This window comes from Pantherophis guttatus, chromosome 8 (genome assembly GCF_059756535.1).
Source record: "Pantherophis guttatus breed Tessera chromosome 8, ASM5975653v1, whole genome shotgun sequence".
In the NCBI taxonomy this organism is placed as follows: domain Eukaryota; kingdom Metazoa; phylum Chordata; class Lepidosauria; order Squamata; family Colubridae; genus Pantherophis; species Pantherophis guttatus.
Window position 1 is genome coordinate 65136185 of NC_142070.1, and position 72089 is coordinate 65208273.

Sequence of the window (72089 nt, forward strand, 5' to 3'; positions counted from 1 at the left end):
TGTCAGATATTGCTCTAATCATAGCTGTGAGTGTAGGAGGACACCCAAATTGCAAACCCGTTCTGAGGGGGACAATTTCTCCCCCCCAGAACCAAGGATGGACAGTCAACATAGTCTTTAGGAGGCAATACCCACAGCCACTTGGTCTTGTCTGGGTTAAGTCTGAGCCTGTTGACTTCCATCCAGACCCTCACAGCCTCCAGGCACCAGCCTATCACATCCACCGCATCACTGAATTGACACAGGGTAGAGATATACAGCTGCGTATCATCAGCGTATTGCTGTTACCTCACCCCGAATCGTCGGATGATCTCACCCAGTGGCTTCATATAGATGTTAAATAGGAGGGGAGAGAGGACTGAGCTCTGAGGCACCCTGCAAACGAGGGGCCTAGGGGTTGACCTCTGTCCTCCTACCAACACTGACTGTGATCGACCAGAGAGATAGGAGGAGAACCACCGTAACACGGTGCCTCCCACTCCCAGCTCCCTTAGTCATCCCAGAAGGATACCATGGTCAATGGTATCGAAAGCTGCTGAGAGATCAAGTAGCACCAAGATGGAGGAATGACCCCCATCTCGGACTCGCCAGAGATCATCCATCAGCGTGACCAAAGCAGTTTCCATGCTGTAGCCAGGCCTGAAGCCAGACTGAAAAGGGTCTAGATAATCCGTTTCCTCCAATGACCGCAGGAGCTGAAATGCCACCACTTTTTCTACAACCTTTCCCACAAAAGGTAGGTTGGAGACTGGACGAAAGTTCTTTAATTCTGCTGGATCCAGGGAAGGCCTCTTGAGGAGGGGCCTTACAACCGCCTCCTTTAATGGTTGTGGGAAGGCCCCTTCCCTCAAGGACGCAAGAACTTGCGAGAAGTCTTGCAAGTTCAATCAAACTTCTCAAACTTGCGAGAAGTTTTCTTTTACAACGTGTTTCCCTGGACACAATGGCAAGGAACGCGACGAAGCTTGAAAGGTAAGACCTGCATCCTGCTTCTCGCCCTCCCCACTTGCCACTTCCAAATTGCATACCTAAAGGGGGCGGGTGGCTAAGCAAGGGGCAGGAGCCCTGCCATGCCCAGCGAGTGGGGGGAGAAGAGATGGCAAGGGGAGCCACATCTCCCTCCATGGGTCTAGCATCTCCCCTGCCCCACCTGCCACCCCTCTCGATAAAGAGATGGCGGGGAAGGGAAGCAGCCAGGCTGCTGTTGCCATTGGGGTGGGGTGGGATGTGTTGGGCCACGAAGCAAGGAACCAGAGGAAATGAAAGGACTGGCTGCACATTCGTGTAAGTAGTTGGTGGGGGGATTATTGGGGGGGGGCTTATTTTATTGCATGTGCTGAAAAGCCCAATTGAGCTTATTATCCGGAGAGGTCTTAGTTTTGGGGAAACATGGTAATTACTTCTTCTTTGACTAACTACTGTTCCATCAGATGATTTGTCATCTGTAAGATAAATATATTGTTTATAAGAAGAAATACACTGTACATAATATCAGAAATCACATCAAAAACTTCAAATAAGAGGTCAATAAACCATATATGACTGCATTTCTGCAATAGGCTATGATGCTAATGATGTATTAAAAAGTGCAATAAGGAGATTGTAAATTCATCTGTGAAAGCAACAAAGTTTCATTTGAATGAACAAGAGCAAGCTTTTGACAACCAATTATCTCGACTGGTTAATAAGGCTGGAAATAATAACATTTAAAAAACAGAATATAGCAATAATGCAGCACTGTAAAGTTTTAATTAGTTTTAATTAGCACCAATATAAATAATGGCATAACCCTTTTGTTTACATACTGTGAGAGATTATAGTGAGGATGGAAAAGGAACAGAAGGGAAAGTAGACAATAAACAATCAAGACACAGAAGGGGAGTCAAATGACAATTAATCTTAGAAATGGCAATTTAGCTCAATCTGAGAAGAAACATTTAAATCATCCAAAACATTCACAATAAATAAAGGTGGAAAATTCATCTTAAAATGTCACTTCCTTACATAAAACATCTACATCAATAACTGTAAAATAAAAAATATGCTAGAAAATTCCTATTAGGTACATGACAGACTGAACTGGTTCTCTAACATAAGGCAGCTTAATGAAAGTAACTTTGAAAGAATCCATTTTGACTTTGGAAAGTATCTTTATATTTTCCTTAATTGGGCAATGACTAGAAAATTGCTTTTATTTTAATTCTACCTCTGTTCATTTTAACCTAAATTTCTTCGATTTTAATTTTGAAAAAAGGAATGATTGCTTTTTTTTCTTTTTTGGACAAACTGTAAAATCCCACTAGTTGTACATTAAATCATATTTTCTCTATTAGGAGTTCAAGCTCATCTTATTTTCTATAATCAGAGAATTAGTGTATTGACTACAAAGGCAGTGAACGTTATCCAGTAAGTCAATTGTCTTTCTGAATTTTCACTGAATGGTTTAATATATCCCAATGGAGCAAAATCCCATTCTTTCCTACAGTACAAATCTACGAAATGTTTACATCAGGGCTTTCATCTACCCACACAATTTGAATTTAAAGTCCTAAAGGAGCTCGCTATGCTTTGGTGAAATGTAGTTTTGCAGCCCCTATGAGGTGCAACTGATTGGGTGCCAGCATTGCAACATTTCAATAATTCAGAATATTATTTTAAAAACCTAACTTTCTTCACGAACACCATTCACATAGCCATTAACTTGAATGTTCTTTCTCTTTTCATGAAACAGAAGAATTTTCATAATGGAGAATTCATCTTGATGACCTGTGCTATCATGGATGAAGGTTGCAGCAGAATCGAAGTAATACAAACCAAGCATTTTGGTTTTTGTTTTGTTTTTTAATCAGAAAATATAACACAACCTCCTGGGCTGATTCTGATGTGCCTGAAGAATGAACCTGAGTAACTTTAGGAACTTATATAACCCAAAGTGGCATAATGCAAGACTACCCTCCCACCACCGGTGGTTACATGTCTCTATATCTCCATGGGCATTTCTGCTTTGGTGACAAAGCAAACAGAACTATCCAATAGTGTATTCTTTATGATCAGGCAGATGATAATTCCATACAGTTCTTTTCCTTATCACCATGCAACCAATGCATCAGAGTAATTTTCTTTTTCTCTCCAGCAAGACTTTATGGTTACTGGACAGGAGAAAAACCTAATCAAGCAGGATGTTTCCTCTATTCAACCCTCGTCTTCTCACATATAGATAGTCCTCAACTTACATCAATTTGTTTAGTGACCACTCAGTAACACAACGGCACTGAAAACAGTGACTTATGACCATTTTTTACACTTACAACCTTTGCAGCATTCCCGTCATCATGTGATCAAAATAAGGATGCTTGACAACTGGAAAGTATTTACGACAATTGTAGAGTCCTGGGATCATCACCTTTTGCGAACTTCTGACAATGGGGGACGTCAATGGGGAAGCCAGATTCACTTAACAACCATGTCACTAATTTAACAAATGCATTTATTCACTTAACAACTGTTATTAAATGGGCAAAGCTCACTTAACAACTGTTTCACTTTGCAATTGAGATTTTGAGTTCAATTGTGGTCGTAAGTCAAAGATTACCTGTACAAGGTTTGTGTATATATAAAAAAATGTTTGGGTAAAGTTCACAACCAACTGCAAAGTCTAAACTCTATTAGTTGTCAGGTTTGGATTGCAAACTCAATTATGATAACACAGGAAGGCAAATTAAAACAGGCACAATGAAGCCCAATATCTATTTTGAAGCCATGAACCAAGTTAATTGCCCTTCTGAGTATTAATTACATACTGAAGAATTAGTTATAAGGACCAGAAAAGATATAACAGAAACCAACTGTGGAAATATAATGGAACCTTTGTGTTTCAACATTTTCCATTTAGAAATCACTTATTCTCTATCCATTAAAAAATCAGTTGTGCCAAGTATAATTAATCATTTATTGCAAAGGGCATTTTGATAGCCAGTAAATCAGAAGTACAGTTCATTAAGTTACTCAAGTATAATTTGAACTGCTCCATAAAGATAAAGCCTTTATTGCACTTTAGATTCATGCTAAAAATGTAATGACAGTACTTATAGCCCCAGGATTATGTATTTTTAAAATTATACACATACACACATGCATATTAAGAAATACATTCTTAAGAAATAAACAAATGATAAAGTAGATGTGGAAAATAAAATAAGAGGCAAAGTAAACAGGAGGCAAGAAAAAAACCAGAAGAACTGGTTACCAATTTTCCTCTCTGCAGGTATTCGTACAGTTCTAATCAAACTTTTCTCCTTAAGATTACATCGTAATTCCTTCCTTTTATAAAGTGCTCTTTTTAATAATCAAAAACATAAATCACAAAATAATTTTCTTCTTTACACAAAAAGTCCATAACGGGTTTCCAGTTATCGCTGAAGGATTAGGTTTTAATGTATAATTTTATTGCTTTGTGTATTTTATTGCATTTTAAATGAAAGACAATATTGAAGAGTTTCAGATACATGCACACATTTACTTCAGGTAATTTGCCCTATTTCAATGCCAAAATAATGGCTTTCTTTTTATATTTTCTCAAAGTCTATGTACAAAAATATTCCAATATCATCTCTCCTGTGGTACCTGCTTCCCCGCTGCCCGTCTTTTTAATTTCGTATTATTGTACTTCCATTGATCATTTTTATTGTTTTTATTCCTTCAGTATTATTATATTTACATTTTTTCATTTTTTCCCCTCCTTTATATGGTTGTAAACCACCCAGAATAGCCACATGGAGAAATGGGCAGCAAATAAATTTAACAAAAAAAAATATTCTAAGATATTATTCCTAATATTAGTAATTATTACTCTGTACACACACACACACATAAAAATATGAAATTCTATACTTCATTATATTCTATGAAAATGTGCATGCTTATCGGCAACAGTTAAGTCATTTCTAGGTAATTCACATGTATGCTGAATGGTGAATGAGCTGTTGTTGTGAAATTTCTGGTGTCATTCTACAGGAACAGACAAGGTTACCAAATACAGCTGTCATGATTTTTTTTTTTTTAATGCTGCTAGTTTTTTGTAGTATAAATGACTTTGAACATTAAGGATCAGAAAGCAATGAAAAGTTTCTGTGAGTTATTTCAAGCTTAGTTAAATCTTTCACTGTGAATGTGGTTGTATGAGGAAGCCATTGTTCAATGAATTTAGGTAGAAATTTGCCTGTTTTATGATATACTGGTGTTGATATGTTGACAGCATGCCTATCTATTTTTCTAAACTTTACTTTCTTTCAGGAAACAGTGGCATTGTCATATGAAGGTAAATATCGTAGGCATAAACCAAATGCAGATGCCAACATTTTTCATATTTTGTTCTTCAAAATTAAGTTAAAACGTATGTATTAAACTGCATAGTGTCTTGAAAACATTTTGATTACTTCTGAATATAAGCAATTAAGATTGAAAAGTAGGTTTCTCTAGTTTGGTTCCACAGGAAATAAATACTGCTAAATAGACTTCTTGCTGCAATTCCGAGCAGATTCCCAGTTTTTAAATGATTATCATCAAAAGCTAGAACAAAAGGCCACCATAAAAAAGAAGGATGGATAATCCTTACTCTCTGAGCATTTTTTTTCTCCTCTTCATGGAAAAACATAAGATCCTAATAAACCCTAAGTAAATTCCAATACAAATAAATCTTAACTTTTTTAAAAAATGTCTCTAAAATGTTATCAAATTGCTTGTAATATTTTCTCCTTTAAGATAATTTCAAACATCCCATACTTGTTTTGCTGTATGCAATATGCCTTAATATGGCTAATCTAATCGGTAGAATTTCAGTTTAGTTAATTCTGATAAGGGAAAACTGGTACTGATTCTTTAAATGCAACTAAAATTGTATTGTGCTAAAAGTAGAACATTATTCCTATAATTCAATTTATCTGTAAATAAATTTGTAAATTAACTAGATTATTCTTATTACAGATAGGTTTTTTAAAAAGAGCTTTCAAATGTATTTTCTATTCATGACTATGGTATTCAGATTATTTAATATATGTCTTCAGTCTTCTTCATGAGATTAAAAATGCAGTGAGAAAAAAATAGATCTTTTTCTTAAGAGAGAGTTCATGTGAGCTAAAATCAGTCTACTTCCAAAAGTAATTTCATTTTGAAAATTGCAAAGACAGGAAAACTGAAATAATAATTAAAATTAACCTATTTTCAATATTTAGTATTATATAAAATAACCATTTTTATTTTTTTTTAAATGACTGGAGATTTGTATTTCAAGGTCAATGTTAATATAGGATGTGACTGAAATGATTTTATGCAGTAAGAAGGGTTCATTTTGAAAAAAAATATGTTGTATAATCAATATGCAATTCAATTATATTAAACATATTGCTAGCAAATATATATATATTAATTAAATTAGGTAGACATGCTGTTCTCATTGAATCTCACAATTTATCATCAAAATAGGATATCTGAAAATGTGCAGATTTTAACAGCCTTTTTACACTGTAATAATAATGCAATACTTTCCATGATGTTAAAAGATAGTACAGTTTATGACACATCATTTAACAGCTCTAACCCAGCACTCACAATAGAACTGGCTTCTGAACTTATCTTGCTCATGTATCTAAGACTCTAGTGCTTGTTTTTTGAGGTTTTCGCGGGTGTTTGTATGTAGGTCTTTGGTTATTTGGGTTTTCTCCCATGTAAATTTGGAAGTGTCTTGGCGACGTTTCGACGAAGTCTCATTCGTCATCACCAGGCTGGTGTTTTCGGCTTTGTGCTTCTAGGAGCAATGTGTGATCGCAGCTGTTTCTTTCTTTTAACTGCCAGTGGGGGTGTGAACTGATTGGGTGGGAGCTTGGCTGTGTTCTGATTGGGTGGAGGCTTGGCTGTGCTCTGATTGGCTGGGGGTGTGTTCGGTTTGGATGGGGCTTGGTTGTGACTCTAATGCTACGTATACATGCTGAGCAGAAGTATACAGTGTGCACAAAGCCTTTTTGGCTACCAGAAGTCTCACACTAAAGCTATAAAGCAACAAATAATGAAGCAACATAGACACTTCATCTTGTCCTTAGAAGTAAAGGGACGTTTGTTTGTATATGCATCAGTGGAAGATGGAAATGGTTAGACTTTCTCCTCATAGGTGCATCCAGTTTCTTGAGGAGAGGCAGATCTTAAGCACAGACATAACCAGCTTTTCACCCAAGAATGAATTAACCACTTCTTGGATCCATCTTCACATTACCTCCAAAGAGACCTTAAGCAGGAAGAAAGATAGAGATGAAATATGCAGATAGTCTACTACTGACTTCAATCACCCTATCCATTTATTCCCAGCCAACAGGTGCAAACTGTTTTTAACCTTACTAGACTGTATCTCAGCCAAATCAACTTGATTGAACTTAGTGTAAGCAAAATTATTACCCCATGTTTGATCAGTCAATTACTTTTCTTATGGTTGTTCAGTAACCTTTTATTTCCCCAGAATTTTGTATAATACTATAGAGAACAGCAAATGTAAGCTGTTGATAAAACATAACTTGCAGAATATTTTCTTTTGCCATTTGTGATGGTACATTTATTCAAGAGATTGGCAGTGATTTAAAGCATCTGCCTCAGAAATAAGCACAAGCAGATGGCATTCTTCCCTGGAACATTTTTATAATGATGAAATAAATAATTACATAATGAAAAGAAAATAGCAAATGTAACAAATATTAAATTCCTGGTTAAGTAGCAAGGATATTAAAAACACAGTGAATAGAAATATTGGAAAAAAATAAAAACATGGATAGTAGAAATAACGGATCAAAAAACTGAATTAGAACCAGAAGTTTTCTTACTAGGCATGATAAAAAGGAATATTAGAAAAGACATAAAATACTTGACACTACACATAATTACGGCAGCCAGATTAAAAATATATACATGCGCAGAAATGGATAAATTAACTCTAGAATTAAAAGATAAGGAAGACTCAAAGTATTTTATAGTATGAAATACATGATATAAGTGGATAAACCAAAGGAAAAAAGGGTAAAGATAAGAATTAGAGGAAATGCAAAAAAAAAAAAAAAAGCACCGTCAGATAGATAGAAAAGGTAAATAAGTCACTGTTTGTAAATTTGTATATATGTGTTTATATAATCATATGTAGTTAGTTTGTTAGTGTAATTATGGATTGAAAATGTAAATTTTAAGAGAGAGAAAATTTGTATATTCTCTCTTTTCGTGTTTGTTTGTTAATATTTTTAAATTCAATAAAGTTTGTTTTTAAATAAATAAATAAAAAAAAGAAATATTGAATTAGCATTGGTCAAAAACTCCAAGAAAATCCCAAATCATTGAAAGAATAAGATTACATTATCAATAATACAGTGCTATAGATATGTATGAATTGATTTTCCAATCGGAAACATATGAAGTAGATAAAGGTATCTGGAAAATACAGATTAGTAAGAAGTTCAATAAGCAATGACAGCCACATTGTTCCATATCTGTACATCAATGCACAAACTATCTGCACTAATCAGGAAGTATTGGGAATTTTAGTCTGAGAAAATAAAATGATAACTTGTGAGTCACAAATGGAACATAAACTTGAGGTATATACCACAAAAAAGGGCAGTAGCTTCATTTCAAAACAAAAATAAACAATACTTGCACATGAAGAAATTCCTAACCTTTTTATAATTAACCTGATTATTAAAATTATCAAAATAACCTCAATCAATAAGAGCTTTCATAGCAGTTTTCTTACTCCTATCCTTCAGAAATACAGCAGATTCAAGGCAGAAATAATGAAAAAAGACCCTGATCTGAGAATAAAGCTTCTTTTTTTTTCTTTCCTCTGAACTTGACATATTATTATTACATGACTTTGAACTACATATAGTTTATCATAGCAATACTACTCTGCTAATCACTCAATCTACGCTTCAAAGTGAACTTTTGTTTCAAAATTCTATGTATAATAAAATATACAAGTATTGGCTAATCAGCCTCCTGGATACAGAATATTTACAAAGTTTTATCTGCTGAAAGCTTGCAAACTTTTTTTTTCTGAGACAAATAAAAAGGAAGTCAACTGGGTTTTCAGTGAGATTTGTGCCAGAGGTGAGGTTCATTTCTGTCACCACCATGTTTGTTAGAGATATGAGTGAACTTACATATTTGCTCAAAACCAAGAGTTCTTGCTCTAGATTAAGTATTTAAACTATGCAGTTCAAGTTAGGTTCTGTGTACATACTCTCTTGTTAAGTTGTAATGAAGATTTTCACATTTATTAATATTTTACGTTAATTTGGCATCTGCCAATCATGAGTGCATGATTGGCAGTGGTGATAGTGAGGATGGCGGTCATATGTAAAATAATAGCTTTGTGGATATTTCATTATGATAGCAACAGCGATAGCAATTAGACTTATATACCACTTCACAGTGATTTATAGTCCTCTCTAAGCAGTTTATAGAGTCAGCAGATTGCGCCCAACAATCTCGGTCCTTATTTTAATGACCTCAGAAGGATGGAAGGCTAAGTCAACCTTGAGCCAGTGAGAATCTAACTGTGAATCTAACTGTGATTCTAACTGCGAATCTGACTGCAAATCTAATCTAATTAGATTCTAACTGAGAATCTAATCTGGCAGCCAGCAATCAGCAGGAGTAACCTGCAATACGGCATTCTAACCACTGCACCAACATGGCTCATGTCTATGATCTACATTGCAAGCCAGAAACCTCTAAACCAGCGGTGTCAAACTCTATTTCATTAAGAGCCGCATCAGGGTTGTGTTTGACCTCGGGGAGATGGGGTGGGTGTGGCCAAGGTAGGTGTGGCCAGTTTGACATCACTCCTGTCAGGGGTGCCTGTGGAACCTGCTTTCGCTGGCAGAAGCACTTTGGGCCAGTCCTTCAATGTTTCCAGGGTGGCTCCATGGGCCAGATCTAAGTACCCCGTGGACTGGATCCAGGCCCCGGGCCTTGAGTTTGACACCTCTGCTCTAGCCAGTATATTCTATCAGTCATATTTTGTGTGATTCCATTAAAATTCTATAAAACTGCAGTCAAATTGTTAGTTCAACGAATGTGGATTAATCCTGCTCAATTTGTGGTTCTCATGCTGGATTCAAGCCACCCACTTTTTAACCGCATCTAATCTCTTTGCTTTATAATATTAAGCAGGTAGGAAACCTAGGAGCTCTTGGACTGCTGCTATACATAGATGGTAAACAAAGATAAACACAACAGTGCAAGGTTTCAAGATTTGCTGTAAATGATTAACGTTTGAGCGGGTATATTTAGTATCTGAAAGTATGTGGTTCTTGAAGCCTTATCTCTTCTCTTACATTGTTCTGTGTACCATCTGCACTGTTCATTTAGGTGTTTAAAGTAGTTAAAAGTCTCCAGCATAACTGATGTTGTCCTGGCTCTATAGACAAATATTGCAAGAGTTACTTGGAGCATGTCAATGTAACTGCATTACCTGGAGAAAAAAATACTATCAATTCATTGTCTGCAAAGCAAGCACAGATATGAGAAGTGAACTTCAGGCAAATCTGGATCTCGAGACATTTAATATCCATCATTAATAGAATTTGGTCTACCTTGTTTACAGTGAGAAAATACACTGCTTGTATTAACAAACCACTTTTGTTCCAAAACTGTCAAATGTGAAAGTTATGGTCTGCTTTATCTAAAATTAGTGATTTTGTATAAACAATGAACAGAAGCAATCATTAATAATACATCTCTGCAAAATGAAATATACGGAGCACAAAAGGTTCTTCTTTAAAATTATGCAGTGGGAATAAGGAACCAATTTTTGACCTGGCAGTTTCAGGTTGCATAATTAGGCACAAGCATGACAACATGTGAAGAAACTTTATTAGATGGGGCTGCTTTGTGCTTAAAACAAAAAGGAACGTCTTTATGTCTTCATTCTTTTTAACACCATGTGTGGGAGAAAGAAGCGCCACAGGAGAAATCTTTTCATGCATTTTAACATTATTGGTTGCAAAAAGGGACCGTTCATCTGCAAATATCTTCTTTCTATTGCTGTTACAGAAGTAAGCTACATGCATTAATTATATCCAGAGGGAACATCACTTTTATTGCTGTTGATGATATTTGCTTTAATGAACTGTGTACTTCTCATTTGCCTTTTATGCTCTCTTGGTATTAGCTTATCCTTACTATCATATCAATGCCAGGTTAAAATGCAAACACCTACCCTCCTTTTTTCCCCCTTCTTGTTATCATCTATTGCTTAATAGATAATGATGATTTTTATTATTATTATTATTACATTATTTTTTAAGGTGACATTCCCCTTTTAAGTCCTTTGACATTATCCTTCAAGGAACACACATCAACTTTGGAACAATCTTTGGGTAAAAAGGTTAAGAACCTGAAATGCTCAGGTTCTTAACTTTTGTTTAAGAACCTGTTTAAGAACCTGAAATGCTTAAGAACCTGAAAGCAGAGCTATTACTTTCTACCTTTCTCACATTAGTTATTTGTGTTTGGAAATTTATTTATTTATTTATTTATTTTTTGTTTGTTTAAATTTCTATACCGCCCTTCTCCAATGTAGGACTCAGGGCGGTGAACAGCCAAAGTAAAAACAAGACATACATACAAAACATACAAAATCTAAAATCTGTTTAAAATAATTAAATAATTTTGGCCGTAATTAAAACATTCCAATTTAAAATCCGTTTAAAATTTGACTCAAGCCAGCCCAGCTAGTTGAAATAAATGGGTTTTTAGGGCCCGACGAAAAATCCGGAGGTCTGTTATTGTACGTAGCTCTGGGGGGAGGTTGTTCCAGAGGGCGGCCGCCGCCACAGAGAAGGCTCTCCCCCTGGGGGTCGCCAGCCGACATTGTCTGGCGGACGGCACCCTGAGGAGGCCCACTCTGTGGGAGCGTACTGGCCGGTGGGAGGCTATTGGTGGCAGAAGGCGGTCTCGTAAGTACCCCGGCCCTAAGCCGGAAATAGGTTAGCTGAATTATTCTTGAAGCAAATAAAGCAGGTAGCCAAGATTCAAAGTAATCTCAAACAATATGCCTTTTAAATCAGATTATTTATTATTTTGTTTTTGTTTTACTTACCTATCACATTTAGAAACTACCCATCTCCTTTACAGAGTTACTCTGAATGGTACAAATATAATCCCAGTCTGCTTGTTTCTTTATATTTAATGCTTGATTTCTTACCTTTGCCATACATATCTGGAAATACCTTTCTGCCATTGTTTAAAGGTATGTCAGTCGTTAATATCAGTATACTTTGGAATAAAGAATAACAAGGTAGAATATTCATCTTAATTACAGAGATTCTACCCAATACTGACATTTGTAATTTATTCCATTTCACTAAGTCTTTTATATATAATTCCATATTTTTAAAGTCATATTTTCAAATATAAGAATGAAAGTAGATATTTGAAATTCATGTTCATCTGGGCTTTGAACTTATAAATCATTCCAAATGAACACAAATTCAATTTTTTTCTTATTCCATTCCACATTTATTATTATTCGTATTTTTTTCTACCCTTGCATTCTTTCAAAAATATTAATGCTAAAAAACTACTTTTGATCAATGAAAGGAGAAAGTGGTCTGGAATACTTCCAACTACAATGAAAAATGGCAATATATTGTTATGAAAATGTGCAGACAATCTTAAAGGTAAGAAGGAACAAAACATAATACAATTATTCCAACAATGAAATGATTTTTTCCACATAACACCTTCATTATATTTTTATTATGTCTACAACAACCTGTACAATACAGGTGATTTGATTTTTGTTATGTGCAATCAAATCAGTGTTGACTTTTAGCAAGACATTCTCTAAAAACAATTCTTTCTCAACCTGGTCCTTCAAGTGTTCCCATGGTGCATTCATCACCACTGTAATTATTAATAATAATTTGCCACATTTTATGTGCCACCCAATTCCCAGCTGCTGGTTGCCCTCTTCTTTGAGTTTCCACCTGTCCCATAATTGTAGAGATTTTAAGAAAACTAGGCTTTCACATAATACACTGCTCAAAAAAATAAAGGAAACACAAGCAGAAGACATCCGAGATCTGAATGAATGCAATAGCCTTATTAAATACTTTGTTTGTTACATACAGTAGTTTTGTGTTCACTTTAGTTGTTTGAGCACTGTATAAACTACTGTACGTAAAGAACAAAGTATTTAATAAGGCTATTTCATTCATTCAGATCTCGGATGTTTTCTGCTTGTGTTCCCTTTATTTTTTTGAGCAGTATATATCCAAAATATTATAATCTGGTCATTGGTACCTGGAATGAAAGCTCTGGATGGATTCTGTGATCCTTTTGTTTCTTTTCTTGGATATATGTGGTATCATCATGAGTCCTCTCCAGTATCAAAAGTCAAAAACATCAATTTCTGTCCTGCTTCTTCAAAGTCCAGCTTTTACTCTCGAGTGTCACACAGAAAAACTAATTGTTTTCTTATATGGAATCAACAACTTCAACTAAATAGTGAATATGGATCCAAATTTGCCAAAATATACTATGTGTCATGGCCTGAGTCTGCGGAGGAACCGACAGAGGTTAAGGATGCAACTTTGTTGGCTATGGAGGAATGCGGGAAGGAGCAGGATGACTGAGAGAGGGGGGAAGAGAGGGCAGGCAGTGGAGAGGAGAAGCAATGGAGCTCAGGCGACGAGCAAGGATATGGGAGCAGTGCAGGCCGACACAACGACTCAAGAGGAGAGACCCAACCCCTCTTCACAAGGCATACCTAGGGACTGAGACTTAAGGAAATGCCGTGGGGACTGGGGAGGGGCGCTTGTCAGGAACAAACACTGAATTCGTGGAGTTTCATGTGCTGTTGCCAACATCTGGAATTTGTTGGACTTCTTGTCTTGTTGCTGCCTTGTTCCTTTGCCTCGCTGGACTCCTTGCCTTGTTGCTGCCTTGTTCCTTTGTCTCACTGGACTTCTTGCCTTGAAGGCATCATGCTAACACATTTTGCTGGACTACTCACAGCCAAAGGGTACTGGACGTGTGTGTGAACGCTTTGCTCTGGGACTTGCCATAAATGTGGGGGTGTTTGGGGGAAAGTTGGGACAATAAAGGGGAGTTCGAAGTATCAGCTGGCTGTGTTGCCTCCGTGCCTTGCCCTGAGTCATCACGCTATGTTTAATTTCATACAATGTAGAGATAATTTATTCAAAGTAAATTCATTTAAATTTGATATTCTAATATTGTTTCCCTAAACCTTCTGCTTCATTAATAGCTATTTCATGGCACTAAAGACCCTTTCCAAAAATATGAAATGCTCAATATAAAACGATGTTTATGCAATATGAAACTTCATATAATCATTTAACAATTAAACTTTGATAGTCTGAGTATCTTTTTACCTTAAGATATGTTTTCAAGATGACCAGAACTTCTAAGTTCTACAGTTTCTTGTAATGAAATAATCACACATTCTTCTCATGCTCTCATATCCCCTTTCTCTTCCTATTCTGTCCCTTCCTCCCAAACACACATCTTTTAAAGTTATATACCCTGACCTTGATGTAAAGGCTTCTCGTATCTATTCTTTGGAAAACATCATGTACATTGATAGGATACAATGGCCCTAAGCTAAAAACATCTGTTTTGAACATCCTTATTCTTTTTTGAACTATATGAATATTACATGGAAATTGATGGTTGAACATTGGGAATAGATTATCTGTTTATTTTTATTATTATTATTTTTAAAAATAATTTTTATTAAACAGTTTTTAAAAAAACAAAAACAAAAAACAAACAAAAACAGATATTTACATCTTCTTCTTTTCAACATCTTCGCATCAGTAATCCATATTTATACAATTTCTCTTCTCTGTTTATTTTGTATTGCTAAGAAACACTGGGAATAACACCACAGTTATTGAAGTCTCTGTGTTACTTTTGCTTTAGGAATCATCCATAAATATGCATTATATGTCATGTTATAAAACCTATGCAGTTAAATGATACATAATATATGCATTGTGTGTTTGTCTGTGTTTTACTTTTTTAAAAAAAGTTTTAAAAAAAGGTTCCGACAATCAGCTGTGGCAATCAGCTATGCTGCGCGATCCTCGAACTTTTTTAAAAAAACTTTTTAAAGCATTTTTAACTACCTATTGCTTGAACCGGTATTTTTGTTTAAAGTGTGATAGTCTGTTTTTGAGCTCTCTGTGACTCTGTGAGGTTCCTGCTTGTTGCAGGGGCCATTTTGTGTGAAGTCCAGCTGCTTTTGCATTGTGTATGAGTCAGTTGTGTAGCTTTTGTGTTATTTTTGTGTAAAGTGTGATTGTTGGTTTTCCCGGTCACATAACCACCAAGCCATGCCCACCCAGTTACATGACCACCAAGCCACACCCACAGAACCGGTAGGGAAAATTTCACCCCTGGTATAGCCTAGCCTACAGCCTAACCTAGCCTAACCTAGCCTAGCCTAATATCTTTCTTATTTGCACTGGAAAACTGCATGCATATAGAGGCCTGCCTGTCACAACCTGTTTAGGGTTTAATGCCATCTATAATCCATCATATAATGCGTTAATGTAATGTATGTTGTATCTTATGTCTAATAAGAACCTATAAAAGAGAACAAAGGTTTCTCTGCCTTAACAAACATACTTAATATTACTGGGTGCTCAGATCCAATCTCTATATTTTTATTTTTTAATAAATCTAATTTATGATTAAGTAAGAATTGAATCTACTTGATTGTAAGCAAGATAGGCAAGTTTGACATGCCCTCATGTATCATATTCTCCTATGACTGGTGAAATAATTATGAGCCTAACTTATGGGAACATTCTATGTTCTTTTATCATAGGCAGATCCAGAGTTGCTAGACTTTAGACTTATTAGGTATCACAGATCCTGTATCTTTGAAAACTAATTAAAATGGTGCGATGAGTCTGAATATTTTTCTGATGGCTCTTAATAATTGCTGTTTCAGATAGCAGTTTTGGAGAACAGAAACTAAAATACATAGTATATAATTTTTTGTTTTGTTTTTGAATTTTTCATTTATATAATAATGTGCACAATATCCCTTGTTTTAAAATTATCTTCCTTCTCACCTAAGGGCACATTGAAAGGGAAGGAAGCAAAGGGCAATGAAATAGCCAATATAAATAAAACTGTGCAAATTAACTTTAATTATATGTATAGCACACTGTCCTCTATCTATATTGTTCTGTACACAAGTTAAGAAAACAGTGATAAAACACAGAACTGAACTTTTGAAAGACTTGATAAAAAAGTTCAATAAAAATCTACAAAAATGAGAATAACGGTTGCAAAATGAGATTTGCAAATTGAGCAAATAGTCAAGATGACCTTTCTACTACCATTTAAATTCTATTATTTTCTATTTTAATTTCCTGAAAACAAAATCATTCAAAGATTTGAGCCAGGATTGTTTGGATATGTTTGTGGCTCAGTCATGTTTGAGGAAGAAGTAAGGCCTATGAGTGAATTTAAACTTATTTCCTCCTCAATTGTCCACCCACCCATTGTAGTCAACATTCCAAAAGCTGATCTCTCTTTGACAATTTTGGGTAGAAGGAAATTTCTTTTTTAAAAAAATCCCCATTTTTCCAACTTGTCAACATTGCCTGGATGAATGGCATGATTCATTATCATTATTTTTTCTTGTCGTCTCATAGAGGGCATTTAGTTCTGCTTAAGTTCAGTTCACTATTCCAGCTGTATATCTAATGACTGGAGTTTAATGGTGTTTAATTGTCTTAACCAGGGGTATCAAACTTGATTTCATTGAGGGACGCATCAGGGTTGTGTTTGACCTCAGGGGACAGGGTTGGTTGTGGCCAGGGTGGGTGTGGCCAGCTTGACGTCACTCATGTTGGGGGGCACCTGTGGTGGCCCAAGTGCTCTGCCAGTGAAAATGGGCTCCTGAGCTCTGTTTTCAGCTTTGACGACCTTCTGCAAGTGAAAACAAACTATTTTTGCTAGCAGAGGCACTGCGGACTGTTCCTTTGCTGTTTCCAGGGCAGCCCCAAGGGCCATATCTAAGCACCCCATGGGCCGGATCTGGTCCCCGGGCCTTGAATTTGACACCCTGGTCTGGACAGTATTTCAGACAGTGACTTTGGACTTTGATCTTCTTCACTCTTCATACTAATTCATACTAATCTTTTTGACTTCAATATAAAGCTTGAAGGATGCCCAGGCATTTGTAATGAGCTCTTGATGTTATTTTCATTGGGGAATCTTAATTCCTTCAGTTTCACTTATTTGTCTGTTGGTGGTGGTACATTTGTCCAAATTCCATTGCAATATCTTGTCTGCATATTTTTTCTATACAGCTTCAGATTATCCATCTAAAGGAGGTGGATAGTCTAGCACAGTGGTCCCCAACCCCCGGTCCGCGGACCGGTGCCGGGCCGTGGAGTACCTGGCACCGGGCCGCGCAGCGGCCGGGGGACATGAACGCTGCAGCGCAAAGGCTCCTGGGCCGTGTGCAATGGGCCGCGCGCAAAAGCTCCTGGGCCGTGCCCCCACCCCTGCGCGCGCTCAGCGGGCCGCGGCGATAAAAAGGTTGGGGACCACTGGTCTAGCAGATATTTCTGAAGTTTGATAACCATGATCTGACTTGTTCAGTATTGTTGAGGGACAAATCAATGCAAAGACAATTAGTAGGGGTGATAATGAGTCTCCTTGAAAGATTCTTTTCTTTATATTTTATATATTATATCTTTATAATATATTCTTTATATCTTTTCTTTCAATCTCTCATCATTGATCAGAAACTGTGTCTTCCATTGTGTCATTGAACTTTCCACAAAGCTTCTGATGTTTCAATTCCTGTTATGTCTAGGAATTTGATTATCCAGTCATGTGGCAGAGAATCAAATGCCTTTTTAAAAGCAATCCAAAGTACATTCAAGTTGGACTTCCTTCTCTTCCTTGTCTCTCATTTTCCAAAATCATCTTGTCAATTAGAAGCTGGTCTTTTGTCCCTCTGCTATTTGGGTAATTATTGCTATGATTTGTTCTACATTCAACCAGCTGCTTAAATTGGATTTGGCATTTTTATTCACCTGTCAAGTCTTTCCTAAGGATCTGTCATTTGCCTGGTGACATTAAAGGTATCATCACTGCAACTACTCAAAAGAAAGAAGGACGGATGTAATTGAATGCTTTCTTTCTTGTTTCTACCCTTTTATTTCCTATCTTTTATTTCTTTTTCTTATGTTTTTCTTGATTTTTATACTTTTATTGTATTGTAAAATTCTAAGCTGATTTAAGACAATGATTCTGGGATACTGTTGCTGAAATTAAAATAAAGGTAAAAACTAAAGAGAAAGATCTATTTGGCTAAAAAAAAAGTAGCATTCTAATTAGAAAATAAATTACTCTTTGTCAAAGACCTCAAACAGGCTAGAGTAGAGAATAAAGCACAGACATTACTAATAGCCTTGAGAGCCTTTAAAGGCCATAATGTTTCAGTTACTGCAACTGAGTTGTAAAAAATTCAATTCATAATGTACCAGACCACAAATTGGCTGATGAATGATATCCTGAACATTTCATTTGTTTATTAAATACCTAATTTATCTTATTTTTATTTTTAAAAAGCCCAAGGTTTAATTTTGTGGTTTAGGCATCTTTTTTAGTTTTTTTAAAAATTCAATTTACAATGCATAATATCACCAAATACAATTCATTGTATACCATAAAGTTTATTGTGTATCAGAGTTTATTTGATTTTACTAGGAAAGTCTATGTAATGTGTGTATTTTACTATGACAACCACCAGTACTATTTCGGCCTTAATTTCCTATTTGTAAAATTGGATGATTAGTGAATTAATTTACAAAATTGTCAGTATTGCATTGAATGTTAAACATTGTATTGTATGTTAGATATTATCCTGGCCAGCAAGGTCAAGATTGACAAATTTACCTATAAGCGAGAAAGAAATGGACCCTGTCCTTCCAGGACACGTATCCTTACACAATTGTCGCTTATATGGGTACATTAATGAAAATCCCAAGTGAACCAGTGATTAGTGTTCACTGTCACTCCTACATTTTCCATCATACTCTTTAGAATTTCGCCTTGATCATTTTGAGGATAGATTAATGCATTTCAACATGCAATCTCACTATTTTAAAAGAATGTATTTCCACCCTAGGTGAGCCCCATAACAATGCTAGAAGATGATGCTCTGTTTTACTTTACTTTTAATAAAATGTTAAAAAAAACAATAAAAGTAATATGAAATATAGAGTCAGATAGAAACCAAGAGAGTTGTTTCTTGGTAGCACCAACTGATACTGTGTTGTTTGCACATAATCTTTGAAACAATGCAATAATGTGACCATTCTTCATAGAATTCTGTTTATATACTGTATAGTGCCAGAATGGTGCACATTTCAAGTACAATTATATTATTAATTTGTACAAAGGAATTATGAGACTGTCAAATTTCTTTTAGATAATTTTCTTGGCCACAAGATATTTTTTTTTCCACAGCAAATGCAGTTGAAGTATGAAGTGCATTATTACCACAATGTACTTCACACTACAATTGGTTACATCAAATTCCTTTTGACATTTTAATGTCTGTATATCTTGTTTGGCAAAGTCGTTTTGAACTTGCTTGGTATTACAACTATATTTTTGCTTCAACAGGCTAACATGAATGCTTTCTGGAAATTAATTTGGTGTTATCAGCAGTAGTCTGGGTAGATGAAAAGAATATGGGACTAGATATTATATTAGGGAGAGAAAAAAAGTAGGGTGGAGATTTTTCATCATTGATTTGAATAGAGAGCACTCTCTCAGACACACTTTGTATGCAATTTGAGTATCCTCTTACTCAAGGTTCTTGCTAAAAAAAAAAAGAGCAAGTGGCAGCTGTGGCTAAGAGAACTTTTGCACAAATCTATCTTGTGTACCAATTGCACACATTCCTATACCAGAAGGCATTCTTCACAGTTACCCAACTCTAGCAGTGTGAGACTGGATGGAAACTTAATCTTTTATAAAATGTATTGGAAGAATTATAAAATACTTTAAGTCCATAATTCTTACTGCAAGCCTCAGTAGCAAGGCCAAATACAAACCACAAATGATAAAGAGCTAATCACTGTGTGTCAGCTCGATCTGAACGCTCAAGGAAGTAAGCCCACGCTCCGGACAAATGGTAAAAGACAAGATAAGATAGATCCTGTTGTAACAAGGCAGGGGTAATCATGTTTGTCAAAAGCACAGAATGTAAGGATCTTAGGCGTGATGTATATTGTGTGGAAATGTATAAATACATGGTATGAAACTTGAAAAGTGCACGTCACGATCTCAATCCAAATTGGGAAGGGACGTGGAGGCCTGCCTTTGCAAACGCAATTGTTTGTAAATCAGAGTTGTCTGTCGAATTAGTGAGTATAATTTTGGATGTTTTAAAATCTCACAGCAATAGTACTTAGACTTACATACTGCTTCACAGTGCTTTTTATAGCCCTCTCTAAGAAATTTACAGAGTCATCATATTGTCCCCAACAATCTGGGTCCTCATTTTACTTACCTCAGAAGGATGGAAAGCTGAGTCAATCTTGATCCTGGTGAGATTCCATCTGCCAAATTGCAGGCAGCCAGCAGTCAGCAGAAGTATCCTGCAGTATTGCATTCTAACCACTGTGCCATCACAGCTCTGATCTTCTTTAAACTTTTGCAATGTACTCCAAATGGAGCTGTTCTTGAGGAACATATGCAAGCTATAGCTGGCACAGAATGTGTGACAGCATAGGCAATTTGGGGCACATTATGTTATACTCTTGCTACACCACTGTCTGTGAGCTGCACTGGCTCCCAACATGTTTCCAGATGTAATTCAAATGGGTGGTTATAAGCTGTAAAGCCCTACATGGCACAAGGCATGTAGATTGCCTTGAAGATTGACAGTTTCCACTATTCTCTGTCTATCCTACTAGATCTGATGCACTGGGTGTGCTCTATACTTCTGTTGTGAAGAAGTGTCATGTATTAAGACCTATGAGATATTTCTTCTCTGTTGTTGTTTCAGTAAAGAAAAGGTTTGACTTCGCAGTGGAAGACCTGAATCCAAGTCCAACTATTACCATTTACTTAATTGTATAATAATCAGTGGTGGTATTCAGCCCATTCTATCTGATTCAGGCAAACTGGTAGCGGTGGCTGCGGGAGGCTCCGCCCCCCCCCCCCCCGCCTGGAGATCATCATGTCCCGTAGCGAAGATGTCAATACCAGCCCTGATAATAATCTTGGTTTTTTGTCAATGAAATGAGAATGCAGTGATTTCATTAAAATAGTTATTAATTTAAGAGTAATAAGTGTATAATATGACCAAAAATAAAAGCATAACCACAATTGCCCAAATAAAAAACTGTTTGAGAAGAGTTCATACATTCTGAAGAAATTAATGATACAGATACATTGTATGTTTCTGTTTAGAAAGGGCAAACCAACTCTCTTAGACATGGATGGAAATTAGCTTGTGGTTATAGGGAGACTGGCTTCCATACCAACAAATCTTGGATTGCACTTAGAAAATCTGCACACTCACAAAATTTTGCAATCGGTCAATTGCAAAAGGCCACACTGCTTGGGAACTGCACATATGCCATGCTGTTCATTATGACATCCAAAGCTCTTTGAACAACTCAGTGGGTATGAAGGCCAATATTAGTCACATCAGCTGTGGCTTCACATAATGATAATGATGTGTATAATGATAATTATCTGTATCACAGATAATGATAACAGCTTATATCCTGTAACAACACCTTTAACAGCATCCAACAACATCTGCCAATCACAGGTCCTTGAAAAAGAATTGATAGGTGGATAAAAATGTCAAACATAGGCTAAATAGCTGGTTGATTCTGCAACTAACCATAATATTATAACAATACTCAGACATTTTGGAATATACTATATTTTGCTTTAAACAATTTTTCAAAATAATGTTGAAACACATAGCAGGTTTTCTTTAAGTTAAAGAGATTTCTTTAGAGATTTTGTATTTTAGAATGAGAGACACTTGTAGCAACTCTAAAACTATGAAAGAGTTAGATAAGATCTTCTTGGAAATTGGAAAAAAATAACTGTTTAGTCCTTCAAAGAGGATGTGCAATAATGTTGAAGTCAACTTGCTTGCAATAACAGAAACATCCAATACATTGCCAATTCGTTGGTTTATTTACGTATTTATATACCTATTTATATACGTGGTGGCTCAGTGGCTAAGACATTGAGCTTGTTGACCAAAAGGTCGGCAGTTCAGTGGTTCGAATCCCTAGTGCCGCATAATGGAGTGAGCTCCCATTACTTGTTCCAGCTTCTGCCAACCTAGTAGTTCGAAAGCACATAAAAAATGCAAATAGAAAAATAGGGACCACCTTTGGTGGGAAGGTAACAGTGTTCCATGTGCCTTTGGCGTTTAGTCATGCCGGCCACATGACCACAGAGACGTCTTCGGACAACGCTGGCTCTTCGGCTTTGAAACGGAAATGAGTACCGCCCCCTAGAGTTGGGAACGACTAGCACATATGTGCGAAGGGAATCTTTATCTTTATACATAGAAGTTAGCAATACCTTGCTGAGTCAAAACTACTTAAAAAAAAGTGTAATGTACTTGTAAACATTCTTAAATGAGGAAAGGGAGAACAACAAATTAATTAAATAAAAAAAAAACAAACATGCCAGTATTGTCTTTTCCCTATAGTGGCTGTGTCTAAATTTGAAATCAAGCAATTAAAAAAGATGCAGACATGTGAGCATCCTTCAGACTCTTTACAGATATTTAATAGTTCTTATTTTTCTTATAACAGGGAATTTCAATAAATTTAGCAGTAAGGAAGGAGAAACGTCCCATTTGCTATCTTAGAACATTGGCTGTGAAACTATTTCAAAGGCTATTAAAATTCAATATTATATGATATGACCCGTAGTATGACAGAACTGTTTTTCTAAGCAGGTAACATATTAAAAAATAGTCATAGCATGATTAAATAGAGTTTAATACATGCTTTCCTTCCATCTGTCACTTCCTTTGTACACTGCACTGATAGCTTTAAGATTTTAACTTATGACTTACAGAGAAAACGTTTACTTTTTAAACCATTAAAATTAACTTTTCTGTGCAGAATTTTCTAGAAATTGATTTTATAGTAATCCAGCTTTTTGAGTTACTGATTTTTCTGATGGCAATGCCAGACACAATTTCAGTTGTTCAAATCCATCATATATGCCATGTCCTGTCGCTCTGCTCTAAGTCAGAGACCCCTGTAGTAAATTGCATCTTCATGTGAATTTTTGAATTTATTAATAGCAATGTTTAGAAATTATTGAAGGAAACAATTTCAATATATTCAAAAGAACATTCCCTTTTTAATAAAGGGAGAAGGAACATAGAGATTTTTATTTCTTTAATCAAACAGAATTCTAAATTGTGAGGGAAATTGATCTTACATAAAATTTTTCTCCTTAACATGTGAATAACATATATTACAAAGTAATATTCAATATTGTTAGAGAAAAAGTGGCACAAGTGATGTCCTGCAGATATTTTGCATTACATTACATTACGGCCCCAGTAAAAAGTGGTGTCCCCCAAGGCAGCATTTTAGGACCTCACTCTTTCCATTTACATAAATGACCTTTGCGATCATATTATAAGCAGCTGCATCCTCTTCACTGATGATGTAAAACTATTTAACACCACTGACAATGCTGCTGCCCTACAAAGCAACCTTGACTATGTGTCAGAATGGTCAAACAATTGGCAACTCCAAATCTCAACCAACAAATGCTCTGTCTTACACATTGGCAAAAAAAATCAAAACATAAAATATAAGTTGGGCGGATATGACCTAGCAGATGACGCTCACTCTGTCAAAGACCTAGGAGTACTCATCTCAAATGATCTAAGCCCCAGGGCTCACTGTAACAGCATCGCCAAAAAGGCATTAAGAGTTGTTAACCTAATTTTGCGAAATTTCTTCTCTGGTAACATCGAACTGCAAACTAGGGCATACAAAACCTTTGCCAGATCAATTCTCAAATACAGTTTGTCTGCCTGGAATTCACACTGTATATCGGACATTAATACAATTGAGCGGGTCTAGAAGTATTTCCCGAGAAGAGTACTCCATTCCTCTGCTCACAATAGAATACCTTATGCCACCAGGTTTGAAATTTTGGGCTTGGACAACCTGGAACTACACCGCCTATGGTCTGACCTAAGTATAGTACACAAAATTGTCTGCTATAACATCCTACGTGTCAATGACTACTTCAGTTTCAACCACAATAATACACGGGTAAACAATATATACAAACTCAAGGTAAACCACTCTAAACTCGATTATAGAAAATGCAATTTCAGCAAGAGAGTGATCAATGCCTGGAATGCTCTACGCGACTCCATTGTTACATCCTCAAACTCCCATAGCTTCAACCTTAAACTGTCTACCGTGGGCCTCACCCCATTCCTAAGAGGTCCTTAAGGGGGGTGCATAAGCACACCAGCCTACCATCTTTTTCCCACTGTCCCATTTATTTGTGCTCATTACCTGTGCTCATGTCCATGTTTATACTTATACCTATTATCTCGTACATGTTTGATGAAATAAAATAAAATAATAAAATAAAATAAAATAATAAAATAAAATGCAGTGCAGTGCAGTACAGTACAGTAAATACAGTACAGTACAGTACAGTACAGTACAGTACAATACAATACAATACAATACAATACAATACAATACAATACAATACAATACAATACAATACAATACAATACAATAATAAAATAAATAATATTTGATACGTTGCTTAGGGTTTAAGATGTTATTAACCTGGAAGGTGTGTTGCTTATCTATAGACTGATTGGCCATGGTCGTCCAGAAGTAGTTGACTGGAGTTTATATCATACATTTTTTTTTGTTGTGACCCAGGCCCAAGTAGTTAGTATTAAATACAAACAGTTCGAAAACAAACAGACTTTATTAGAACAGCTGAGAATTAACTCATTCTCAGCGTAGTCCAAACTAAATTAAAGCAAATTCTTCAAAACACAATTCCTCAGTTTATCACCGACCTTGGGATAATTAGACAAACTGCCAAAGGCTTCTCTTGGCAAAAGTTCAGAAGCAGAAGACGCTGATAAGAAATGAATACAGTGAAACAAGAAGCAATTTTCTCAACGTTGTTTTCCGGCAAAGAGGCCAAGAGCCGTTACTGATCTTTTAAGCCTTATGGGAGGGTCCAATAATCTCTTGGCCCTACTCCCGAGTCGTCCTCTCTGCTTTATCTGCTCTTGCCTTCTGGCAGCTCTTCTCATACGTGCATAGGAACAGGCTCCTCCTGTTCCTCTGCCTCTCTACTGTCAGCTTCTTGAAACTCTGAAGTCCGCACATCACTCCCCGATGGCCCTGGCCCCATCTCTGCCTCCGACACAGAGCCCTCATCTGGGCCTTCCCCAGTCTCCAGGACTGGCCCAAGTTCTTCCTCAGCCTCATCGCTGTCTGACTCTGCTGCCAGCTCTGCAGGCTGCTGGCGGACCACAACAATTTTGTGTTGATCTCTAGTTCAATTTAGATACAGAATTCCCTACAATGGCACAAGGAAAATGAACTGAAACCAACCAGAATGCAACGTATGATCCCTATGATAGCACCTTTATGGAGGCATAAGATTGGGATTTTTTTCTTTTAGCATTGGAAGTAGATTTCCAACCTCAAAACTTTTTTTTCTCATCAAGTCTATTGTGACAGTCTCACTTTTGTATACTTTCTTCTATTCAGATTTCATCAAGGATCCAGCCTAAAAACAGAAATAATAACTGAATTTCATTATGTAGTCTACAATTACAAAATGTTTAATCAATAATAGGAGTAATTGTCTTGGTGTTCTTCTACAGCCATAGGAACAATTTGTACTATTTTACCCTATTGGACCTTAAATTCTTTTTGTCTCTACATCCTTTCATGCCATGGCAATTAAATTTATTTTTCATGTTTCATTAGCTGTGAAATTAATTCTTGTTTGTTTTTGAATTAAAGTTTGAATCCAAAATTAGCCTTGCCTGGACTAATTTAAGCTTTGACATGAATTTAAAATTCATTGATGTTAATGGGTATGCTCACAAATACCACTTGTTATTTAAATTGTTAGTTTAATTTAATTTTAAAAAAGTTGTACCTGGAAAGCATTGTAGAAGCTACTGAAATTCATGGTTCCTGAATGCTACTTTATCAATGTCTGCTTTTTTTTAAAAAAAATTACATTTTAATCTGTTTGAACTTCATTTGAACTTTACTTGTATATGAAAACTTCTAACACTGTTTCATGGTTATATAACCTAGCACTGGAATTATTTTATTTCACAGCTTTGAAGCATTCACAGACATTAAGATTAGAAGAACCCCCAGGCAAAGAACTTTTCTGTAAATTACAGAAAATTATCTGCACATATATAATATTACTTAATTAAAAGACCTTAAAAATTATTATATGCATCTGTGATCTGTCATAGATTTTCATAATATAAATTTTGCTTGTTCTCTCCCTTGCTATATGATACAATTGAATTAAATACACCATTTCATTAATAGTCAACTTTGGTTTGTCTTTTTTCCTTGAAACTGTTGCCTTGTAAATAAAGGCATCTGAATTCTCTCTAATCCCTATATATATCTGAACATGTCTGGGGAATAAAATTAAATTATTAGAAAGGTTTGCTAGATATTATATATTGCAAGAAATTTATAGAAAAATACTTTGTCAATGCAAGGCAGAATAAAACAGAATTTATATATAAAAATTGTAAAAGCAGAGGAGGAATCTGGTAAAATATGAATTACTCACAATGGGTATAAATAAGAACTACATTTATATTGCTGCCCAATATATTTCTAAAGAATTTGTACTTAGAGAATTGTAAAATATTGTCAGATCCACCACCTTTGACCTGGCGCCTCACTGGCATTCTTCCATCAACCGGGGAAGGGAAAGGGAAACCAATGGACAATAAAGCTATATACCTTTATGATGGGAAATTCAGAAGGGGGATTGCCAGTTGAGGAAAAACAGATGTTTTGGTGTGCTGGCAGCGCAAGTCATTTACCCTGAGAGTAGAATTTCACCAGCCCAAACACCTCAGCATTTCCCAAATCATCTTGGCAGTGTTAGATTGGCTCCACACAAAATGGGGGGGGGAGGCAAGGGGGAACCAAGGGTTTAGTTCTGCTGGAATTTTAGATTCTGCTTGACTCTACTGTAATCAGCATCTCTTAGTAAAAGTGCCTTTTCACTTCAACCAAATGGAGTTGAGAGTTTTACTTCTCTAGGAAATCAGACTGGGGCAGGTCTGACATAAATATATCGATAAGAAAGCTATACTCTGTAGAGCCCAGATAACATCTCTAAAGTGATTGACTTGACAACAAAAAGCCAAATAAGTTAAGAGTTATAATAGTGAGGAACACTGCCAGTTACAAATTATCTTTAAACTAATAACTAATCAAGAAGGTAAAAAGCACGATTTTACCTGGTCAAACAAATGATTAGAGTTCTTGAGGCATTCTCTATCACTTCTCCGGCACTCATTTAAAATTCTTCTTAATTGTTCTAATTGAACATTATCTTTAATCCTTTCAAATTCAATGTCTCCATTTTCATAAATGATACTAGGTTCAAACAGATCTGGCTCATTATGACTTAGGACATAAATAATTGCATACGTGCAGAATGTAAAAAGTAGCATTCTACTTCATAGGAGAGTCTTAGAACAACGTTCAAAACTTGAGAACTAGTTTATAAAATTAAATTGCCACTTAAGGCTGTATGAATGTTCTTGAAAATGGGAAGGAATGTAGGGGAGGTTTGTGTACTCAGAAAACAATTATTTATCTTGTACTGAGGCTAAAAGCAGTGTCTCTAGTTTTTGATGTAAGGTTTGTCCACAGGTTGTGCCCAGAGGTGGGTTTCAGCAGGTTCTGACCAGTTCTGGAGAATGAGTAGTGGAAATTTTGAGTAGTTCGGAGAACTGGTAGTAAAATTTCTGACTGGTCCCGCCCCCATTTATTCTCTGCCCCCCAAGTCCCATCTGATTGGGAGGAAATGTGGATTTTGCAGTAACCTTTGCCTGGAGTGGGGTGGGAATAAGAGATTTTACAGTATCCTTCCCCTGCCACGCCCACCAAGCCATGCCATGCCCACCAAGCCACACCCACAGAACCAGTAGTAAAAAAATTTGAAACCCACCACTGGTCATGCATACTAAGAATATTATTCAGTAGCTGTTTCTTACTGACTGGCTGAGCTCAGTGCTGAATATTATGTCTATAATTTGTAGGTGCTTCTGTCACAAATAAAGAAAGAACTGAATGGCCTAGTTTGGTGAAAAGAAGCAACTGACTACAGATTTTTCTTTATCTCTCTTATTATACTTGACCCTTAAAATTGGATTTTTCATTGTTTTCAACCTGAAGAAAGATAACTTTCCAAGTGATCTAGAAAGCATGAGGGATTGTTAGTTATGGGGAAATGGTTATTGTAGCAAATATATCATGGTGTAGGTGTAGTTCTGGAGTAATTTCAGGATATAAGTACCTTTTTTATTAATTTACAGGTATAAAATTCTAATAGTCATAAATCATAGATCTCTTCAAAGAGATCTATGGTTTAGATCTCTTTGGGCGGTTCCTTGGGCGGTTTTTGCAGGATTAGGATCTCACAGTCACATAAATGAACCATGATTCTTTTTCTCTGCAACTACAAAACCATACTAGCAGCAATGCTAGCTAGCTATTCACCATCTTGGTATGCTATAGACATAACAGATAATAAGAATGATTCACTATCTATATAAATAAATCATTATTATGCTTTATACCAAGCGCAAAAGAACAGCAATTTCTTAGTTCAAATACTCATTGCTTTAAAAGTCAAAATACAGAATGTCTTCAGACACATAATGTTCTGTTTCTGTGTTCTCATTTCATCTTTATATAGCAACTATTTGCTGAAATAATTATAATCCAGATATTTGACAGAGAGAGAGAGACAATCTTTCCGTAACAGAGAATTTTAGGGGAAACAAAGTAACATGAGAGAACAAGACTACCAAGCATTGATTTCCTGTAGTTGGTATGTTGAGAAACTTGGGTACAAACATTGCTTGCCATTGGACAAGCAAAGAGCTGAAACTATATTCAATAACATCTTGAAGTTACCTCTTTTGGGACAGATTAACAAAAACTAAATAGAATAGAATTGTTCTGACCTAGACTTCCCCAAACCACGAAGCAGACTCCTTGTCCTGACAAAAACCCCTTTTTATTAAGTTACTGTGAATTCTTCTCATACACATCCAGCAAAGTCTTTCAAGGGTGAATTTATAGTCACAGACCTTATCTGGCTTGGGGAGCTGTCAGGCCGATAACTTCAAAACTTGGCAAGGAGTCATGAACCAATTAAACAATTAAGCGTTTTATTCCCTCTGGAAGGCACCATTCATCATCCACATGTGACCTTACTCCCAAGTCGTCCGTTGTTTTTTAGCTGTTCCCTTCATCTGGCAACTCTGCGCATGCGCACACTGGGAACAGGCTCCAGCTGTTCGTCTCCCTCATTGATGTCTGACTCTGAAGGCAACTAATAACTGGCATACGGCCCTGGCCCCCTCTCTGCCTCCAATGCAGAGCCTTCATCAGAGCCTTCCCCAGACTCCAGGACTGGCCCATGTTCCTCCCCAACCCTCTCACTGTCTGAATCTGCTGCCAGCTCCACTGGCCGCTGGTGGGCCATAACAAGAATGGAATGGAATGGAATGGAATGGAATGGAATGGAATGGAATGGAATGGAATGGAATGGAATGGAATCTTGGAGGTCTTCAAGTACAGCCCCCTCCTCAAGCAGGAGAACCTATACCATTTCAGATAAGTAGTTGTCTAGTTTCTTCTTAGAAACCTCCAGTGATGGAGCCCCCATGATTTCTGAAGGCAAGCTATTGGATGAGAGTCTTATTAAGAATGTAGGGCGTGAAAAGAGGCTTGCCCTGTCTCCTTATCACCTCATGCTTTCTCCTTTCTTTATATATGGCTCATAAAATGACAAACTATTGTCATGTTCATGTGTAAATTCTAACAAGCTCAGAATCTTAATCTATCATGTTATGTATGATGATGCTGTTTTCACTGTGCCTTTTTGAAAAATGGAAAAGGGAAAATTATTTCAAAAGGGAAAATTATCATAAAATTAAATTAAAATGAAAGGCATTTCAAGCAGAAATAAATGGGAGAGCTGTTGATTCAAAGCCTGAGAACAATTCTCAGTAGAAATTTAGTTCCACAGATAATTTGTTAATTTTAAGTAAATGATAGAAATAAAATAAGTTAAATAGCTCGCTTCTGCTGGCCTCAGGCGGGGAAAATCTTAAAATGAAACTATTGCATCTTCAGCCCTAGAGTGAAAAATAGCTTCTTTTATCCTTGAAAGACTAACACATAATACTTCAATAAGAATCTCTATAATGTTGACTCATTCTGCTTTCTTAAAGAAATTCTGCTATCAGACAAGAAAACTATACTATAATGAAATGCCATGTAGCATAGGATCTGTTAGCTTTTCTTATCCTTGTTTTTAGAAAATTGATTCACTGACTTGTCATTTCCTTGGGACAGGAAAGCATGGAGATATATAAAAATAAAAACTGCCCAGGTACAATTCAGCAACTTTCAGCAAATTATCTCAGTTGATACATAACAATAAAATATCTGGCTTAGATATGTACTTCACTTATTTTAGCAGCAAAAAGGAATTTAATATGGAGATTAGGCTTTTTCTATAGTATGGTGGTAGTTGATAGAGCTGGAGAGATTTTCATCTTTGATTCTTACCTGAAGTTGAAACTAAGAGAGATTCTGTAGAGAATAAATATGAAACTCAGGCAACACAGAGCAAAACTGATATATAACCGAAGAACTATAAAACTTATGGCAGTGAAAAGCTTCAAAGTAGGTGCTTCAGTTTGATTAAAATACAGCTGAATCACTGCAGGGAAGCAGACTCACAAATCAAAGTAGAAGGCTCACTTTGAAGCAGGAAATTGAATCAAGTCAAGCTTTATACTCTTTTGCACTACTTCATTGGCGTAATGCCTTTTCTGCTGCTTCTACATTTGTAACAGATACTGTAAAATATAAGGTTGCAATTTCACTAGTATGGTTGGCTGAAAGCTGAGCGATATGAGGGAGCCTCTAATGTTCACTTGAAGAGTCAGAATCTCTAAACTCTTTCTGAATGGATGGTAAGACTAATGCTGCTTTGGGCTCTATTAATTTTTTTCCCCTCAACTCTCAGCTGCTTTATTGTGGTCAACTACAACTCTTAACTTTGCTTTCTCATTATATGAATGGAATGTTACCCTTTAGTATTACTCAGTATTCCGAATCTGAGCTAAAGCAAGTTCATTCCATTACATACATTTGAGATAAAACTTTTTTTTTTTTTCAAATTTTGCAGGCTTGGCATGGATTTAAATATTTCAATAAGGAGTGACTCAACCAGTGGTGAAATCCAATTTTTTTTACTACCGGTTCTGTGGGCGTGGCTTGGTGGGCATGGCAGGGGAAGGATACTGCAAAATCTCCATTCCCACCCCACTCCAGGGTGAAGGATATTGCAAAATCCCCATTCCCTCCTCACTCTGGGGCCAGCCAGAGGTGGCATTTGCCGGTTATCTGAACTACTCAAAATTTCTGCTACGGGTTTCCCAGAACCTGTCAGAATCTGCTGGATTTCACCCCTGGACTCAACCCCAGGATAAACAGTATCTAGCCCAATCTCTTAGTATTTTTAAGAATAGGGCATTATTTTCTCTGATCAAAGCTTCTTTCTTTATGATTTCTCCATATACTGTATGTAACATTATGCCAGCCTGCCTTTACTATTTCTGATAATTAACTAACCAAGATATTGCACACAAATTTGACGCAGCGGAGTCCTAATTTTAATCCAGGTACTTCCTAAAAGTGAGCAAGTTGCTAAACAGCTAGCCAACATGATTAATTTGTCTAGCAGAGTAATAGATAACAGAGTGGGAGGGGCCTTGGTCCAACTCCTGCACAAATCCATCCATCCGCGGGTGAGGCGTCAGAGGCGGCTCGGGAGTTCATGGCTTCCATGACGGCCATGGACCTGACCCAGTTAGTTCAAGGCCCAACTCACATAGGGGGACACACTCTGGATCTGATTTTTGTCTCTGGTCAGTGGTTGAATGATCTTGGTAGAGGGGACCTAGATATTAAACCCTTGTCATGGACAGATCATTCGCTCCTCCAACTAGACTTTCCTACCGCCTTCTCCCGCCACAGGGAGACGGAGCCAACTAGATGGTTCCGTCCCAGGCGCCTGATGGACCCCGAAAGGTTCCTGACGGAGCTTGGGCCATTCCCTGAGACCCTAACACACGACTCGACTGAAGAGCTGGTGGCCGCCTGGGAAAGGGCAGCCGCCAGAGCTTTGGACCGTGTCGTGCCTTTGCGGCCTCTGACCCGATGCCGATCTCAACTGGCTCCTTGGTTTTCTGAGGAGCTGAGAGAGAGGAAGCGTCGGAAAAGACGCCTAGAGAGCATTTGGAGGACTAGTCAACCCGATTCCGACCGGACACAGGTGAGGTCTTATATCAAGACCTACCTAGTGGCGATAAAAGCGGCAAAGTCTAACCACTTTTCCGCTCTTATCGCATCTGCAGAGAACCGCCCAGCCGCCTTGTTTAGGGTGACCCACTCCCTTCTCCGGGGGGGAGTGCGGGAAAATCCCTTGCAGGGTCGTGCTGAGGATTTTGTACAGTTCCTGCATGATAAAGTCGCTCGGATTCGGGATGGCTTGGACTCCGACTGGATGAGTCCGCGGGAGGAGACGAGGGCAGGTCTTGAGAATGTTATCTGGGAGGAGTTTGATCCTGTGACTCCCGAGGATGTGGACAGGGTTCTGGGTAAGATTAGTGCCGCCACGTGTTTATTGGACCCGTGTCCCTCCTGGTTGGTGCTGGCCTCCCGGGAGGTTACACGAGGCTGGCTCCAGGGGATTATAAGTGCTTCTTTGAGTGAGGGTGCCTTTCCTGCCACCTTGAAAGAGGCGGTGGTGAGGCCCCTCCTCAAGAAGCCTTCCCTGGACCCGGCTGAATTAGCTAACTATCGTCCAGTCTCCAACCTTCGTTTTGTGGCGAAGGTTGTTGAGAGCGTGGTGGCACGACAACTTCCCCGGCACCTGGATGAAGCTATCTATCTGGACCCATACCAGTCGGGCTTCAGGCAGGGGTACAGCACAGAAACGGCATTGGTCGCGTTGGTGGATGATCTCTGGAGGGCTCGGGACAGGGGTTGCTCCTCTGTCCTAGTCTTATTAGACCTCTCAGCGGCTTTTGATACCATCGACCATGGTATCATGCTGCAGCGGTTGAGGGGGTTAGAAATAGGGGGCACCGTTCTGCGGTGGTTCTCCTCCTTCCTCTCCGACCGCTCGCAGTTTGTGTTGGCAGGGGGACAGAGGTCGACCTCGAGGCATCTCGCATGGGGAGTGCCGCAAGGGTCAGTCCTCTCGCCTCTCCTGTTCAACATTTATGTGAAGCCGCTGGGTGAGATCATCCGTGGTTTTGGGGTGAAGTGTCATCTGTACGCTGACGATACTCAGCTGTACATCTCCACCCCAGACCACCCCAACGATGCCCTTGATGTGATGTCCCACTGCCTGGAGGCCGTGCGGGCCTGGATGGGGAGGAACAGGCTCAGACTCAACCCCTCCAAGACCGAGTGGCTGTGGCTTCTGGCGCCCCGATATAGTCAGCAGGTGCCATCGCTGACTATTGGGGGTGAATCCTTGCCCCCCACAGAGAGGGCTCGCAATCTGGGTGTCCTCCTGGACGCACGGCTGTCTTTAGAAGAGCACATGACGGCCGTGGCCAGGGGGGCCTTTTATCAGGTTCGCCTGATTCGCCAGTTGCAGCCCTTTCTGGATCGGGACGCCTTGCGCACGGTCACTCACGCCCTTGTCACCTCCCGGTTGGACTATTGTAATGCTCTCTACATGGGGCTCCCCTTGAAGAGCACTCGGAGGCTCCAACTGGTCCAGAATGTGGCCGCGCGGGTGGTTATGGGTGCAACTCGTTGCGCCCACGTGACACCCCTCCTGCGCGAGCTGCACTGGCTCCCAGTGGTCTTCCGGGTGCGATTCAAGGTGTTGGTTACCACCTTTAAAGCGCTCCATGGCATAGGACCCGGGTACCTTCGAGACCGACTTCTGCCACCAATAGCCTCCCACCGACCAGTCCGCTCCCACAGAGAGGGTCTCCTCCAGGTGCCATCGGCCAAGTTATGTCGGCTGGCGACACCCAGGGGGAGGGCCTTCTCTGTGGGAGCCCCAGCCCTGTGGAATGAACTGCCCCCGGAAATACGTAAGATCTCCAACCTCCGGGTGTTTCGCTGCGCTCTGAAGACCCTGTTGTTCCGCCAGGCCGGGCTATTAACATAACGTTTTAAATTGGGGTATTTAAAATTTCTGGGATTTTAATTGGAGCCTAATTATTTAATGATTTTAAATTTTAACTGTTGTTTTGTTTCTGTGTTTTTAAATAGGCTGTACACCGCCCTGAGTCCTTCGGGAGAAGGGCGGTATAGAAATAAAATTATTATTATTATTATTATAAATGGCTGTCCAATCGCTAAAACCTCTTAAAAACTTCCAGTGATGGATCACCCACAACTTTTGAAGGCAAGCCATTTTACTGGATGGATTTGTAACTGGCTGACCAACCACACTCAATAGGCATCTTCATTGATTACATTTATTTTTTTCAAGAGATCGATAGCTTAGCATTGAATAAAATCCTACAATCCTCTAGCTCAGCAGAATTAGTGAAAGTTGAATACATCTGGAAAACAGAAAGTTACGTAGGCTATTCTAATGTATAGTTTTCAAATTCAGACAAATAAGGCATTTGCTGGCAATGGCATAGTACAGGGGTGTCAAACTCATGGCCCATGGGCCCGATGCATCACGTACTAGCCATGTCTACTCCCTTTTTTGTGAAAGGAGGAAAAATTGTGATGCATCACATGACAACAATGTGACACCACGGGTTTGACACTCCTGGCATAGTAAGAGAAAAGAGGGGGAAAATTACATTGTCTGCATAATATTGTATCACTTAATAATTCTTAGATCAAACTAGATACTGACCACAACACTACAGTTCTACCTTGATACAATTTTGTTGTTTTCAAGAAAGATTATGGTACAGAGCTTCATTATTTTGGTTTTTATAATTCATATTTATTCCTTGCTTATCTTCCACTTCTATTCTTTGCAATTCTTACTTGAAAAGACACATATTTATAGATAAGATGGTGTCACTGACATATGAAGATGAATTATATTTTAACAATGGCTCACAAGGCTTTATTCTTTAACTGATAATAACTTGCTATTGTGATTTTTAAAATATACTTTTGAGTATTTAATTGTGGATTTTATAAGATTTTTTTTTAAAAAAATCACCTCATTTCATGATTTTGCCTTGAAAGCAACAAATCTGAGTAGATTTTTAAATTGTTAATCATTCTACAAGGATTTAGAATTATTATAAATTAATAATTGAGCACTATATATGTATAGTATATGTATATATAGTATATGTACTTGTAATTTGTGTGTTTGATTAAGAAAAACTTGTTCAGTTTTTCTTATAATTGTTTTAAATGTCTTTTTTTTTAAATACGAATAAAGTTTGTTTAAAAAAAATAGAATTATTATAAATTACATCACAAATTAAACTACTTTATAATCACAACACTGATGAAATTAAGATATTATGATGTAATATATTCCAGGAACATGACATAGAAATCAAAGATGCACTATAAATATGCATTCAATTTGCTTTACACAGACGCTGTAAACACTGAAAGTATCAGATATTATCTCTTGATTATTGTTGACAGTTTGACATGCTAATAATCTAAAAAGACTGTGCTAATGAAAAGGTTTAATATCCCAGGTATTTTTTTTTTTGCCTGCCAAATAAAGTTGTTGCCCTAATGGAAGGTGTGCTACATTAACATAGATACAGTACAACTTATACTGAATATTATAATTTAGAAACTTTGAAGCTCTTATTTTGCATAGTAATTGGGTTAATAATCTTGGGAAGCAGAATAATCTGATTCATTTTTACTTACAGATGACAACAGCTCTGTACAACAAAACACAACAAAAAGATTTGCCAGAAATAAGAGAACCAATCAACATGAAGATTTTGCATAAGAATTCCCTATGTGTAGTATGTTACCAGTGGTCATCCTGGAGCCAGTAGAGACTGGGTTTCATATGTGCTAACTTTGTGTTACTGTAGGGTTCTTCTGCATAATTACAGGTTGCAGGAGTGAAGAAAAACAAGGCAAATTCTTACTACACAAGCTTCTGGTTCTGCTTTAGGCATGGAGCCAGCTCAATGACCTTAGGCCACTTTCTCTCTCTTAACTTTAGGAAGCAATGGCAAAGCAATTTTTCAGCACGTCTGAAAAATCTTGTTAAGACAACCATGGGCACTTATCAGAAGTCAAAACTGACTCAAAAAGTCCAGAAAACAACAATTGCCTCTCTTCTGGGTTCATCTTGATCCAAAAAATGCAAACATCATTGCCTTTAATGATAACTCCATAGTCATAATGACTGTAATGGATAAATGATATGAAATTAGTGCTATTTTAAATAATGTGTCAGAATAACTTTCCAATTCTGAAGTCTCTTTTTAATGTGATTCAATTATTTCCAAACTATTAAAAGCATTGTTTGTCAAAGAATAATCTAAATCACTTATCATTCAGTGTAGTAATTATTGACATCTGAGCAAAGCCTCTTCATATAAAAATGGATATTTTGGAAATGTATGTTATTAAAGTATCCTAAAAATAATAAAAGCAGCAAATGATTCATTATTCTATTTTTAAGACCGTGACTATGGGATTGCTTTAGGATTTTATGGTGTGTACATACTGTCCTGAAATGTGAACATTGTTTCTATCATCTTTAAAAATGGAATTTATATCCTACAATTTTTTGTATCATTCATTGTAGAAGGAGTTATAAGAAATTATTTGGGTTGTTTTTGCAAATGGTTATTACTGATTTTCATCCATTTTGGGGGGCGGGGGAAACATGTTTCAAGTTTTGAACTTGCTCAGCTCAAACTCTGTTTTGAGGTGAGTTGCCAATTATTATGCATCGAAAGAGTACAAAAAAGGGAAGGAAAAATACTAAAATGGGGAGGCATCAAAGCCATTCAGTGATAACTTTTATGCTTCATAAATGCCAACTGATTGCTGAGAGGCAAATACCTGAAAGTCACATGGGAAGGGAATGTAGTACCCAGGAAGTCAGTGTTGTTTGAGATTCTCTGCTTCATTACATTTTGCTTGAAGGTCATACTTGTCTTTGACTATAGCACTCCAACCCCTGGCTTACCTGAATGAACTAGAATTCAGTTTCAAACACTTTTATAGCATTGTTTATCTGCTAATATTTTGGGTGCTGCTAGAAACCTTGCTATTTAGGAGAACCATAAATATATTATTCAGCTGCTGCAGCTGTTACTATGGTTTACCAGCGGTCAGTTTTTACTTTGATCAGATTGGTTTATTTTTAGAAGAATTTAAAATTGTTTTAGAAGTTACTAGCTGCTCAGGGTTCATCATGAATGTTAATAAGATTATTGACCCAAATTTAAAGGTATGTAAACAGAACTGTTTATGCAATACTGATTTCCTCTCCCTTGTTATTCATGGACAGCTGCTCTTAAAAATCAGGAGATTCTTCAGAACAGGATGATCAGACAGAAAGAGCGAGCGAGAGCAATGACATGTGAAGGTGCCCTTTATTCAGTGTTGAATCCAAATTACTGTTAATACTTAGTAATGAGAAAGCAAACAAAAGCTTATTATATTGATTGTTAGTGGAACTAATTCAGAGATCAAATCCAAGGCAGATACTATCTTTACTTTTGGATAAGTATCTTTACTTATCCAAGTAGAAGAGGACAAAAAGTGTAATGTTGTATTTCAATACATTGTAATATTGAAGTAATGACAGGCGGCTATAGATTCACTCCCATAAAATACATCTGCCCATTTTTTGCTGCCTCTTACTACTGCCATTTTATGGAATAGCTGAAGAACATAGGAGATAATAAATGTGTTCTGGACATTGTGGAGTTATAGACTCCAATGCATCAATCATTTACAGGCAAACTATTATTACACTCTAAATAGATGCTTGTATCTCAGCGTACACAAAATTGCTGCACTTAACCGAGATCATACTTATATATAAATTCATCTCTGGAGAGTATTGAGGAAAAATATAGGAGCAGAAGAAAATAACACAGTGAAGAGATTACACACGGGAGATCTTCCATACTTATACTAATGAAGCAAATTATCCTAAGGCAAAGAAAACTGCTTCAAAAAGCAAGTTGTTCTGTCTCAGATCAAAATGCTGAAGTGAGCCTGATCTGTCTCTTCAATACCAGCCTAGCTATTTTAATCTGATGCAACACTTGAATCAAGTCCTTTGCTTTGAAGGTGTGCTTTAACTGAAACCTTGGCAAGAGAAGTTCCCTTCAAAGCTCCACACAGCTTTACTGCCTGGTTACTTATATTTCTTTGCCCCTGTATGTTCTGAAAAGTTATTCTCTTGTTAAAAAGTACAGAATAATACTTGGGTATATAAAGATTCCAGATTATCCACAAGTAATGTTTTACAGATTGCACCTGTAGATATACCCAGAACTTGCTGGTGAACTTGTCACAGTGAATTATAGGAACATTTCTTTTATTAGCTCAACATTATAGCCCTTGTGTTGTGGCCTGCCAGCGGCCTGCACGGATCATGGCTGATCCCGATGAAGAGGAGGCTGGTGTGGTGTCGTGCCAGCAGCTGCACAGCCAGCGCTCGCGTCGGACAGTGAGGAGGCTGAAGAGGATGTGATGCCAGAGGCAGAAACTCAGCCAGGGCCTTCAGAAGCTCCAGAGACTCCTTCCAGTGGAGAGAGCGAAGTGGAGGAGCCTCTCCTCAATGCTCAGGCATGCAGGGCTGCCAAAAGGCAGGAGAGTGGCTACTCAGGAGGAGGAGGACTACTCGAGAGTAGGGCTTGAGGATAATGGCCACTCCCTTAGCCTATTTAAGTTGCACGCACTAGTGTGTTCTTGCTGGAAACAACTTGTATTATTATCGGAGTATTTTGGTTTATCATATCTGGTTTTCTGGGCTGGTTGCCAACCTTTGCAGGTCTTGTTTATTCTTGTTACTTAATAAATTTGATAAGGACCGTTGATGTGTGTCAATATCCTTGGAAATCCGGAGCTGGGGCAGAACACCTTGATTATATTATGCCAAATAAGCAGAGAATGGAGATCCTTGTGGTATTAAACAGGAAATGGAATTTTAATTATGTATCTGCCACAATGTCATTTATAATTAACATGGTATAATCAGATACTCAGTCCCCACTGTAGGTAGGCTGAAGATCAAGTCACATGTTACCGTATATCATCTGGTAAAGTATATTTATAGTTTATTTGATTTGAAGCATTAATAGAGCCCTGAAGGTAAACAAACCACTTTGGGCTAAATTATAATATAATGTGTGGATAATCTTAGAGGGTGAGAAGAAATGCTCTCTTGGAAGTGTTCTAGCCATCAGGGAAAGAAACTTGGAAGGACCCATTTAAATATTTTCAGGGAGGGCTTATTTTCAGGAGAGAGTTTATTTTCGGAGGAGGGCTTATTTTTGGGGAAACACAGTATATCTAAGACTGATTATAATATAAATTTACTGAAGATAAGGAGGTGAATGTGTACAAATAATAGCAGTAGGAAACAGCAGAAGTAAAGAGTATTAATGACTAAACAAGAGCTTTCTATATACAATATAAGAATCTTAAGCTTATTACAAAAGGAAATCATGTCATAAGGGTAATAGAGGATATCCAATTAGCTTTTTTTTTTTTTTTGCTAATAGATTTGATAGATTTATGGCAAGCAAAATCTGGATTAGATATTGATAATTAGGCTACTAGAGTGAAATGGCAACCAATTGTATGTCAAAAATAAAATGTCCATAGCAAAATGTTTTAGCCTTGTAAAAGGCTGTAACAGACCTTCAACTGAGATATTCTAAGATTGCCTAGTATCTTCAGAGGTGACCTGGCCATTGAAATAAATGACTTATTCCATATGATTAACAGAACTCTAGTAACTGTCTTTGCATACAACGAAGGCTTACTTCTAACAAAGTTATCATGTCAGGTGTATGTCTAGCATGCTTGCCTTTTGCAGATGTTCATAACAATTTCCTTCTCAGAGGAGGCAATGATTGTTTATATCCAGAAATTTGATTCAGAAGAGGAAAATGTAAAAGATAAAAGAGCATGATGTAATAAAATGAGCATGTTACATATCTGTGAAATTAAGAGATTTAATAGATTTGAATAAAATCTGACACTTTTTGAGTTGAACAATATGCACACAAGGAAGTGAAAGTGGTTTAATTATGAAAGCTGCATTCCATTATTTTGTAATGGACATGAATGGTAGTGTGGGTATGACAAGAGAGTACGGAGAGACTTGGGTTGTTCACAAACAAAAAAAGAATTCTGTTTCGAATAATATTATCTTTTCAGTCCAGAGGAAAACCATAGTAGGAGTCTTGGAATGAAAAGTGAATAAATTGCAGAGATTGGGTCTGCTAAACTTAAAAGGGCTTCTGGAAGATGCAAGAGCTGCCATCAAAAATCTGATGAATCAGCTAGCAAAATTATTAAATTGTTCAAGAAAACAAGAAAAAATGGGGTTTAGGCACAGGTTAGTTTCTTCATGTTAAGAGCTGTTTAGTCATAGATCATGCTACTCAGAAAGTCATGAATTCTTCTCTAGGGCTGGTTAAACAAAGGCTTGACTGTTCAACTTTCAAGAATGTATTCCCATACAGAAGAGGAGGCTGGTTTAGATGAATTTCCATCGTCCCAACATTTATATTCTATGATTCTAACAAATATGGATCTGGAAACTGAAGTATCAAAACCCAAAGTCGTTGCGTTTGTTGTGAAAAATAGAAAACTTTGTTCCATGGTAAACATAAATGGCAAAATAAAATCTAAAATACTGAATTGGTATCCCTTGGCTGAACATTAATAAAAAGATGAGAAAATTGATTAAAATTACAGTGGATAAATACTAAATCCTGTGGTGATTGTTGCAAGAAATGAATATTTGTTCAAAGAACAAAAATGGCTTATATATTTCTACACTGAATATACATAGTAAAACAAGGGGATGGTTAAGAATTGATGGATGCTGAAGAAATGTAAATTGAATATAATGATCAGTCTAAAATAGGTATGTTGATTGATCATATATAAAGAATGAATTAACAAATATACAAAGGAAAAGTTAATACATTAATGGTTTGGAAAAAAAACCCGGGAAGATGAAAAACTCATAGTTGTAATGCTAGAAGTTACTCAGAAATAAACCACATTAGCTATAATGCAGTCTCAGGTAAACCTACATTAGTTTAGCCTTATAGTAAAACTCAAATGTATTACAAAAGAGAATTAACCTTGAAAATAAACATGATGGATACATAGATATGTAGTAAAAACATGTTTTGTTCCCATACTTTTAAAATTATTTTCTAGTATTTCGTTGAATGTTCTCTAAGCACAATTAAGCAAGTGCCCACCAAATATTACAGACATGGATATTGCTTAGGTTTGGTTGGGTTATGGAGATTTTATTCTATTTTTAAAATTGAATTGCTTTCTATGGCAGTATAGAGCAATTATAAAGGAGCAACAGAGAATACAGAATTTCAACATAATGCATTGAGAAACAAGAAATTTTGTTTTAGAGGAAATTATAAATTTATACACATTAGAGTCCTGTATAAATCTATAAAAATAGTTTTTAACAATCTGGACAGTAAAAATAAATATTTAATACCTTTTCCATTATATTTGTATAGAAACATAGACAGACAGTAAACATCTTTCCATATCTTTATTCCATACAAAATGCTCATTTTAATTTCTGTACATAACTGAAAATAGTATACTTCCGTCAAAGCAAATAAGAAAATATTAGCCTATCTACCATTGAGATAGGATGTTTAATTGTATAGGTTACCTGAAAATGTATTCTGTCCTAAAGAGAACTGCCAGTGTTAGGTTCTATAGATGGTGGAGGCGGTGGAGGTGGAGGTGGAGGAGGTAAAGATAACATAGACAATAAAGGCTCATAGGTGTTCTGAGGGCACGTAGGAGGCCACCCCCAATCTACTGGTGGGGGTGGGGGTGGGGGTGGAAAATTTGCATTATGACTAACAGTTTCAAAAGATGGGGGTGGGAAGGAATACTGATGTCTTCTCATACTTTCCAGTCTCTGTTGCTGACAAAAAGTAGGTGGTTTTGGCAAGTGTGCATAGTCAGAGGAATAATATTGTGGAGTTATATTGTGCTGTCTATAGAAACGTGGAAAAGAAGCTACTTGAGGAGGTCTGTTCCATGAAAATCTGGTAGTAGGCTGTCCTCTACAATATCCAACTGAATATTCTGAAGGAGGTTGTGGTCTGGACTGATAATTTGGTCCTTTATCATCTACAGAAGGAAACAAAAACATGAAGAGATTAGCATAATTCAATATTTTATGAACATTGTAAAAACAAGGAATGCATAAGGCTATGTTTTCCCCAAGACTTTACTGTTAATTAAATAAACCGAAGTTCCGAATAAATTCTTGGCATATTATATAACAGTCATCAAATTGTGTACTAATTGTTTATTTTTATATTTTTATTTAAAAAGCATATGATTTTTAATATTATGTAGTACATATTAGCTTCCCTAATAGAAAACACTGAGGTAACATTTGATTTTTTTGAGTTATGGACTGTGCAGCAAAGGAATGAACTTTTGTGTTTAAAGAAAAAATTAGCTTCTGTTGGCCAGATAAACTAAGTATAAATCTTGAAAGAGGCAACTATGAATAGTTCAAGATTAGTATTATTTTATCAAACAGACATTCTTCATAAATATAAAAACCCACAGATTGACATGTAGAATGTAAATGCATTTGTAATACATGATTATCCATGTCCCACTTTCCAACATTCAGCATTATGTAAGTAAAATTATTGATCTGCTATTTTGACAAAGGTAGCATTATTTTTCTTACTAAATACGAAGAATTGTTAACCAATGTTCTTTTGTATCCCACTATTTCTATTTACTTGATGTCTGAACAGCTGAAGAGATCTATTCTTCCATTTTTTATAAAGGTAATTTTTATAAATATGAAAATACTAAATTTGAAAGGCTCTTAAATATAAAGTCAAAAGTGAGGAATGGATTATATCAACATTAAACAAATAATATATAAAACTGGATTTCTGGGTTGTTTAAATATTAATTCAATATCTCAGAACAGCAGCTACTTACTGCTATCATTTTGCTGCAATCTGAGCTTCTTTCTTTTTATATTCTGAGATTTCTTGTGTGATTTTGCTGCTTTTTCTTTTTCATCATCACTGAAATCTAAAGCCTAGAGAAAAATAAAATAAAAAACTGGAAGGTTAAAAAAAAGGTGAAGGTTGGCATTTTATAGCAATTCCACAATATCTAGTCATTTATCTAAGAACATATATCTAAGAACACCATAATGTTTTGGATTTAATTCCTAAAACATGATTCAGTACAAATAAACACACAAAGATAGCACTTCTTTGCAACTCTATATAAGATTTGTGTCTTTTCACACAGCATGTATGCTCTTAAAAAGTTGCAAAGGCATTATCTTTGTACTCCGACTCTCCCCGATACCTTTTCCAAATTATTTCCAAAATGCTTCATAGCCACTTTTCAATTATGAAAGAATTCAGAGATTAAATGACATAAAGTCACTTTACCACTGAACCACCTAGAATACTAGACTTGTGTGGGTTGGAGAAATAGAACACAGAGAATGCTAGAATATTCTGTTTCTGGATCTGCAGGTTTGCATATCCCTATTGGATGATTGTTGTGACTCCGATCCCCGAGCCCGTCTTATCAGAGGGAGAAGACTCCGAAAGTGAAGGAGAGGAGTTGGCACACTCCAGGACCCTCCTCTCTGGCAATGCCTCCTCTCTTCAGAAGGAGAAGAGATAGGCCAGGAGCCAGGCACTTCCGAGCAGCTGCAGTTAGACAGCGACGGAGATAAGTCTTGGCTGGATCCCCGACAGCGTCGGAAAGACAAGCATGCACAGCAGAGAAGGAGGCATACCAGAGATTAAGCTGAGTCACAGGGGATAAAAGGGGGTGAGGTGGCCATTCAGGTTTTGTGACGGACAAAACTGAAAGCTAGCAAGTCATTCTGCATTTCTGGAACTTTGTTGTATGCTCTGCTTGGATTGATTCTTGGACTGGACTTGACTATTCTTTGGCTTTTGTGGACTTACTTTGATGTTTTCAGTTGGAGGAGATAAACCTCCCTTTGTAAGTAAAACTTTTGGCAAGCAGCCACTGGGTTGCTGCCAATTCTGTTATCAAAGGAAATTCTTGTCTGCTGGTTTATTTTAACTCTTGGTCGACTGCTGGTGTGCGTGTGTGAGATGGGGACAGAACAGATGATATTCATCATACTGGTAGAAGGGAACTTCTGGAACTTTTCAATCACTTCTCCTCAAGAATCCCACAAAAATCCTACAGATGGTAGATCTGGTTCCTTTTGAATATATGAACTTTGACATAAAAAAGGAAAGAGACAATTCTCAAAAATTTGTGACTTGCATCCTAAATTTCTAATGAAAGTTAGCATGTAAGAATCTCTATTTTGGACTTTGGAAAGGGGATTTTTTTATATATAATAGTGAAATATGAGTAGGAAATGCAGCACCAACAACTCTTTGACTTATTAAAAACAAATGAACTTTGAAAGAAGTTAAACTGAAGTTATCACTTCAGGAAAAAAAATATAAGATTCTCCAGGAGGAGGAATTCATTTTCCCAAGTTAATGTTACTTGTTAAGTGATATTCTCTGCATATATATATATATATATATATATATATATATATATATATATATATATATAATTCCTTTAAAAAGAAAGGAAGTACATTTTGAATTGGGAAAACTGAAGGGCAAAATCAGTATGCAAAGGATATCCTTGCCTCAGGAGGTGGCTCGTCATCATTCTTCCAAGATGCATCTGATCCCTTTTCTCTAGAACGCAAAAGAGGTTTTTGTTTTTTTTGTAAAGAACAAAAGATAGATTCTTATGTGTACACACACACAATAATATTAGCATTATTTGAAAGTTAATACCGTATTTTTTGGAGTATAAGGCGCACCAAAGTATACCTTAGTTTTTGGGGAGGAAAATAGGGGGGGGGTGGAATTTCTGGCTACCAGGTATTCATCTGGCTAGCATTTTTAGCCTGGTCAGCTTCAGCACATTAGTTCGCCTGCTGGTTTTGAGGTTGGGACTGTGCTTCTAAAGCACAGCTGATTGTCGGAGGGAGCAGCAATTAGAAAAGCAGGCAAAGCACGGAAGTTCTCTTTGCTCGCACTGGGGCTGAAAAACAGCTTCAAAAGCATAACTAATCGTCGGAGGGAGCTCCAGTGACTAAAGCAGGCAAAGCGTGGAAGGGGTAAGAGAAGGCAACAGCTGTTCAGGGTAGACATTTTGGGCACACACGTCGCGTTTTCAGCCTCCAAACGTGTAGCGTTTTCGGGCGGCGATCAGCAGCGATGTGCTTTGATGATCCCCACAGCCTTGAAGGGGTCTCAAACAGAGCGTTTGGAGGCTGAAAACATTAGCCAAAAAACACAAGGCATTGTCGGTGGCAATCACTACAGCAGGAAGAGGACATGCGGAGGCTGAAGGGGGCGGGGCTACATTCAAAGTATAAGACGCACCCAAATTTTCAGCCCTTTTAGGAGGGAAAAAAATTCGGAATTTTCTTCTTTAAAATAAAACTAAGCCATAGGGCTTCACAAGGAAAATGGCAAAATCTTTTGAAAAGTTACCAGATGTGCATTTTCAGACACTCTATAGAACAGGAATCCCCAACCCCAGGTCTGTGGACTGGCACTCTTTCCACTGAACCAGGCCCTGGTGCCCAAAATGTTGGGGGCTGCTGCTCTAGAACAGCCTTCCTCAACTGGAAAACTTTCTGACTATAAATAAATAAATAAATAAATAAATAATTTTATTTCTATACCGCCCTTCTCCCGAAGGACTCAGGGCGGTGTACAGCCTATTTAAAAACACAAAAAAACACGACAATAATTTAAAATTTAAAATCATTAAATAATTAGGCTCCAATTAAAATCCCAGAAATTTAAAATACCCCAATTTAAAACGTTATGTTAATAGCCCTGCCTGGCGGAACAGCAGGGTCTTCAGAGCGCAGCGAAACACCCGGAGGTCGGAAATCTTTCGTATTTCGGGGGGCAGTTCATTCCACAGGGCTGGGGCTCCCACAGAGAAGGCCCTCCCCCTGGGTGTCGCCAGCCGACATAACTTGGCTGATGGCACCCGGAGGAGACCCTCTCTGTGGGAGCGGACTGGTCGGTGGGAGGCTATTGGTGGCAGAAGTCGGTCTCGAAGGTACCCGGGTCCTATGCCATGGAGCGCTTTAAAGGTGGTAACCAACACCTTGAATCGCACCCGGAAGACCACTGGGAGCCAGTGCAGCTCGCGCAGGAAGGGTGTCACTTGGGCGCAACGGGTTGCACCCATAACCACCCGCGCGGCCACATTCTGGACCAGTTGGAGCCTCCGAGTGCTCTTCAAGGGGAGCCCCATGTAGAGAGCATTACAATAGTCCAACCGGGAGGTGACAAGGGCGTGAGTGACCGTGCGCAAGGCATCCCGATCCAGAAAGGGCTGCAACTGGCGAATCAGGCGAACCTGATAAAAGGCCCCCCTGGCCACGGCCGTCATGTGCTCTTCTAAGGACAGCCGTGCGTCCAGGAGGACACCCAGATTGCGAGCCCTCTCTGTGGGGGGCAAGGATTCACCCCCAATAGTCAGCGATGGCACCTGCTGACTATATCGGGGCGCCGGAAGCCACAGCCACTCGGTCTTGGAGGGGTTGAGTCTGAGCCTGTTCCTCCCCATCCAGGCCCGTACGGCCTCCAGGCAGCGGGACATCACGTCAAGGGCATCGTTGGGGTGGTCAGGGGTGGAGATGTACAGCTGAGTGTCGTCAGCGTACAGATGACACTTCACCCCAAAACCACGGATGATCTCACCCAGCGGCTTCACATAAATGTTGAACAGGAGAGGCGAGAGGACCGACCCTTGCGGCACTCCCCATGCGAGATGCCTCGAGGTCGACCTCTGTCCCCCTGCCAACACAAACTGCGAGCGGTCGGAGAGGAAGGAGGAGAACCACCGCAAAACGGTGCCCCCTATTCCTAACCCCCTCAACCGCTGCAGCATGATACCATGGTCGATGGTATCAAAAGCCGCCGAGAGGTCTAATAGGACTAGGACAGAGGAGCAGCCCCTGTCCCGAGCCCTCCAGAGATCATCCACCAACGCAACCAATGCCGTTTCAGTGCTGTACCCCTGCCTGAAGCCCGACTGGTACGGGTCCAGATAGATAGTGACTATAGTGGTCACAACAATCATAATTCAAGTTAGTATGACTTGATAAGATTATATTCAAAAACATCGTGGATAGCAAGTAGAGGAAAACTGCTTTAGTGAGCCTTTGCAGAAAATCCAGCTCATAACCAAAATTCTAAATACAGAATCAAGTTATGAAATATATGAAGAAACATGTAAATCTTAACTCTTAATTGTCGAGATATAGTTAAACATGTAGAGATAGGTTATTAGGATTAGGTCATTAGGACCTAAATAGGAGGAGGAAGGTGTGTTGGATATTATTGCCACTTTGAGTTATTTGTAAAAATAATAAAGGTGGTATAAAACTAAATTAAAATTAGAAGATAATTAATAAATTAGACATTGCTAACAAGAGTTCAGAATTTTTTCACTGTTCAAATTTGCAAATTATTTGCATGTATGCATGTATATTCCAAACTCTGAAAGCCAATTTGGTCTAGTGGTTAAGGCATCAGGTTAGAAACCAGGAATCTGTGGTCTCTAGTTTCGCCTGAGGCATGAAAGCTGGCTGAATTACTTTGCCCAAGTCACATTCTCATCTTAAAACATCACAATGGATCAACATTTGGTTGATCTGAAAAAAGCAGATCTTGTACTTGCCAAAAAAAAAAAAAAAATTAGGTAGAAAAAAATGTATACATCAAACTTACTGTTTCAATTTTTCTGGAAATATGTACTGAGTGAAGCTTTCCACAGCTGGAGCAAAATATACTGCATCTTTTATTTTAATATCTTTAGACTGAATGTGCTCAGGGCTGTTAAATTGTACTACATAAAAGGGATGTGACACTGGGCCAAATATCTCAAAGATCTGCAAGACAACAAATGTTATTGCTTCATAAAACAAATTCTGTAATTACAGGATGACATTTAAAAAGGAAAATTATTAGGGGAGTGAAAATACTATAAAAGTATTTTTCTAACCTCTGACATTCAGCCTCAAATTTAACTGCTTATAATTGTTCTAAAAGCAATTTTAGTATTATTTATTAATAGAGGGAATATGTCTTGAACTGTGGAGTCCTTGGTACTCTCTGAGCTTGTCTATTTACTTGTAGATGTTTCCTTACCCAGCTAGGTAACATCTTCTGTTCTAGTAAGTTTTTAAGGAATGCCAGAATTTCCAGATAAGGTAATTGCAAAATATCACAGAAAATACAGGTTTTAGAATCAAATAAAAATGCCTAATTTCAAGTTCACATGCTGAGCTAATTAAAACATGCTTTAAAAGAACATTACACTGATTTCTTTTTAAAAAAATCTTGACTTTTAATATATCATACTGAATTCAAATTTCTCAACAATTCTGTGAACTGGCAATTATCTGGTAATTATCTATATACTGGTAATTATCTACCATGTTTCCCCGAAAATAAGACCCTGTCTTATATTTTTTTGAAACCCGAAATAAGCGCTTGGCCTTATTGCCATGCGCTCAAAAGCCCAATTGGGTTTATTATCAGGGGATGTCTTATTTTGGGGGAAACAAGGTATATATTACTAAAAATCTTGGTCTGTACGCCTTAACTGGGCAAAACAATGCATCACAGGGCAACAGTTTTTGAACCTCAAATGGGCTGATTTAAAGAATGCATCCAAAATCCAGGACCCATGATTTCTTTGGGATTGAAATTTGGCAAATTTGTGGTCACTTCACTGCTGCCACACTGCTGCCCAGAGGTTCAGTAGACCGGTCCTGCCCTAACTCTCTGAAGGCCAGGTAGAACTCCCCCCTCCTTTGGTTCCTGGAGATCAGGTAAATCGATCCTACTCTAAACCTCTACGATAGATTGGTTCTGCATTACTTGCCATAGGTGGTCAGCCATGGTCAAACCAGCAGAAAGTTGGAAATTGCTCGTGTTCCCAATGATTTTTTGACCTTTATCTCTTTATTTAGTTAAGTAAGTATGAAATGAGGTCTAGTTAATAATAAAAGTTATGGTAATTCCAACCTTGAATAGTCAATTGATTTCTAATCTTATTTCTTGTTAATTGACATAAGCATTTATCTTATGAAATCAGTTTTATTTAACAATTGTATTAATTTAGGTGTCAGGTTTCGATGTCATCTCAAATAAATTGCACTCCCAAACAATTAATCTTTGCTGAAACATTCCATTTATTGAGTACGACAGATCTGACATTAGGTGCATGATAGCAGTTTTAGGATCATTTTAGAAAAATTTAGCAACTCAACTGTTTTAAATTTTTTACACCCATTATTCTATTTATTTGTGTTTCATATATTTTTCAAGAATATTAAGAAAGGCAAGTCTTATAAAAATAAGTATAGTATTGAAAAGCTAAATAAGCCGTATTAACAGATGTACTGTATCATAAAAATATACTCCTGAGCTAAATTTTCCTAGCAACATGTGCTTTGCAAACAAAGTAACATACAGTATTTTCCTAAAGAGCACTTATTATTTGTAATATGTCTCAAAAATGTATTTATGCTGGTAATACTTTTATGGTTGCTAAAACATTGTTTAATGGCATTAGCAATCAATGAGAAAGCATGCTGGAACAATAAAGACAGACTAAAATATTCATTGAAATAATTAAACATTTATTTACTTTTCCTAATGAATGACGATTTTCCTTGAAAAGTACTGTATTTTCATTCACTGGAGGAAGTCCCTTCTCGGACTCAATTATTACTAAAAAAAGAGAAAGAATCTGAATATTTTGCTAAATTCTTCTAATACAATAAAGTATACTGTATTAGCTTAATTAATATTATCCATGAACCTATAGGCATATTGAAAACAAAGGCTATAAATTGTTATACCTGCAATAATATATAATTTATTAGTTACAGTTTCAAAAAGAACTTATTCGTTTAAATATCTATTTCAATTTGCAAATGGAACTAGTTTAAAACATTTTAGTTCTCTATATAGCCTTGTATAGACATACAATTTACATTATAACATTCACCAGTTGTAATCAAGATATTATGGGAAAAAAAGCAAGAGTCATCTACAACATACAGAATAAAGACTGCAACAACCATTATATAGGACAGGCAGGCAGAAGACTAGCAGAGTGCATGAACACTAGCCAGCAGTTAGAAGGACACAATGAAAGCTCCTTAATTTCACAAGACATGGGCAGACTCAACTGTAGTTTCAACTGAGAAACTGAGAGCATCCTATAGTTGAAGCTAAATCCAAAAGCTCTAGAGAATTCCTGGAAACTTGCCATTCAGGCCAAGTAATAAAAAATAATAAAGGCAAGATTTTTAAAAAAATCTAATGAAATAAATATGTAAATGAGATATACATTAGATATTCATGTCTAACTCCCATATTTTGAGATGGATGAGAGAGATAAATTAGGTCCAGATATTAAACATGAATTCATGTATGCATTTTTCTATGACTAATTTAGAAAGAGACATGTATAAGACAGTAAATTGAACCTTATCTTTTTATACTTAGTCAAATGTTTGCCTCTGTAAATTGAATGCTTATAAAAATGTTATATAAATACTGTGACTGATCTAACGTACAAATCCATGAGGAAAAGGAAGTATTTAACAGAAATAATAGAGTCCCAGAAGCAGAAACTAACGGATGACATACTAGAGGAATGTAAAATGTTTTAAACATATATAACAAAAATTTGTTGCAATTTTGAGTGTCCTGACAGTTTTATGGCTGCAATTGGGCTGTTATTTTTGGGCCTGACTAGGTTGCTTGTTTTCAAATTTGTCTTATATTGTACAGTAAAACCAGAAAAGAAGGGATAATGTAGCAACAGAATTTTGAAAGCAGCAATTAAGCACATGGGAGGCAGAAAAATATTTAAACCTTCCAGGCTGCTTTTATTTACAATTATTTTGATACGCTAACAATTGTATATGCTAACAATTCAAGAAATAGAAACAAAATTAAATTATTATTAATAATAATAGTTGGAAGTCAATCCTTTTTTTTCTTTTTTCCCCTTGCTTTCCTCCACTTTTCTCTTCCCTTTTCCCTTCCCTAATTTCTCTATTTACTTTTGTATTTTCTTTGTATGCTATATTATAAACTAATAAAATTGTTTAAACCAGAAATAATTATTTGCAATGAAAAAGGTCAAATTGAATAGTGAATGGCCCCCGCATGGTTTATTCTGCAAACAAATAATTTAAAGAAATGCCTGCAAATGCTAATGCTGTTGAGACTGTATAAATGCAAAACAAATACTATTACTAATAAAGGACAATATTTATAGCTCATGGTTGAAATGATGAGTCTTTAGTGCTCTCTGAGCTTGGTTATTTTCTTGCAGATGTTGACTAGCACTGATTATGTTACCTAGTATGGGTAATAAAACTTATGCAACAAAACAATCAAGCTCAGAGAGCATAAAAGATCCCTCAAATACTATTAATAACGTTGAGCTAGTTTGGTTAGGGGATTGAGGTACAACTTTTAGAATGCATTTAAAACAGATCAGATGCTATGTTAGTTGGTGGAATTATTGCTGAATTTTGTTCATGATTGCTCTTTTGACCTAACAGGGAATTTGTAGATTTTCCTTTAGGAGGAGGATGGGGACTGACTATAAAATGTTACTGAAAATCAAATATTTTGTAGGGATGCAAAATAATCACAAAAAGCCACAAATTGCTCACTCTTGTATTAAGCAATCAAATACTCCATAAATAACTACATAATAAAAAAACATTTTCAGGGAACACAGAATGCAAACTCTGATACATCTTCTTACCTTGATGTTCAATGATGCTGGAAACTTGTCCAAAAGGCATTAATTTAACAGATTCAGGAAGAATTATCATTAGGTCTTCAACAAGAGGTGGTTCCTGCTGAATAAATAATTTTAAAAATTCATTTGCATGCTAAGGCCCATATCCTATTTTTTCCAATCTAAGTGGCTTAATTAACACTCACTGCAGCCTATAATTATTTTCTTACTGATATTAATGATTTTTGCGGACAAGCTCTATGCTAAAGATAACCACAAATAAAAAAGTACTTAGTCTCTTCAGTTTTCTAAAACTAGAAAATGCTTGTACTTGTGCACTCTGAAAATTGGTCAAAACCACGTCAATCTTCTAAAAATTGGGCATTTTTAGAATACGTTTGTATAATATGGGTGCATCACATGGTTGCAAGGTAACAAGGGAAAGGATAAAAAGAAATAAGACCTTGAAAGTAAATGTGTCTTTGTAGCCCATCTTTCTTCCATGCCTTGTGTACATGACGAAAAGAGGAACTATTAACACTTTTCTGTGAACGATCATTTCGCATCAATTAGGAGGTACATGAAATATAGCACAATTTATGGTGAAATTGAATAAAAGTCCTCATCTACAAATAATTCCACTCCAAAACAATAATTCTCAATGAAAAAATAGATATTTATAAGAGGAGCACAACCTAGCATTTTTCCTCTTTGTTCCTGTTCATATTTAATTCACCAATTCAACCTTGCAAATAACTACCCCAAAGATTTTTTGCAACCGTTTTCTCTGCCAATCTAAGCTATGAATAAGAATATATTATTGGAAAAGAGTCTGCTATAAACATTTATATGAAGGATCAAAGAAATAAAGTACCTCGATTTGCACAATATCTGTTGTCCCCTCATATTCATTATTTTGCTAAATGCAGTTTGGTGATAATTTTTCCCAGGTAACACCCAAATGTGTTTTACAACAGCAAAGACACTTACTTTTTTAGTCAATTCACTTTTTTTTTTAGTAGGAGAATTGTTTTCATTTTTATCTTGTTGATCATCATCGGATAACAATGGAGGAGAGGAAGAGGAGGAAAGAGAAGATGAACTGTCTGCATCAGTATCACTGCAAAGGGAGATACTATTTTTCAACATATGTTCTACCACATTAATTTAAAAAAGCATTAGCAATGATCGTAAGGCTCGACTTGGACTGGAATCTCCTTTTTAGTAATAAGTCACAATGGGCATAAGGGACTTGTGTCAGGTGTGCTGCATGTTGTGTAGTAGCTATTAAGAAAAAACCCTCCATTTCACATAACAACCTACACTACTGCAAAACTGGGAAAGGGAAGTTTTTATAGTTCTTTGTTAACTGTCAAGTTTAAAACTATTAGGATTATTTCTTTGGTCTCATAGCTTTAAAAAGGGAGAGTCTCAATGCATTATTTGCCTTATTACTCACCTATTTATTTATTTATTTATTTACACATATTTATATGCTGCCCTTCTCCCAAAGGACTCAGGGCGGTGAACAAAAGTTGAAAAACAAATGACAACAGAATAAAATCCTAATTAAAACCAATTAGAAATCTAAAATAATTAAATAGTAATAGTAACCTAAGCTGGCTGACATTAGAATAGAATTCTTTATTGGCCAAGTGTGATTGGACACCAAGGAATTTGTCCTTGGTGCATAAGCTCTCAGTGCACATAAAAAGACAAGATACATTCGTCAAGAATCACAAGGTACAACACTTAACGATAGTCATAGGGTACAAATAAGCAATCCAATCATGCTAGGAAACAATCAATATAAATGGTAGGGATACAAGCCACAAAGTTACAGTCATGCTGTCATAAGTGGGAGGAGATGGGTGATAGGGACGACGAGAAGACAGTAATAGTAATAGTAATGCAGACTTAGTGAATAGTTTGACAGTGTTGTGGGAATTAGTTGTTTAGCAGAGTGATGGCATTTGGGGGGAAAAACTGTTGTTTTGTTGTGCAGTGCCCTATAAACGTAGTTTTGAGGGTAGAAGTTGAAACAATTTATATCCAGGATGCGAGGGGTCTGTAGATATTTTCTCAGCCCTCTTTTTGACTCCTGCAGTATACAGGTCCTCAATGGAAGGCAGGTTGGTAGTAATTGTTTTTTTTTCTGCAGTATTTTATTACTGTAACAAAATAATAACAAATGACACCTAGCTTTCCTCTGCCTCAGGAGTGGGCAATTGTGGCTCTTTTACAACCTGTGGACTCCAACTCCCAGAATTCCTGAGACAGCCAAGCTGTCTCAGGAATTCTGGGAGTTGAAGTCCAACAGGTTGTAAAACAGCCACGATTTGGCTGCCTGAACCAGACTCAGAAATGAAAGGTGAAGAAAGCACAAAATGGGAACCTCCCCGACTCACCTGTCCGATTCCGAGACGGCCCCACCTTCCCCTGACAACGGGCCCTTCTTCTCGCTCCGTTGCGCCGGCGGCTTCTCCTTGGAGAGCGCTGCCGTTTGGCGATCGAGGTCTCCGTCCTCTTCGCTGTTACCGCCCTGAAAAGCAGAGGAGGAGGAGGACGGCTGAGGATGGTCCACCACCTTGGCTTCCTCGGACGGCCGCCGCTCCTCTTCTTTATCCGGCGGTGCCTCCACAGCCTCAACCGGCGGGGAAGCCTCCTCACCGCCCGTCCCTGGAGAGGACCGGCCGTTGCTATCCCCCACGGCAGCCGGCTTCCCTTCAGCGGCGGCGCTAGAGTGAGGAGCATCTCCCGCAATCAGGGCGACCCAGGGAGGCTCCGAGGAGTTCGCCGGGGCTCCTTCGCGGAGGAGCTCCGGGGAAAGCGGGCCCGCCGCCTTTGCATCCCAGCTGCCCTCGCAGGCGACCCTCAGCGTCTGCAACCGCTCCGCCACGATCGAGCCTGCGAAGCCGGAGTCGCCGTCCACCGGCGGCGGGAGCGAAGAGGGATCCATGCCCAGATCCATGTGCGGCAGCGCGAAGCGATGACGGCAAGAGATGGCGCGCTGTACGGACGTCACTTCCGGTGTGGTTTCTTTACATGGGAGTGCGCATGTGGGGTCTGTGTAAGCGCAATGGTGTAAACCAGAGGTCTCCAACCTTGGCGACTTTAAGACTCGTGGACTTCAACTCCCAGAATTCCACAGCCAGCAAAGCTGGCTGTGGAATTCTGGGAGTTGAAGTCCACGAGTCTTAAAGTCGCCAAGGTTGGAGACCTGGTGTAAACAATAGGAAGCTCGTAACTTCTGAGGGAAGCTCCGAGTTACGCTCATTTTCATTTAGACCAGCTGCCAATTACAGATTCCTCCAATAATGCCGTGACCCGCCCATCCCCACAAAAACACACTTATCAACCCACTTGTGTTTACACAGGCATTTTGACAGCCGCAAAATACCACACATTGACACACATACGAGCAGTTAACGAATTGCCCCATTAACTCCAGTTTAAGAACCATGGTTATTAGATAGGACGATGATGAAGGCTTGATGACAGGCCCAAAGGCTAACCTCCAAAGACAATTCTTGTAAGATCATTGACATTTTTGACGGGAGTCCTGAATGTAACCAGAAGCGATATAGATTAAACAGCTTCAATAACGATACTGACAAAAGTTCATGGTTGGTTAGTTGAGTTCTTGCTAGTGTTCCAGAAAACTTGCAAAATATATTTTTATATTTTGTCTTATATAGTCTTATATTATGTAAGCTGAGTTGCCATGGGCAACAATATAAAATGAAAAGAAAGGAAGAAAAAGAAAGAAAGAGAAAGAAAGGAAGGAGGAGGAGGAGGAGGAAAGGGAAAGGGAAAGGAAAGGAAACATTTTGCACAATGATATGATTTTAGTCTGAGGCCCCAACTCTTTGCAAAGACTATCTGATATTTGTGGCAAGACTACTTTAGCTGCACTGCTAAATATTTTAGTGACTAGGAGAATTAAGATGCCCTGTTTTTCATTGGCACCAGAATTTCACACAGACTAGATTTGAGATATCTGCTTTGCTCTGCAGAGTCCATTTAGGTGCACCAAGAGTAATGTGCTCTAGCATCTGGATATGAATACTAGATTGAAAACAATTCCAGTAATTTGAAAAGGCAAAAAGGATGCACAAAGTTATCTTTGTAACAGCAGTTAATTTAATAAACCAACCCAGCCTCTGCAACCATATTTACCTTTGCATGCCACTAAGTGATTGTTCTGTTCCTTCCTTGAATTAGATATATTGAAAAGCCCAAGCTATGGTTGTCTATTCATTCACTGAAACATAATAATGGTCCTAAAGGACAGTGCTCAATGTTAAAGAAAAGGCACTTAATAGAGCAACAGACATTTTCAGTAAAAATTAAAACAAGACAGGATTATATTTAATTCATTAAAGAGTTGGAACCATTTATGAAATAATTGACAGATTGAATGTAATACACATTTTTTCATATAGGTGATTTTTATGAATTGCATGATGAATTGTATAAGGAATTAATTTATACGAAATATAGACTATATTAAGTGGTTCTGTTAAATTACTGTTTAATATTCACACTAGTGCTGTTAAATGCAGTACTCGAGCAGGCTGTAACCTTAATTATTTATGTAGTTTAACTGTCACTTTCAATAAGCTTGTATTACCACAATATGTCAAGGTTAATAATATTAAATAATCTAAAATTATTGAAATATGCATTTTTCTCATTCTTCTTCCAAAAGTACACTTCATTCTTTCATTTGTTAAACAAAAAAGGAAAGATAGTCACTGTGAAGCTTAATAAATACTAAAATCCATATTAGGGCAATTTAGAAACCACCAAATTGTATAAGTTTTTGAGAATTTCAGGATGTTACATGAAGATGTACATTTTATCCCATCATTGAAAATTATAGTTTTCTACAATTCTCATTAAACTTGTTTAGACCGGTGTTTCTAGATCTACAATATGTTCCTTAATTATTCATATTGTTTTTGCTTGTTTTAGTTCGCAGATTTTGATGATGCCAATGAATTCCATTGTGAAAGGTGTTATGGAGACTTACATTGAGGATCTGATGAACTAGTCATCCCTAAAGGAGCGTGGATGCCATTACAGTAGAAGTTAGCAGCCAGGGGTTAGATTCTGAACACCAAAAATTTTCCAGAGTATGGCAAGATCATCCACATGTGTCCTAGACTGCTTCTCTCAAGTACACTAGCAGGATCCAATTTTTTTTTTTTTTTTTGTGGTCAGCTGGTGAGTTGAGCAGTTGGATTCCACCTAAGCTCAAAGTTGTAATGTAGTTTATATGGACATAATGTTCAGCTGAGCCTCATTTTTTAATTACTTTTGGAATTACTTTTTATTGCTTTTCAAATATCAAGAACCTTTGGAAGAGTAATTTTTAATCTGTTTCAAGATTGCCATACAGAAACATAGACATAGTCTGAAGCTGCAGCAAATAACTGCAGGCAGGAATATAATTCAAATGCCTAGCAAAGAGTGCTTGCCTGAAAAAATGCTAATTACAACCCACAAAACATTAGCATAGTCCAAATACATTTCTTGAATTACAAAGCCAAAACAGGTAGTCGGCCAGTTTAAGAATCAAAGAGTCACGAACAAGAATCAGTAACAAACAAAGTCACAAACTAGAATTTTGAATGGTTGTTTCCAACAAAGACTCCAAGCAATTGCAGTGGCTACAATTATTCATTCCCCATCTTTACTCCGCTCGCTTCTTTATGAGTCTAGATCTGGGACTTGTGTTGTCATCTGGATACGCTACCTGCCAGTCTCTGGCTGATGAGCCTGTATTGAATCCTGGCTTAATGATTCCTGAAGTTGGCATTTGTGAAGCACTGTGTTGTGGCCCACCAGCAGCCTGCGCGGATCATGGCTGATCCCGACGACGAGGAGGCTGGTGTGGAGTTGTGCCAGTAGCCTGCGCAGCCGGCGCTCACGTCAGACAGCGAGGAGGCTGAAGAGGATGTGGTGCCAGAGGCAGAGACTCAGCCTGGGCCTTCAGAACCTCCAGAGGCTCCTTCAAGTGGAGAGAGCGAAGTGGAGGAGCCTCTCTTCAATGCTCGACCACGCAGAGCTGCCAGAAGGCAGGAGTGGCTACTCAGGAGGAGGAGGTCTCCTCGAGTGTAAGGTTTGAGGATAATTGGCCAGTCCCTTAGCCTATTTAAGTCGCAGTTAGTAATTTCTTTCTGGAAACAACGTGTAATTATTACAGAGCATCTTGGAGAGTGAGTGTCTTATCGTATCTTGTTTTCTGGGCTGGTTGCCAACCTTTGCTGGACTTTGTTTATTCTTGGTACGTTATAACTTTGATAAGGACCGTTGGTGTGTGTCACAATCCTTGGGAATTCGGAGCTGGGGCAGAACACACTGGCTTAGCTGGAGCTATATTTGGAGTGGGGAATAAATGACAAAAGGATGATTAAAGGTAAAGGTTCCCCTCGCACATATGTGCTAGTTGTTCCCAACTCTAGGGGGCGGTGCTCATCTCCGTTTCAAAGTCGAAAAGCCAGTGCTGTCCGAAGATGTCTCCATGGTCATGTGGCCAGCATGACTAAACACCAAAGGCTCACGGAACACTATTACCTTCCCATCAAAGGTGGTCCCTATTTTTCTACTTGCATTTTTTACATACTGTCGAACTGCTAGGTTGAGAGAAGTTGGGATAAGTAATGGCAGCTCACCCCATTATGCGGCACTAGGGATTCGAACTGCTAAACTGCCGAACTTTCGATCGACAAGCTCAGCGTTTTAGCCACTGAGCCACCGTGTCCCTTTATAAAGGATGATTAGAGTGTTACTTTTGGAAAGTTATAAACTAAGTAATGATCCAGATGGATTTTAAATATTTTGAAATTAATTTTAAGAATCCTTTCCATGTCTATGGAAATTTTCAAGCAAAAAAACAAACAAACTCCAGTTGCCTTTTGAAAAGTACCCTTGGGAACAGTCCTTCCCATGGAAAATGCCTGTTGAATTCTGAAAAAAATCATAGGATGGAAGTTAAATGTTGAAAACTACAGGGAAACAGAAGGAATTAAAGATTACAATTAAAAGTGAAGACTTAAATTCAAATTACTAAAACAGAATGGAATGAAATACTTCAACTTTGGACATAGTGAAGGATATTTCTAAACAATGGACTCGGAAGTTAGTTTTACGAATGCAAAAGTAGTGTACAGTTAATATTAGGGAAGAGAAATAACTTCTATCAAACAAGGCTTATGGTAAATTGATTTAAACCAAGAATTAAAAATGACAGACTACAAGAATGATCTGGAAAAACACAATACACTGGACATACAAATGAAAGTGGCTGGTAATATTTAAAAAGGATGTACAAATAATAAATTAGAAAAGTGACTGGGGTAACTTTCCTATAATAGTTTATAAAAGAGGCCAGTTAAAAGTTTTGAAGGATTTGATGAGAAGGGACAAAGAAAAGAGAAAAAGAAATCAAGTTCTAGAATATTATTTGAAGGGATTAAAGTGAGTTAAAAGACTGTTAAAAGTAAAGGGAAGGAATATAACATGGCTTTATTTGATGTTGTTTTTAGTAATTATCATCATTATCAGAGTTGGAAGGGATTTTGAAGGTCCTCTAGTCCAGTTCCCTGTTTAAGCAAGAGACTGTATACAACTTCAGACAAATGGATGTCCAGTCTCTTAAAAGCCTCCAGTGATGAAGCATCCACAAACCCTGCAAGCAAGACAATCCACTGGTTGATTTCTCACTGGTAGGAAATTTCTCCTTACTTCTAGGTTGCTCTCTCCTTGGTTAGTTTCCATCCATTGTTTCTTGTTTTGCCTTCTGGTGCCTTGGAAAAGCCTTATGGACTTTGCTGACCAGGGGTGAAAGCAGGGTTTTAGTATTTGTTTATAGATAAGAGATGATGTAGAGATGAAGAGATTGTTATATTTTAAGAGAAGGTGATAAGTTGTTAAAGTTGTCTGTACTTATGAAAAAGGGGGAACTTACTTCTTTATATATTACTTTCCCCCCCCTTCTCTTTGCTATCCTCATTTTTCTCTTTCTTTTCTATTTTTCTTTTCTTCAGCTGGAGCTAGTCTGCAATTATCAAAGAGAACATATCCTATAATCCTAAAGTTAGTTATCAGCTATTTGCCCTGATAATTAATTTCAGTAAATCTACCAGCAGTACAGATGTAGTACTATTTCTTGCATTCTGATGAATTGCTGCCTATTTTTGCTGTCACTTCAAAGCAACACACACCAAATCGTCAGTAACACCTTCAAGCCAAATGCTATGCCATGAAACTTCTATTTTACTTGTTCAGAGCCTTTTCCCCTCATTTTCATATGCAAATGGTGGATACAGCAATGAGCACATTCTTAATCTCATACCAATTCCAATAGACCATGAAAGTGGTTTGTCATGGACTGCATTAGACTCACCAGAGCTCTGACAATTGTCTCTCTTTGACTCATGCAATGTTTGTAATGGCAATCATATCATTGTCACCGAGAAATGATATTAAGGATGATGCTCTTATGCTACTACATACTTTTGAAAGTCCTGTATTGCCCTAAAAACACAACTGTTTCCATAGTGATCCAAACTAGTTACATTGGTTGCCTAGTGACAGAGTTTACCAGTAGCCTACATTGCAGTATTTTCTACAAGGAAATAGTTATACACAGGCATCCAAATAGATGCTATTTCTACTGATACCTGCCATGTAATAATGGGAAATGTATTATTTAATGTGCATTAAATGTATATTATTCTGTATTGGAGCACTGATATATAGGCAGATTTCAATACTAACTTGCATTGTGTACTGAGTTACAGATTTGACTTTGGTAAAAAGAATGTAACATTCAACAAAATACGATTTCAGCTTGGGAAAAGAAAATATCAGAAAAAAAGTTAAACTGGTTCCACCTTAACTCTGATCAGTATAAAAGTCAGGAAGGGAAAACTTGGTCAGTCTTTCAACAATCTATTACTATACCCTATATCAATAAAGTAGGAATCCAGTATTTCTTGTGATTTTGTTTCCTGATCTGGTGTACCTTAAAGGGATGACACATTGTCAGTCATCCCTTTAAGGTAGACCACTGTCATCAGTGAGCCACTGAATCACACTGAATGTGTGATTCAGTGGGTCTTCTTACTCAGTAGCTTATATTCCATTTTTCTCTGCTACTAAAGTCCAGTTCATTTTTTGAACAGACCTGTAGATTCCTCATTATCTGTGCATGCATATTCAGGTGAGACTGAACTAGCGACAAAATGGGACTATTTCAGCCATGTCACCTTTGTTCTTCCTTGCCTGCTCCCTCCTGGAAATGTATAGGCAATAATATGTTGACAGAAAGTAATGTTTTTGATCCAAGAGGGTCACCACAGATTGTTTTGAAAAAGAAAATAATATAGTGTAGGCATCAAGAAGGGCATCCAGTGAGTAAATGCTGGAGCTCCATTCAGTCACCCATTCCACCCCATGCAAGGGATTGCAGGGTCATTAAAAGAAAAGAATACCATCCTTCTTTATAACTAGAGCAGCCTTCACTTAAAGTGTCTAAACAGGAGGCAGTCACAGAGTAAGTCCAACCATTTCAAGTAAACTATTTTAATATGTTTTCGGTGTCAGCACCAACATACACCTTGCAGGCAAGGCAGAAAGGTAAAGTGATATCCCAATGCTGAAAATATTATCCACTCCTGCACACTGGGTGAGACTTGAAGTAAATCACCAAAGGAAGATGAAAAGGAGTAAACTGAAATACAATACAGTAGAGATGTCAACATCCAAGGCACCTTAGAAAATATTCCTTACATACAGGAGTTTCTAATACTAGAAGTTAAAATTAGATCAGCACTTCAGTCATTACCAAATCGGAAGGTTACAAGAATTGATGTAATATCCACTGAAATGTAGCAATGTAGCAATTAACAGAAGACGACTCAATCAAAATTCTCACCAAACTATACCAGCAAATGTGGTATATGGAGTGTAACACAGTGGCCAACTGATTGGAAGAGGTCAATCTAAGCAGTGGTTCTCAACCTTCCTAATGCCGCGACCCTTTAATACAGTTCCTCATGTTGTGGTGACCCCCAACCAGAGGGGGTTCTAATTTTTTTTTACTACCGGTTCTGTGGGTGTGGCTTATTTTGTGGGTGTGGCTTGGAGGTCATGTGACTGGGTGGGCGTGGCTAGCTGGTCATGTGACCGGGTGGCCATGGCTATGTGTATAGGAACTACTCAGAGGGCTGAAAAAAGTCATTTCTGACAGGTCCTCGGACTTTTGACTGGTCCTCACACTTATGACCATCCTCACATTTATGCCTGTGCAGCATTCTTAACAACCATGTCACTCATTTCACAACTGCTTCTCTTCAACAAGATGATAAGATAGGGCAAAAAACGTAAAATGTGAGGACAGTCATAAGTTCGAGGACTGGTCAAAAGTGCGAGGACCAGTCAAAAATAACTTTTTCAGCCCTCTAAGTAGTCCATGTGCACAAAAGAGGGCTGAAAATGTGATTTCTGACAGGTCCTCGCACTTTTGACCGGTCTTCGCACTTATGACTGGTCATCATTTATGCCCATTGTAGCATTCTTAACAACCGTGTCACTCATTTTACAACTGCTTCTCTTCACCATAGTGACAAGATAGGGCAAAACGTAAAATATGAGGACAGTCGTAAGTTCAAGGACTGGTCAAAAGTGCGAGGACCAACCAGTCAAAAATAACTTTTTCAGCCCTCTGAGTAGTCAATATGCATAAAAGGATATAGCAATAGAGAGGGATGAAGGAAGGGAAGGGAAATTAGAGTAGGAGTGAGGGTAAGAGAGGCAGGAAGAGAGGAGGAGAAGGAGAAAGGAAGAGGAAGTTGGGAGGAGAAGAAGGGGGGGAGAGAAAGTAAGAAGGAAAGAAAAGAGAGAGATGGTAGGTTTGAGGAGAAAGATTGCTGTACAATAAAAAGATGAAACGGAAGAAAGCCAACCCCAAACAAATATAAAGATATTAAGATAAAGAATGAATTGTTAAACTTTAAAGAATAAAAGAGAACAAATATGAATAAATAGCAATAAGTAGAAATACACATACAAACATATAATGTATTTTCTTTGAACAGAGTATTTGGCAAATTTAAACAGTGTTTAGTCATTTCAATTAAATTTACAATTTCTATATTTCCTCTTTGCCATATTTATTCCTCATGTATTTTTTTTAAAAAACCAATATTACCCTTCATCCTCATCTCTAATCTTAATCAAATTCAATTTTTCCCTTCTATTCTATATTACACCCCTTCGCATTGTCATCAATTTTTATATCCATCCTCACATTGGTTAATTAATTAATTAATTAATACAAATTCAACATTTTACTATAAATCAATTAGTTATATAACTATCTTTTTTGTATATTAATCAATATGAACATGAATATTCTAATTATTTCCATGCAATCCAATGTCTTACAAATCAATTAATTATATTTACCAATAATAATAAACCAAATAATTTCCCCCATATATTCCTCCAAACCACAACTTAACCATTTCTGCTTTCAGCACAATATACAATTAATAGTATCTCAATATTATAACTCCCTAGTTAAATAGAGCTTTTTTTCTTTTGTGTTTTAAAATCTTGAACCTCCTCTTTTGCCCTAAATTTCCCATTGTTTGCAGTTTTGCACCTACCTTTTTTGGTGAGAAAAAAGAAAAAGAAAAAGAAATCTCTCTCTGCCTCATTTTGTCATGTTGCAGCAAAGACCCTGCTTTACTTTCAGTTTCGCTTTTTCAGCATAGCTAGGGGAAAATAAATCTGCTCCAGCAATTTACCTCTTTGCAGCTAGCTAGCAATAGAGCCCTCCGCAAAACAGCTGACAGCAAATCAGCTGAGAGTCGGGAGGACGATCAAATCAACTTATGGTAATTAACCTATGCTGAAGCTGAAAGGGGCTGTTTTTTCTATTTTTGCAGGCATCAGTCTACTCATTTGTTTTCTTTTAACACTGATCAGCTGTAGGGCGGCCCTTTGAAGCCCCGCGGCAAGAGTTTAAACAGTTTTTTCCCTCTAGCCATCAGCTAGGACTCAGGAGGCAGCAATAAATTGGGAGTGGGCGGGGTAAGCGAACGGCGAACGAACAGAGGCAGAGGATGAGGGTGAGTGAAGGTGTGGGGGGGCGAGAGAGGGCTTTGGCGACCCCTGTGAAATGGCTGTTCGATCCCCAAAGGGGTCGCGACCCCCAGGTTGAGAACCGCTGATCTAAGGCTATTGCTTAATGCATTGTAAGCTGCCCTGAGTGTCCGGAAAAGGGCGGCATATAAATCAAACCAATAAATAAATAAATAAATAATCTACAAGGAGAGGTAGCAGAGTATGTTAACTATCTTACAATATCTGTTTCATAGCAGCAATGTGGATGGATGCAGTTACAGTGGCACTTAGTGCACCATTGGAGGACTTTTAAAAATAGGGATAGATTGTCATGAAGAAAATCTGTTCATGGAATCGAAAACAACTCAATGGCACATGATTAGTTAAAGCAAATGAGATAAGTTAATTGATTTCAGCATAACAGCATGGTGCCAAACGTGATCTCAATCCTACTCTTTAGCACCTCAACTATATCAAGCTGTTGTATTAAAAATAGAGCTATTTTTAGTTGTCTAAATTCTGAATGTAGGTAGCTGTTTTCCAGGCTCTTTTTTGATCTGCTGCTTTTATCTAAGAGAAAGGATCCTTTGTATTTTTATTTCAATAGCAACTATTTTGCAGTTTTTATGACTATGTTGTATAACCTGCATATTTGTTTGTCCCTTGCCTCACATAAGTCTTCTGTATTTAACAATTCTTTTCTTAAAGGTTAAAAAACTAAGCCATTAGGTTAAATAATAAATTAAAAACTAAACAGTGAGGTAATCATAAATCCCATAGGCTTTTTGAGACTGAGATCAATATGTGCAATTTTGAAAAGACAATGAATTAAAAGTATTCTGGTCATAATTTGTTCCCAGTTGTGGAAAATTTCTGTTTCTGTTAGATCGTGGGAGGCAATGAAGAGACAGGAGGACAGACAGTAACTTCAGCTCTTTATTTAAATGAGTGACTTCTGCAAAGGCTTAGCTGGCAGCACTCCCTTTTAAGGGAGCAGTCCCACCAATTCAGCCACTGACAATACTTTACACTTCCCTCCGTTTGAATCCACCAATCAGTGGCGGGCCCCGTTTGAATCCACCAATCAGTGGTGGGCAGGCAAATATCCAGCTAAACCCGGACCTGAGTGAAACCTACATTCCTGGCTTCTCTTACTATTTACATATGTAACAGTTTCTAATTCTGTATGTGCAAATCTAGAGTGCCCTGGGATACATGTGCATATATATGAAGGTAGATTAGTAAAACAAAAAATGCTTCAAAGTCACTACAGGTAGTTCCCACCAATCCCAATTGGGACTGGTGTTGGATCAGGCGCAGGGAAAGAAGACGTGACCAGCTTGATACATTTAATAACTTTATTGCAACAGTAACAAGACTGGCGCTGCGCTGCCAGAGCTCTCCTTATATTCACTCTGCCCCTAAGACAGCTATTCAAACTTCCCGCCCGAGGCTGGCAGCCAATTCGGGCAGATGTCCTTATAAGGACATAACACTCCTCCCCCCTAGTTCTTAGTCTGTCCATCCATCACGTAATCGCACAGATACGCGGGACGTCGCGAAGTCCTAGATGACCTGCGCAGTCTGGTTTGGCCATCTTCGTGGATGGAGGGAGCTCCGGCGTCTCCCGGTCCACTCTCGGGAACCGGGCAGGATCCGGCCGTCGAGTGCGTGGGCTGGGTTCCCGCCCCTCCGGCCGGTCTCGGAGCTCCGCCCGCTGGCGATGCTGGTCTTCTTCACTGCCTGGGTTGTGGATTACTTGCCGCTGGCTGTCGTCGCCAACCGGTACAGAACTACTGAACCCTGGTAAGTCACTACTGTCCCATTTGTCTTTTACTGGTTCGGTGGTGGCTGGTTCCGGTCGGGGGTTCGGGTCTTGCGGCTCCATCTGGTTCTGGTCTGGATGTCCCTTGGTTGAGGCCAATGCCCTCCCATGGTGACTGCTGGGACGTGGTGGCTCTTGTCTGACCTCGCCGGGGTGGTGCTGGCCTCCTCCGCAGGGGTGGTGTAGGCCCTCTCCGCTGGGGTGGCGTTCCCCGGGTGGTTGATGATGTCTGCTGCCGTTGTGCTGGAGTTGACCGTCCCTGTCTGGTTGGTGCAGGCCTCCCTCGCGGGGGTGGTGTAGGCCTTCCTCGCAGGGTTGGTTTGCGTCTTGTCTGGGGTGTGGTTGGTCTGCCTGGTAGGGTCGCTGTAGGTCTCCCTTCCTGGTGGGTTGGGTGCCGACCTTTCTGGGGCGATGTGGAACTCCCTCTGTGGTCGGGTACCGGTCTACTGGCTCTTTTTGGTGGGGGTCTCCCTTCTCTGGGTGTTGTTGACCGACCTCCCCAGGGCGTTGTGGGGTGCGGCTGACCTCTGGGTTCCGGTCTACTGTCCCACGGTTGCAGATCGGTTGGTCTCTGGGCCCGGGGTGTCGATGGCCGCCCTCACCGGGGGGTTGCGGGGTGCCCCCTGTGGATGGTCCCCGGTCTACTCGCGCCGCATCTCGATCAGGGCTCACTCTGGGTGGTGGTCCTACCTCGGTGGGGTGTGGTGATCCTTCCTCGATGGGGTGTGGTAGGCCTACCTCGTCGGGATGTTTCCGGCCTACCCTGTCTGGCTGAGGCAGGCCTACCTCTTCAGGGTGTTGCAGGCCTACCTCATCGGGTTGGTTTTCTTCCACTCCCTTCCACCTTTTCCGGAGCTGGTCGATGTGATGTCTACAGATCTGTCCATCTTCCGGCTCTACCCGATATGACTTCGGGCCGGTTGTGCTCTCGATCTTCCCCTTCAGCCATTTCGGAGAGCCGTGAAAATTCAAAGCAAAAACCAGGTCTCCTATGGCGAATGTGCGAAGTTGGCGGCTGGCAGTTGTGGGTACCTCTGAGTCGTATTGAGGGTGCAGTCTGTCTAGTGGTGACCGGAGTCTTCTGCCCATCAACAGCTCCGCCGGGCATTTTCTTGTGGTGGCATGCGGGGTGATGTGTTGGGTGAGGACGAAGTTATCAATCCGCTCCTGCCAATCACCCATGCCCATTTTGGTGAGCGCTTCCTTGGTGAACCTCACCATCCGTTCCACCTGCCCATTTCCCGCCAGCCTGTATGGTGCTGAAAGGGCATGGCGTATGCCCAGTCTGTCCAGGAATGCCTCCATGGCCAAGGACGTGAGTTGGGGCCTGTTATCGGAAACCAACACATCCGGCAATCCATGGGTGGCGAAGAGTCGGCGTAGAGCCCAGATCGTCGCTTCGGTTGTGGTAGATGCCATGGGTACCACCTCGAGCCACTTGGTGTTGTGGCTCTGACCCCCAAGCCCATCTTATTGGAGGAAGAAGGCTCCAAACATGAAGGAGAGGAGCCGGCCAGGCCTCCCTCTCCAGGCCCCTCCTCTCTGGCAATTCCTCAGGTGTCTGCCGAGGGAGAGGAGATTGACCAGGAGCCAAGTGTCTCCGATGACAGCGATGAGGGTGATAAGTCGTTCCTGGATCCACGCCAACGAAGGTGAGATAAAGGTTTGCAGCAGATGAGGAGGCGTGCCAGGGATTAATCTGAGTCACTGGCCATTTAGACTCAGTGACGGACAAAGCTAACTTCTGGCTAGTCACTTTGTACCTTTGTACCAAATCTGCTGAAGGTTTCATGTTTGAGCTGGACTGTTTTGAAAACTGTGTGTATTCGTTGGTGTTATCTGGTGGAGGAACACTCCCTCTTCTTGTAGTAAAGCACTTGGCAGACGGTTATCGTATTGCTGCCAAGTTCCTGATAACGAATCTTGTGTGTGCCGAGTACTTCTTTAACTGGCTGGCTGTTTGTGTGTGTGTGGGGACAGGGACAGAACACTTGGAGAAGGCATCAACCACGATGAGTATGTGGCGCCCCTGCATCGGACCCGCGAAGTCGATGTGGATCCTCGACCAGGGACTGCTGGGTGTCTCCCAATTCGTTGGTTCGGCTTGGGGGGGTGCTGAACGTACTTCTTGGCACGGGTCACATCTGGAGACCCACTCCTCAATGTCTTTGTCCGCCAGACATAACTCCGTGCCAGGGCTTTCATGCGGACGATGCCGGGGTGCCTGTTGTGCAATGTTTCTAGCGTTCTTCACTGCAGAGAGCTAGGAATCAGCACTCTGTCTCCCCATAGTAAACAGCCTCTCATGGTGGACAGCTCCTTCTACTTTCTGGCGAAGGGGCTGAATTTCTCTTCTGCCTTCTCCATTGGCCACCCTCTGAGGATCCAGGATTTGATTTGGCGGAGTGTGGGGCTTTTTGTGTATGGATGGCCACGTCTGCAGATGTGACTGGGCAGCTGTTGTCGTTATCGATGTGGAAGAGGTCAAGCGTGGGAGCTGGGTCTTCCACTGGGTCTTTGGATTGGCATCTGCTCAGCGTGTCAGCGTTCCCAATGGACGTGCCTGGTTGGTGCACAAGTCTGTATTAGAAGCCGGCTAGGAAGATGGCCCATCTTGTCATTCGCGGGGACATGAAGGTCGGGGTTGGTTGGTCCCCTGCGAGGAGCGCTAGCAGCGGCTTGTGGTCGGTCACTATGGTGAAGCTCCTCCCGTAGACGTACTCGTGGAATCGTCTGACTCCTGCGACAATAGCCAGGGCCTCTTTGTCCAGCTGGCTGTAGTTGCGTTCCACGCTAGACATCATCTTGGAGAAGTACACTATGGGGGCTTCTGAGCCATTCGGTAGTTCATGGCTGAGTACTGCTCCAACCCTGTATGGTGATGTGTCGCAGGTGAGCTTGATTGGGAGCGTCTCGTTGTATTGTATGAGGACGCTTTTGGATGTTAATAGTCCTTTGATGGCCCGGAATGCTGCTTCCTCCTCTTGGTCCCACTTCCAGGAAGCCGCTTTCCCCAGTAGGCAGTGGAGTGGCTCAGCAATCGTGGCTTTCTGTTTGAGGCATAGAAGATAAGCAATCCAAGGAATGCCTGAAGCTCCGTTTTGTTGTTTGGGCTGGGAGCTTCATGGATAGCTTTAACTTTTGATTTGGTGGAGTGGATGCCAGTGCCATCTATGAGTTAGCCCAGGAACTCGACCTCCTGGACCCCTAAGATGCATTTATCTCTCCTGACTCTCAAGCCCTTGGCCTTGAAGCGCTGCAGGACAAGCCTGAGTCTTTCAAGGAGCTGGGGTTTGGAATCTCCGGAGATTAGTACATCGTCGAAGTACGTTCCAGATAGGTTCCAGAATGCCTTATCTAGCTGAGCATCTACTTTTGGCCGCAAGGCAAATGGAACCTGGCGGGGCTTCAGCCTAATTGGGATGATTCCCTTGTCCAGATTAAAGGAGATTGGCTTTCCCACGAATCTACCAAGCTTACCATCAAAGACTTCCTGGAATTCTTCGATGAGGTTGTCGAGTTCGTCCTTCTGAATCTGGTGGATGCCTCCGATTGATAGCCCTAGTGGTTTGAACCACTCCACTCCCAGCAGGTTTGGGTGGCTGTGTTCCACGACAGTGATGGGAAGGTTGCTTTGGAATTGCTTGAACTCGATGCGGAGCGTGGTTCTGCCCAGGACACCGATGGGATTCCCGCTGAAGTTCACTAGCCTTGACCGCAAGGGCTTCAACTGGTTCTTCTCACAGGCTGGCTTCAGGCGTTTCAGTTGCTGCCAGTCCATAATGGAATAGATGGAGCCGGAATCTACTTCCATTGTGCACGGTGACCCCTCTGCCAGCAGTGTCACATTGAGTTTGGTGGCACCGTCGTCGCTTGTGTGAGCGATTGTGGTTTGGTGCACTGTTTTGCTGCAAGGGTATTCTTCGTCTCCACGCCTGGACTGGTACGAGGACTGTTTGGATGTCCTTGGGGTATCTTTGCGATTTTCGTGGAATCTTGGCCTGGGTAGTTTGGGAGCTGGATCTGCTGCTCTGCAGGCCTCGGCTATGTGTCCCCTCTTCAAGCAGCGACGGCAGGTTGCATCCCTCCATCTGCAGTTTGCTCTGGGGTGGTCACCTTTGCAGCTGCCGCAGCGTTCCCCCCGGTCGCCATGTTGGGAATTTTCCCGCCTGGGGGGGCGGGAAACCTTGTGTACGGCCATTTCCTCATCAGATTCGGATGGCGTGGCGGAGTCATCTGAGGAATTCGGGCCCGACTTGTGGATCTTGTAGATCCCCCTCGCCTTCACCATTGCGGCAGCCGCTTTCTGCTGGCTTCCCTATTGATTTTGCTCGTCAGAAACCAGAAGTGAAGATCACAAATGGTGATCACTTGAATGTGAAACACTGGAAAACTGGTGCAAACCAGTCGTGGGATTCAATTTTTTTTACTACCGATTCTGTGGGCATGGCTTGGTGGACATGGCATGGCTTGGTGGGCGTGGAAGGGCAAGGATACTGTAAAATCTCCATTTCCTCCCGATCACCTGGAACTCGGGAGGCAGAGAATAGATGGAGGTGGGGCCAGTCGGAGGTGGTGTTTACCGGTTCTCTGAACTACTCAAAATTTCTGCTACCGGTTCTCCAGAACTGGTCAGAACCTGCTGAATACCACCTCTGGTGCAAACCCCTTTTGGAAGAATCGCCCTAATTGTAGGGAGATTCTAATCTAAATGTACATTTAGCTTAGATTGGAGGTTCATGTCTCAGATATGGTACAGTCTGCTGGGATATAATGAGCTCCTTTTAAGTAAAAATAATTCAGCATAGTCATCGTGATTGAGCTTCACTGAGCACTAGCTTCGTAGGAAAGATGTGTATTCCTAGATAGAAAGGTGTAGAACAGCATTTTGACATATTTATAGTTATACACTTCAATCGGAGTCCTATTAATTTGCCACTTATGTAATCTATAATGATGTCAAGCAAATACTAGAACTTTGATAGGTTTTTAAAAATAATTTATTAATAATCTTCCTTCTAGGCAGAAAAATATCAGAGTCCTTAGTGCCCTTCTCACTCCTATCTGAAAAACAAACATAACTATATCATCTGCTTACAAAAGTGAGATGATTGTTTATTTTGCTAGAATGGGATGATGATGATCAGTGATTTTGAATGCTTTTATTATGAAGCAGTTGTTAAAAATTAAAATGCTACAGCCTTGCTTTACTCCTCTTTGTGTTATAACAGGTTCAGAAAGATGGTCCCAGGAACATATAAATCTCAGAGTTGTATTAAAGTAGAAAGACTGGATAAGTAAGAGAAACCTTTTATCAATGGTAGATGTCTTAATCTGTCCTACAGTCTTTCCCATTGGATTATGTCAAAGGTGGATTTAAAGTCGTCAAAGGTTGCAAAAAAGGAGCTTCTGGGATGAGTCGAGCAGAGTATTTTTCAAATGGATGATGAAGGACCATATAATGGTCCAAAGTTGATTGTTCCCCTCTGTGGCCAATATGCTCTTCCACAATAGCATTATCATTCTGGACCCATTCCAGTAATTTTGAATATAAAAGTCTGGCATATAACAAGTAAACTAATGGTCTGATAATTTGTAGGGTCAAGTCTGTTGCCATTATT

At 38.8% G+C, this 72089-nt stretch overlaps 1 protein-coding gene and 1 long non-coding RNA gene across 2 annotated transcripts; one reads left to right on the top strand and one right to left on the bottom strand.

Moving 5' to 3' along the window:
* Positions 1–30014: 30014 nt before the first annotated feature.
* On the top strand, positions 30015–37065 carry LOC148112690 (uncharacterized). Its single transcript, XR_015729048.1, has 2 exons — positions 30015–30071; positions 36311–37065. It is a non-coding gene; the product is annotated as an uncharacterized LOC148112690 (long non-coding RNA).
* Positions 37066–42171: 5106 nt separating this feature from the next.
* NAF1 (nuclear assembly factor 1 ribonucleoprotein) lies at positions 42172–55515 on the bottom strand. Its single transcript, XM_034411434.2, has 8 exons — positions 54911–55515; positions 53493–53622; positions 52527–52623; positions 50382–50464; positions 48455–48615; positions 45334–45385; positions 43623–43725; positions 42172–42782 (listed from the first exon to the last, which is right to left on the bottom strand). The coding sequence occupies exons 1-8, from the start codon at positions 55471–55473 to the stop codon at positions 42331–42333; spliced, it is 1641 nt and encodes a 546-aa protein (XP_034267325.2). The 5' UTR covers positions 55474–55515; the 3' UTR covers positions 42172–42330.
* Between the last annotated feature and the right edge of the window lie 16574 nt (positions 55516–72089).

Coding starts and splice junctions, on each gene's coding strand:
- NAF1 (XM_034411434.2), bottom strand. CDS start 55,473: ATGGATCTGGGCATGGATCCCTCTTCGCTCCCGCCGCCGGTGGACGGC. Junction 53,623..54,910: donor GCCGTCTCGGAATCGGACAG/GTGAGTCGGGGA, acceptor CTCCCTTTGCAG/TGATACTGATGCAGACAGTT. Junction 43,726..45,333: donor ATGACGAGCCACCTCCTGAG/GCAAGGATATCC, acceptor ATTTTTCTCTAG/GCTTTAGATTTCAGTGATGA.